This window comes from Cupressus sempervirens, chromosome 8 (assembly GCF_028749045.1).
Source record: "Cupressus sempervirens isolate cs-2001-9-10 chromosome 8, ASM2874904v1, whole genome shotgun sequence".
Classification (NCBI taxonomy): Eukaryota; Viridiplantae; Streptophyta; class Pinopsida; order Cupressales; family Cupressaceae; genus Cupressus; species Cupressus sempervirens.
In genome coordinates this window covers 498128259-498200347 of record NC_143125.1, presented here as the reverse complement: position 1 = coordinate 498200347, position 72089 = coordinate 498128259, and positions in this window count along the sequence as shown.

Here is a 72089-nt window from a genome sequence, read left to right as displayed (position 1 = left end):
CTACTTACTTAGATATAATACATAGAGGTAAGCCACCATCAATTTTTGCTAAGTACAAACTAATCTGATTGTGGAATATAGTTTATAAGTTTTTAACCAAACCAATCTCTACAAGACTTGATTTAATAATAACTTCTAATATTATCTCTCTTGAACATCGCGGATTTTCCATTTTAGGAGAAATAGTGGTAGTAGCCATGATGGAAAATAGAACATACTTCACACTATTCATTTTGGAAATCTATCATCAATGATAATTAAGATAGATCTATAGACAAAAGCCTATGATAAAGTAAACTGGGACATTCTTATTCAAATCATCAATATAATTGGCTTTGAAAGATGTGTTGTGAATGGTTAATGTCTTGGAATTCACAACATAAATTTTATATTGTAGTATATCAAACATCTTGTCTATTTTTTTCTTATACTCAAGAAAAATGAAAATGGGATTATTTTTCAACTTATATATTCATCATTTTGACCTAAGAATATATATATATATATATAAGAAGTATATAAACTATTGGGAAGGTAAAGTCATTCCAAAACAACTCTATACTTGTAACCCATATCTTTCTTACAACCAACACCCTGATTTTTTGATCAAGCAATAATTCTACATGAGATATCCGTTGAACACTCTATTTAACAATATTGTAATCCATTTGTAAAAATAAAATCTTTGACAGTGAAGTTAATTATAAAAAAAAGCACTATACCACTCTCAATAAGCCACTACTTGTATTAATTTTTGGAGTTTAAACAAGAGACATTTCCTTGTAAGTATCTTGGGGTCCCCTTCCTTGAAAAGATTTAAAAACATCATATTAAAGGGATGTTCTCTCCAAAATCACTCCTAAAATTTTGTCAAGGAAATATAGATAGATTTCATTATTAAGTATATTTTGTTTTCTAAGCGTATCTTTAGTTTCATTTTCTAACTACTTCATGTTAGTACTTCTTGCTCCAAAGGCATTCATACATTATTTGAAAAAATATATGAGAGATTTCCTGTGCATTGCTAAGATTGATAATTAGAGAAAAATTCCTCTTGTATAATGGGATAATATTTCCAAAATAAAATTTTCAACTTTAATGAAGGATTAATCACCTCAATAAAATATATCAGCTTGAGAGCTAAGTTATCTAAGAAACACGTGTTCTAAATAGGATTATAGAAATGGTGATAAATTACTCAACATAAATATATGGACAACAACTTCCCTAAGAGAATTTATACCCTTTATTACATGTACTAAAGAAATCTCAATCTTCTATATTTATCATGGGTAATAAAATTGTGAGATGACCCATATTTTAGGTAAATTATTCAAATGGAAAACTCCCATTTCCTTACATATTCATCATTAATGGCATTGGATTTTGAATTTTATAACTATATTATGATCTAAAATGAGGGGGACATTTTCTCTTATTGCTTAAAATAGATTTTACATCTTCCATTTTTATAAGATAAGAAAAGTTCCCTTTCAAAAATTCCTAACAAGACAAGATTAATATTATTTGTTAACTTAGATTTCTTAATTGTTTGTCTAAGTAAACTAGGTCATGAAATTATCAAAGCAAGCTACAAATAGCTAATATTTACTCATACATGTAGTAAATCTAGACCCTTATCTTCCTACAAATTTTATGTCATTCTTCCTAAGGTAGGGGGTTTTGTATCATTGGATCTAAATAATAGAGTTCTAACCAATTCAAGGAATGACAAATTAGGCATATCTAAATGATTTAACTATGTTTTGTGCAAACAACATGCATAATCACTAGACCATGTACTATTTTAATGTTAATTATCATAAACTAGTTAAACTTTTGTACTTAAACTTTTATCTAGTATGTTAGAAGAATAGTGCATTCCTTTAAAAAGTATGTGTTTGTGATTTTAAGGAAAATATCCCCTTTTGTTTTTAGAGAGACTAGGAGTATTATATTCATAAACAAATCAAAAGGATTTAATACCACATTTTCAATGCCTATAAAATCAAAGGCAAATCTATCTCTTTCTTGTTGATATCTTGAGACTCTAAAATCTTGAGTGATTTTCTCTATATTTCTCTATCATTTTTAATTATAAAAAAGGGTGAGAGTCAACATGGAATGACAACATCTACATCTCAATCTCCATAACTAAACATTGATAATTCTTCCAGAGGAAGGCTGGGGGATTCATGTCTTATTTTGGTCATTATGGATTATTCTTGAAAGTTTATTATAGCTAAGGTAAACAAGTTGCCATCTACAAGAAATATTATTACAAAATTGTAACATACTTCTTGTCAAAATAGGGTTGATTTGGGTTATAACATTGGCAACCTTCATACGAACTCACAATAGTTAATCAATGTATTTACAATCAAATAGGTACACAACTAGAAACTAGTATAGATAACTTTGATATAACCCATTTTCATTAAAAAGACTAAAATTATGGTGAATAATATATTAAATTTTGTGGAAATACTATTTGTGCAAAATCAAATATATCTTTTGAATGGAAAAGAATACAGGCCTGATATTGGCAAAAATTTTCAACCTAATTCTTTAATAAAATCATGGCAAATGCTTCATTATAGAAGAAATTACAGTCATAAGCACACGTACCAAGAAATTATCATTCAACAATTATTGTGAGATGGAGCCTCATAAATCATCAGACTCAAATATTAATTTGTTTCAACTAAATTATGAACACCATTATTCTCCAAATTATCATTATTTTATTTTCTTATTAGAAAGTTCTAATATATATTTTTTATCATATTATATATAATAATCTATTTTTATCAAATGCTATATTATCCTAGATCAATAATATAAATTATGTTTTGGACCAAACTCTGAAAGGAACATAGTTCTACATAAAATCATTGTAATAGAGACACATGTCTATTGTCAATTATTATTTTTGGGCCAAATGCTATTGACAAATATGACACAATTCTGAAATTACAGAGAAAAAGATTAAATAATTGTAATCCCATTGGTCCCACTTATTGGCCAATTTTAAAATCACAGATACTAGATAATCCCTAATTTGGAAAATATTAACCAATAAAATGAACCACTGTGTTTTGTGTAAAAATTCATGAACCTCCTTCCAAAATTTAAAAATTATAAATTTGGTCATTGATTTAGAAACATTAATTAGCTAGCCGATCTGTAATTGTTGTGAATTAGGAAGAGCAACTATCCCCACTGCTGGAAGTTTTCCCATTACCACAAGTCTCCAATGGGATGCTTTGTTCTTCGAATACAACCAATTGAAGATATGAATATGGAAAATGGTTCTTACTGTACGGAAACTCAATAATGCCTATTTTTCCTTTTTTCTTTGCGTGCCGCCTCCTTTTTTTCCCCTTTTGCAGATTACGCTCGTCCTAACCTGGCGAATGCTGACCTCTGGTTTGCAGTTCTGTGGATTTCATCTCATCTCTTTACCATTACAAATTGTAGGAGAGCGTATATTGGTATTTCGAAGCTCAAAAAGGGAAATCGCATGCAAAACACTATTTTTGTTTTAGACCTTCACATAAGGAGAACGGCGTATCAGATCTGATTCACTTTGCTGTTGGTTATTATAAGCCCCGTTCTTACATTAGTTGTTTATTACCACTTTTTAGTAACTTTTACTAATGAGGATTGCTTAAATATCACATACTAAGCTTAGTTTCAAGATTAAAAGTGTTAAATAGTCAAAGTGGACTTAATTTTTCCAAGTTTAATTTTCTTCTTATGTGTGATGTTTAAGAGTGGCCTAATGCATACTCAAGTGTTATTTCTCTGATATGAGCTTCTCAGTCTTAGGTGCAACATGCTTCATCACTTTCTTTGAGAAAAAAATTGAGTGTTGAGGCATGTGGCCTGCCTCATTGGTTCTTTCTCCAGACCTAGATACATCAGATTATGGACTCTATTTCTCTTCATATTTTTTGTGGTGAAAGACTGTTGTTGCAACTACACCAATGGTTCCTAGGGTGCTAAGCAGTAATGTTGTCCGTCTCACCTATTTCTCTCTATGACCAGCTTCTTTGTGGGTAAAGGAAATCCTCTTTATGCTTGTATTGTGACTGCAACAGCCAATCTCGCAAGCACCATTATATTTTTTTGAATATAAGTTCAGGGAACATCAATTTAGAAGCTTATCCTAGTCAACCTCTTTAACCAACTTCTCATTCCTAAAACCTGATCCAGTCACTAATTTTCCAGGTGGTGCCTTGTTTTAAATTTTGTGCAATAGTATCTTCTTTAGGAAATGGACCTTTCTTCAGACACTGCCGGTACTCTCTTCCATCTCTCCTAGTGCTGCACTATCTCAACTTTTGGACATTAATAGCGCCCCTTCTATTGGGTATCTTATGATAGTTTGTAATTGTGAAAAATAAATTAATAAATTTGCCATTCTTGTGATAAATAAATTAGAAAAAGCAACCCTTATCTCAATGCGCACTAAAGGTGAACCACTTCCCAACAGAAAAGTTTTCTTAAATGACTAGATAAATGGAATATATAATACCCTGAGCAACTAAAGCATCACAGGGGCACATCACTACGGTATACCTCAGGAATATCCCCAGAGGAACTCTATTCTTTTCCTTGTGTTGGAAGCTACTATTGTGAAGATTAACGCCAAGATTGCTGCTGCTCGGAAATAGAAAATTCCAGTTCCACCACTATTCACAACAATTAAAATTAGAACTTTCATGCATAGTTGTTAGATTGCATGGTTGTCGGCAGTTTTTTAGTAATTTCTAAATTTGATGGTTAATAATGCATGCAATCATGCTGAAGATGCCATATAGAACTTGAGATTAGGTAGTAGTTTTAATTAGTTATTTTCTAAATAAGTATACCAGCAGTGGTATTAAATGTAATGGTTTTTTGGAATAGTATAATCTGCAATAAAAATGTTGTTTGATTCTGCTCTAAAAAAAAATAGAGCGTACTCTATTTCTTCATTGTTGGAGGTTTGTTTATTTTGCTTGTTTATCATCTTTGCTGTTATAGATTGGATTGTGCAGGTGTTCATATTCTACATTTGGTATTAGAGCTAAAGGTGTTTGGAAGACAGCAGCATGGCAAACAATTTGCAAATCCCAGAGTTTGGAGTTGATTACCAATATTGGTCAATCAAGATGAAGACTTTTTTGATTGGGAAAGATTTTTGGGAGATCGTTGAATCCAGATATGAAGAGCCTGTAGATTGGAATACTCTCCAACCTAATGACAGGAGATTGAAGAAAGAAGCTGAGAAGAAGAATGCAATGGCATTGTTTCACATTCAGATGGCTCTTGATAAGAGCTTGTTTCCCCGAATTGCTGATGCACAGACAAAAAAAGAAGCCTGGAAGACTCTAAAAGATGCTTACCATGGCAATGAACAGATCAAGGTTGTGAAGCTACAATCCTTAAAAAGAGAATATGAGAACTTGAAGATGAAGGAGATAGAGAGTGTGGGAGATTTTTGTGTGAGAGTGAAAGATGTGACTAATAAAATGGCCACTTTGGGTGAATCTATTGCTCAAGAGAAAATAATACAAAAGGTATTGAGATCTCTAACCCCAAGATGGAATATTGAAGTAATTGCCATAGAAGAAAGCAAAAATTTAGCTACCATGGAGTATGATGAATTGGTTGGATCTCTTATATCACATGAGGATAGAATAAGGGACACATCTACCAATGTTAATGAGAAGGCTTTTGCTTTCCAAATGCAAATTTCAAAGAACGATGGTGCTAGCAGCAGTAGTAACAACAACAAAGGCTCGGGAAGGGACCAAAATCAGATTTTGTCAAGAGGATCTAGAGGAAGAGGAGGTGCTCAAGGAGGAAGAGGTAGAGGCAGATTTAATAAAAGGAACATCCAATGCTATCATTGCAATAAGTATGGACATTTTGAGAGAGAGTGTAGACTGAAGTCAGGTAACAATAATGCAAATTATGCCCAACAAGATGAGGATCCTTCATCGGGTAATTTATTTTTGTGTTATGGGAAAGGTGAAAGTAATGTGAATGATGTTTGGTATTTAGATTCTAGATGCTCTAACCATATGTCTGGTAACAGAGAAATATTTTCAACGCTTGCTGATAGTTACAGATCCAATATTACCCTTGGTAATAACAATACTATGGATGTTGCGGCCAAAGGAGCCATGGATGTTCAGACAAAGGAAGGTATGAAAAGTGTTCAAGATATTTATTATACTCCCAAGTTGAAGCATAATTTATTGAGTGTTGGGCAGCTATGTGAGAAGAATTATAGAGTGGTATTTGAGAACATGCAATGTACTATCTATGATAAGAATCGGAAAAATAAAGTGATTACAGTTGTTCCTATGACAAAGAATAGGATGTTTCCTTTGAAGTTTGGTCAAAACGACAATCAGATTGTCAATATGGCTTATGAGGATAAAAGTTGGTTGTGGCATCTCAGGTATGACCATTTGAATTTCAATAGTTTGAAGAATCCAACATCAAATGCATTAGTTTTTGGATTGTCTAAGGTTGAAGAGCATAAATAGATTTGTGAAGGGTGTGCAAAAGGGAAACATTCAAGGGAATCATTTTCAAAAGGCAATGCATGGAGGGCCCAATACCCACTTCAGCTTATTCATTCAGATATTTGTGGTCCAATGCAAACACAAAGCTTGGGTAAGTCATCATATTTTATTACTTTTATAGATGATTACTCACGAATGTGTTGGGTATATTTTTTGAAGACTAAGGATGAAGCCTTTGATACATTCAAGAGGTTTAAAGCTCGTGTAGAGAATGATAAAGGGAACACAATTAGATGTTTGAGAACAGATCGAGGAGGAGAATTTTGCTCAAATGATTTTCAGAATTTTTGTGAGAGGAATGGCATCAAAAGACAACTCACAACTGCATACACACCCCAACAGAATGGAGTGGCTGAAAGGAAGAATCGTACTGTGGTAGAAATTGCAAGGAGCATGTTACAAACTAAGGGTTTGAACAATTCTTATTGGACTGACTCAGTTGCTACAACCATATATATTCTCAACAGGATTCCTACAAGTGCCCTCCACAAGATGACTCCATATGAAGCATGGTATGAGAAAAAGCCTAACGTAAATCATTTTAAAGTTTTTGGTTGTTTGGCTTATGTTCGCATCCTTGATCAGAATAGGCAAAAGCTAGATGCTAAAAGTGAATCATGTATTTTTGTGGGCTATAGTGAGGAAAGCAAAGCTTATAGATTATTCAATCCTATTACTAATAAAATTTTTGTTTCAAGAGATGTGATTTTTGATGAAGGGGGAGTTTATGGTCATCAAAAACAACATGTTGGAAAGCCAAAATCAGTTTTGGGTGATGATGATATTGCTGATAATGATAATGAGCAGCTAGCTAATGGTTCTATTTCAAGATCACCAAGCCCACCAAGAAACCCCTCACCAATCCCAAGAGCAAGTCCATCCTCAAGTCCTCCAAGGAAGGTAAGAAGATCGAGTGATATCTATGAGAGGTGTCAAAATCAAGCACATGAAGAAGATCCAATAGGTGAGACAATAAATTTTGCATTACTTGCTAAAGCTGATTTTGAGTCATCATGTTTTGAAGATGCATGCGCTAATGAGGTTTGGATGCAAGTAATGAATGAAGAGATGAATTCCATTGATAGGAATGAAACATGGGAGCTTGTAGATCTTCCACATAAGAAGAAGAAGATTGGCACAAAATGGGTCTATAAGACCAAGTATAATAGTGATGGGAGTGTTGAAAGACACAAGGCAAGATTGGTTGCTAAAGGTTTCACTCAAAGGTATGGCATTGATTATGAAGAAACTTTTGCACCAGTAGCAAGACAAGAAACTATTAGGATGCTAATCTCTCTTGCAGCTCAAAAGAAATGGAGTATTCATCACATGGATGTGAAAAGTCCCTTCTTGAATGGGTACTTAGAAGAAGAGGTATATGTGGGACAACCACAAGGTTTTGAGATTCAAGGCAAAGAAGATTATGTCTACAAGATGAAGAAAGCTTTGTATGGCCTCAAGCAAGCACCACGTGCATGGTATGCAAGAATTGATGGATATTTTCAGCAGAATGGCTTTCAAAGAAGTAAGAGTGAACGTACCCTTTACTACAAACAAGAAGGTAATGATATTCTCATTGTGAGTTTGTATGTTGATGATTTATTATATATGGGTAGTAGTTCAAAGATGAAAGATGAATTTAAATTTGCTATGATGAATGAGTTTGAGATAAAAGATTTAGGCCTCATGAAGTACTTTCTTGGCATGGAGGTTTATCAAGGAAAAGATGAAATATTTATTTGTCAAGAAAAATATGCAAAAGATATGTTGAAAAAATTTGATATGGCAGATTGTAAACCTCTTTCCACTCCAATTGCTCATGGAGTTACATTATGTAGAGATGATGGTACTAAAATTGTTGATGAGACATTATACAGGAGCATTGTGGGGAGTTTGATGTTTTTAACTCACACAAGGCTTGATATTGCTTATTCAGTTTCATTGGTTTCAAGGTATATGACAAATTCATCAGAGGAACATATGAAGGCAGCCAAGAGAATTTTGAGGTATTAGAAAAGTACGGTAGATTTTGGCATTCACTATTCTTCTAATAAGTTTGAGCTTGTTGGCTTTAGTGATTCAAATTGGGGAGGTTGTTTGGATGACTGAAAATCTACATCTGCTAATTGTTTTTCTTTGGGTTCCGGTTTAATTACATGGAGTTCAAAGAAGCAAAGTATGGTTGCTCTCTCTTCTACAGAAGTGGAATATGTTGCGGTCACTTCAGTTGGCACACAAGTTTTATGGCTTAAAAAGCTTCTTGAAAAAATTGGAGAGATACAGGTTCAGCCTACTGTGATTTTTTATGACAACATAAGTGCTATTAAACTGGCCAAGAATCCGGTTCATCACAGCAGGACCAAACACTTTGATTTGAAACAACATTTCATCAGAGATTTGGTACAAAATAAAGCGGTTGAGTTGAAGTACATCAACACAAAAGAGCAAATCACAGACATCTTCACAAAGGCAGTTGCAAAAGATTAGTTTTTGACACTCAGAGATCGAATTGTCAGTCCTCTCAGCATCAAGGGGGAGTATGAAGATTAACGCCAAGATTGCTGCTGCTCAGAAATAGAAAATTCCAGTTCCACCACTATTCACAACAATTAAAATTAGAACTTTCATGCATAGTTGTTAGATTGCATGGTTGTCGGCAGTTTTTTAGTAATTTCTAAATTTGATAGTTAATCATGCATGCAATCATGCTGAAGATGCCATATAGAACTTGAGATTAGGTAGTAGTTTTAATTAGTTATTTTCTAAATAAGTATACCAGCAGTGGTATTAAATGTAATGGTTTTTTGGAATAGTATAATCTGCAATAAAAATGTTGTTGGATTCTGCTCTAAAAAAAAATAGAGCGTTGGAGGTTTCTTCATTGTTGGAGGTTTGTTTATTTTGCTTGTTTATCATCTTTGCTGTTATAGATTGGATTGTGCAGGTGTTCATATTCTACATATTGTTGAATACTTTTAGCTAATTTGGCAATTAACCATTTAACCACGGAAACTGTTGATTAATAAAAGACACCAATACCATTTGGAGGAGGAAGACATATATTTTTTGGAGATGTATTTAGGGGTGAAGGGACGTGGTTTTTTTTTCCTCTCCACAAATCAGGGATTTCAAAGTTAAACCGATTTCTAATTCTAGGTTTGCGCAGAAATGCCAAGATCTTTACCGAATGAGTGACACTGTGCACTTTTTATGGTGAAATATGAGTTTGTCCATGGAAACTCTCGCTTTGCCCATAAGCCAATCTAGGACTTTGTCTGAATGACCAGAGCCCAATCTATGCTGTACTTCATAAAACTGAATAGCAGTTGATGTGGAAGCCTCAACCTTCTGTCCCAGATTCCTTTTCAACTACCCAATTTAGGATGACGATCTGGTCCCATGAGAACGAAATCTTGAACCTTTTAAAGGGAAATTTCAAAGCTTTTTATGCACGAGGGAACATGCTCTTAACTTTTTCCTTCTCCTCTATCCACGGAACCCGCATGAAGAAACGCATCTTGCTTTCTCACAGATAGATCAGAGATAAGCTCTTTTATGAAAAATGCTTTTGCTTTATTTCAGGATGCGGCTTTTGTAGAAACTGAAAACGTGGAAAGAATACCCACAAAACAAACCACACAAAGATATGAAAAATATACAATTTCCACATGAATCTTCTATTCGCGAACCTTAATATGTATTGTCCCTAATATCTATTATTGATAAAAATTTAAAAATGAAATAGTACACAGCTATATCAAGAAAAAGAAATAAACAGGAACAAAGAATATGAGGCATTTCTTATTGAATCATAAATCGCTGTGATACATTTTACATCAGCTGGGAGGTTCTATTTATAGAAGCCTTTAGTTCATTTTAGATTCAAATTTCAGTGTAACTTCTTTCAACGTGGACAGAAAATTTTGGTTTGATGGACAGCACTGAACTTATTCTGCCAACCATTCTATACATGGGCAGGCTATTTTCCGTTGGAACAGAATTTGTTTCAACTGTTTGGTAAAGAATAGGGAATGCAATAACTGCAGTTTCAATTAAACCACATTACGTGCTGGTCGAATAGGCCTATCCAACACGAAACATGATAAAATTTTAAAAATGAAATAGTACAGCTATATGAAGAAAAAGAAATAAACAGGAACAAAGAATATGATGCATTTTTTATTGAATCATAAATTGTTGTGATACATTTTACATCAGCTGGGAGGTTCTATTTATAGAAGCCTTTAGATCATTTTAAATTCAAATTTCAGTGTAACTCGCTTTCAACGTGGACAGAAAATTTTGGTTTGATGGACAGCACAACTTATTCTGCCAACCATTCTATACGTGGGCAGGCTATTTTCCGTTCGAACAGAATTTGTTTCAACTGTTGGTAAAAAATAGGGAATGCAAAGATAACTTAAGAATGTTATCTTAAAAATAACTTAAAAATAGGGAATGCAAAGATAACTGTGAGTAGAATGTTGTAACCATGTCAAAGATAACTTAAGAATTTTTATCAAGTTTGACCCAAATTTAGTACAAGTCCTACCATAGACTAACGACTAAGCACATCCTTTAATTACTGAACCTTGTCCAATGTATTCAAGAAATGAACAAAATAGACTTCATTTTGTCACCAAAAATGTGAAATCCGCACACCTCACCCACGAGTGATAACATGACCCCCTTTGCACTTGCAAAGGCCCCAAACCAAAATGCTCTCCGACTAAGGGAAGCTAAAAGATTTCAAGTCAAATGACTGGATACAAATCAAACTCGAGCTCCTTCACAACATCTAAACTAAGCAACTGAAAGAAAACAATTCTAACCAACTCTAAACTAAACAACTAAAAGTAAACTATTCTAACCAACTGAAAGGGAAACTAAACTACCCAACTAAAAGGAAACTAAACTACTCTCTTGAACCAAATAGTCCAAGAGAAATCTAACCTAACTATGTACAAGAATCCTGAAGGGATGACACAAACCAAACTAATATATATACTTGTCACCCCCCAAAGATATCTCCTCATACCAACGCATTTGGAACTTGATCAAGTCAATGATATCTTGGCAAGATGGGCATCTAAATTTTGAATGTGAAAGACGATGCACACGACACCAAGTATCTCCTCCATATTCACTTCTTGGTTTCTTATTGATATCTTCTTTGAACTCAACAAAGTCTTCTTTTGAATTGACAAGCACCACAGGATCATACACTTGTGCAAAAGAAATCCTTCCTCGTAATGCCAAGTCTACCCTCAAAAGGAACACCAAACAATGCATCTCCTCATGCTCTGTGGTACCATGTATCCTACATTGAACTAATGCTGCAACTTGAGATAAATTACAAGGATGTAGTTGTTTGTTCAACTCAAACCAAATTGGGAGAAGATCAATCTACCTATCCATTGAGAAATCTTTTCTTCTTTTCTCAAGTTTTCCAATTTTTCACTCCTCTAGTTTTTTCAAAATTTCACATTTTTTTGGATTTTTCCCTTTAAAGAGATCTCCCATCTCAGATATACTTGAAAGCTCACTACTATTGAAAATTCCATGGATACACTTTGTATGGCCCTCCCTCTAGCGCTAGTTTATGTTGATGTGTGTTTTATGACCCACCATATAGTAGAACAAAATACCAAAATATCTTATCCTCTCTTGAATAAAGTCTTGTGTATGCTAAGATTGCTAGAAGATCATACAATGACTTCAAGGTTCCTCTAATGTCAGGTCTTGACTGTGGATAAGGTCAGTGGTTGATGTGATTTTTTGATGATCACAAGGGGCCTTACATGTTTATTCAGATTCATTTCAGCCATACTAGATGTGGGAGCTATCTAAGGGTTTTGCAATGAAGTACTTCTTAGGAGTTTTCACAAAATATGCAAAAATTCAATAGGATAGGGTTTAGGAATTCTATTCTAATCCTAAGGGTAGTGATAACAATGAATAGTACTCTAGTGAAAAAATTCCTCAATTTACCAAATTCTACTTTGCCAAGCTATACTACAACTATGTGTGAATCGGTGCAATCTTCAAGGGTTATGCTAGAGATTTTCATATCACCGCATACACCATCATAAAGAATAATGTATATGAATGATAGAAGTTGAGCACATGCATGAAAGGGGTTAAGGCTAACTTTACATAATGAGTTAGAATCACTAAAATGTCAAAAGTATGAACCAAAGGAACTCATCAATACACCATCATATTCTTCATTGTAATCACCAGACGTTGACCATGCTAAACTTAATCTAATTGAAGAAATTTAGGAGAACGAGAAAGCACTAAGACACATCAAGTATTCACAAAACTCCAATGAAAACTTTATTATCTCAGCAGCTCATAGCAACAATCTCATAAAAATCTCCCTTTACAAATGAGAAATGAGGCCTTTATATATGTCCTCAATTACAATAGGTAGCTCGGATGATCACAATGACTGATGGCCAAGGTTTTGAAGTTGATGATACAAAGACCAATTGCTAAGCTTTTAAGGACTATCTCTAGAACAGAGCTTAATCCCAAGGAATCCAGGCAGAGCACCTAGATACCTAAGATTGAAAGCATTTAGAAGATTATCTCCATAATGGAGCTTAACCTTCAAGGATCCAGATAGAACACCTAGATACCTGAGATTGAAAAAATTTAGAAGATTATCTCCAGAATGGAGCTTAACCTTCAAGGATCCAGATAGAACACCTAGATACCTGAGATTGAAAGAATTTAGAAGATTATCTCTAGAATGGAGCTTAACCTTCAAGGATCCAAATAGAACACCTAGATACCTGATATTAAAAGCATTTAGAAGATTATCTCCAGAATGGAGCTTAACCTTCAAGGATCCAGATAGAACACCTAGATACGTGAGATTGAAAGCATTTAGAAGATTATCTCCAGAATGGAGCTTAACCTTCAAGGATCCAGATAGAACACCTAGATACCTAAGATTGAAAGCATTTAGAAGATTATCTCCAGAACAGAACTTAACCTTCAAGGATCCAGATAGAACACCTAGATACCTGAGATTGAAAGCATTTAGAAGATTATCTCCAGAACGAAGCTTAACCTTCAAGGATCCAGATAGAACACCTAGATACCTGAGATTAAAAGCATTTAGAAGATTATCTCCAGAACAAAGCTTAACCTTCAAGGATCCAGATTGAACACCTAGATACTTGAGATTGAAAGCATTTAGAAGATTATCTCTAGAACGGAGCTTAACCTTCAAGGATCCAGATAGAACACCTAGATACCTGAGATTGAAAGCATTTAGAAGATTATCTCCAAAATGGAGCTTAACCTTCAAGGATCTAGATAGAACACCTAGATACTTGAGATTGAAAGCATTTAGAAGATTATCTCCAGAATGGAGCTTAACCTTCAAGGATCCAGATAGAACACCTAGATACCTGAGATTGCTAAAAGATAACAAAGTCTAATCATGAGTCGTAGGATCATCCCTAAAACGAGGCTTGATCCTCAGGAGTCGAGGTTTAGACTATCCCAATACCTGTCCATTGAACTCTGAGAGGAGCTATTATAAGGTTGATCAATTGATGAAAATATAAGATAGAAAGCAAAGATGCCAGATAGAAGGGAACAAGATGCCCCGAGTGATGAGATGCCCCAAGTGACGAGGACATAAGATGGGAATGAGATGCCCCAAGCAATAAGTATTCAATGATGTAATCATCCTACCCCCTCGGGAGTGAAATCGAAATATGACACACCAAAAATATGATGTGAAGCAGTATATCAATTTTGAGATTCAACAGAATGTAGAAGAGATCAAAATGATCTAAAGAAAATATGAGGAGATCAGAACAATTAGAATAAATTGAAGAGATCAGAACAATCTGAAGAAATGTGGAAGTTGCTATGAAGTGATTTTGAGGTCCAAAAGTCCAAGTTTGATTTGAAAAGATTCTAAGAATTGCAAAGTATGAAAAGAATTTGGATTGCCCAAAACTCTAAAATGCATTTTTGAGCCACTAAAGTGTGTCAGATTTCGAATTCGATCCTGAAAAAAATGGGTTCTAAGCAGCCAAAGTAGCCAAAAGAGTGATTAATCGATCATTTGTGCAGTCATGAAGAACATGATACTTCGAAGAGATCAACAATCCCTCATTAGAGAAGGTGAAAGTAGATTTTCAATTGAATCGCATGCTTATACAAGTGAAGTATGCAATGCGAGACTATGTTAAATGCAACCCTAGGTCTGGTTACCAAGCCTCAATATTTAATCATCACCGGATATAGAACAAAGCTCGTAGGTCATACAATTCCCACTAACATTACAATCATGGAAATATGAATATAACATACCTTATTGGTTTGTCGGGATTAAATGTAAGCATTCAAGGCACAAGAAGCCAGAATGACTAGAACATTTGTCCCTTTTAATGTAGCAAGTTAACATAAGCATCAAAGCATGAATGCTAGGATGACCAGAATGTTGCTTGCATGACAGGCACACCAAACACACAGGGGATCCCTCTTATGCTAAGTATTCAGTATTCATTCTGTCCGCAACAACCCTTATGTTCGTAACTTGAGACAGAAGTGCGCTAGATATACTCGCAGTGACCCATATGTTCACTTAGTAGGACGAGTATCAGTATGTACTATAGCATGAAGAGTTCACTCCAACAAACAAGGAGAAGAACCAACGTTATCGGTGTATTCATATAAAAGAATTTGAGGTACACACGACCATCCAATACGAGATGGAGGCTCTTATAGTGGACACCCCTCTTATAGGAATATATCAACTTATTGGAACTAAACCGCAAACAGAAAGAAAAGAAAAGGATCGTGCCCCCCAGTCATTACTTCCCTAGTCATAGATGACATCATCAAGTTGCTCGAGGAGATATGATAAAGAAAAGACAAAGAAAATAAAGGAAGAGCTCAGCATATCCAAACAAGATATCATTTTGGAATTCAGTGTTTTGGGATTGATGTCAAGTGCTAATGTCCAGAATACATTCGAAAGAAATCTCTTTCGTAGGGTGATAACAGTAGGCAGACACAGTCAGAACGACTAGTTACTGATGTCAAAGAGGAATTTTCATGATGAAGAACCTAAAGAGTACTGGGCGACAGTAGACAGACATAGCCAGAACGATCGGTGACTGATGCAATAGAGATGAAGCTGGGAACGTGACCTAAGCAACAGTAGGAAAACACAGCTAAAACAACTGGTGACTGTTGCAAAAGAGATTCTATGAGGAGAATCTTGAAAAGCGTGACACTAGCGATAGTAAGCAGACACAGTCAGAATGACTGGTGACTATCGCGAAGGAGATTCTATGAGAAGAATCTCAAAAAGAGAGTGACACTGGCAACAGTAGGCAGACGCAATCAGAATGACTGGTGATTCTTGCGTAAGAGATTCTATGAGGAGAATCTCGGAAAGAGTGACACTAACAATAGTAGGCAGACACAGTCAGAATGACTGGTGACTGTCGCGTAGAAGATTCTATGAGGAGAATCATGAAAAGAGGGACACTAAGGGGGAATACCCCTGAGCTGTGACAAGACTCAATCTATGGATACATGACCAGGAAAAGAAGGAAAGCAAAAGCGTGAAAGTGACTGTACAGAATAGCCAGAAGATGCACTACAAGATGTAGCATTGGGAACAAGAGGTGCCTGTTTACTAGGTTTTCACCTTCTTGGCAAGATTTTCTTTACTCGCTACCATGATGCCTGTTTCTAGGTTTTCACCAATGGCACTTTTCTATTTTTCAATTTTTTTTGTATTTTTCTCTTTTTTCTCTTTTTTTTGTATTTTATGAGATCTTTCAATTTTTTTGGTGTTACCAAGGCGCCTATTGCTAGGATTTCACTAGGGTAACAAATTTTTTCAAGACATTTTTTTCCAATTTTTAGATTTTTTTTTTCAAATTTTTAGAACTTTGTCAAAGATTACTAGCTCTCAAGAAGGATTACTGTTGTATTTCAATCTCCCTGCCAAACTCATAATTCATATTGCCCTTCCCGCCTTTGAAATATCCATAGTTAAATACCCGTGGAAATATTAAAATACCAAGCTTTGAACCTTATAACAAATTTTTTGCGGCCCGCAAATTTTCCTTCGTCAGTTATGAGGAAATCGACGGTTGGCGCTGTCTCGCCATTGGAAGTTGCATGGTTAATACGTTAGCGACATGGCGCCCTGATGACATGTGTCCGGTGGGTCCAGCTTGCTGGGCAAACATGTTTTAGCAGATCAAAAGAGTTCCACGGCACCGTAGGCACTATGTCGCTATCATGTGTTGGCCGAAAAATCTTCATAGCGACATAGCGCCCGAGGGAAATGTCCTATGGTGAGCAGTCAGTTTCACGAGATGGGAAGTCAAAAAAGCCGGTGGGGCACCATGGTGCCATCAAAAAACTCATGAGTTTACCGATGGCGACATAGCACCCAAACGAAAAAGTCCACCGCGGTGAATCAAAGACAGATAGGTCCCATTTTGTACCTCATCTGCCCAGTTGGTGGAGTTTGGTGCCATGGTGGCGAATCATTTGAAGACATGTGCAAATCAGAAGACATGTCATCAGTTGGGCGCTATGGTGCTATGGGGATTTGGCCTCGATTTCCTCATAGTGACATGGCGCTTAGTTGACACGTGGCCGCTCTGTGGGGTCAAAGTCTTGGGTCTGCCAGGTTGGTGCTTCGAAGGCTAATAGGGAGGTGCTAAGTGTATGAGTCAGAGCATAAGTGGTTCACGGGCCCAACAATTTTTAGGTGATGTGTAGAGTACGAGGTGGTTTTGATCGTCAGATTAAGATTGATCTATGATGGGCGCCATCGCGCTATGAGGAACTGCTTGAGAGATATCAACAGCGACATAGCGCCTGGGCGCCACATGTCTTGGTGGGACCATATTTTCATGTAGCCAGTGCAGTAAAGGGTTTGGGTTGCTCATAATCACCAAATTAGTTCAGATCAATGGATGGCGCCATCTTGCTATGGTGAAGTTGCACGATCTTTACCATAGCAACATAGCGCCCTTTCGCCACGTGGATTAGCGAGGCCAGGTCTCACCAAGGTACATCTACCAGGTATGGCCAGGTCTTGCCAAGGTGTGGTTGCTGAGGTGGTACCAGTTATGATGGGCCTAGGGTAAGGACAGCACAATGGTACGACAAGTTTTCATGATCGTTCAATTTTAGGCAGATCAACGGTTGGCACTATCTCCCCATTGGAAGCTGCACGGTGGATACCATGGCGACATAGTGCCTTGTTGACACGTGTCTCGCTGGCTCGGCTAGGGTTGATGGTTAATGGCTGGAAGTCAGTGCAATTGTCGTAATCAACATGGCAGTTAGTTTTGATGTTACGGCTAGATGGTGGAAAGGTCGCGCAGTTAGGTTGAGACCACTAGGCGCTATGGCGCTATCAGGATTTTCGAAGACTTTTTCAATAGCGACATGGTGCACAGTCAATATTAAGGGTGGTCAAATGTGGAAAAGGTGTCCAGAACGGCAGAAGGAAGGAATGTGATTGGCCCGCGTGGCCCAGTCAGCATGTGGAACCATTTGACCTCGTTGATCCTGCTGATTCATGAACCAAGAAACGAAGGCAATCAATTTTGTTGTGCGATTTGTTCTTCATGATCAATCTTGACCTACCTAGAATGAATGCAGAATGAGGAAGAACACTCCACCATCTCAGTCGATCCATCTACCCAGTCAGAACATTGATGGCACTATTTTTAGTCCTCTCAGAACACCTATTGCAACAAAGATCAGATTTTCTTCAGATTCCCATGATTGTCCTCCGCAAGACTTAATCACAGGTAGCTGCAGGGTCACTTCAACTGGAAAAGATCTCAGTTATGCCTAAACTATAAAGGAAAGTTTTGTTTTTATTTATAAGAGGACCTTCTCTCTGATTTTTCCTCTGCTTTTGCTTTGAAATTCTAGTGTGAATTCCCCTATGCCTTTGAACTGTCTGGTTCTCTACTTATCTCCTTCAACCATTGGTATTAAAGTGCAAGAATTCTTTGCCTGTGCCATTCTTTTGTGAAAATCTATAATCTACATGACTGTGTCTCTATTGGCCTGTGAATGATATATAAGTGAACTTCTTCCTTGTGTCATTCATCTTGGTTTTCTGATCTGTATGTGGTTATTTGATTAAAGTAAGTCTGGATGTGTATATCCTTAGTTTCATTCTAGTTCAATAGCGCATGTATGGGCAGAGATTGGTCCAAACACTCTATTTTGGTGCATCACCTCCTTAGATTAGAACTAGGTAGATTTTCTTTCGTGCCCTTTCTCTCTCCAAGAGTAGTTGGGTGCACCCTGATAGTAAGAGGAAGCCGGCCTTCTCTGGAGACTCAACCTCGCAGTTCAAGTCCCACAGCTTGGAGGTTGTTTCCATGTTTCACTAGGTTGTCCTCGCGCATAGGCCTTGGACCAGGGTGCAAACCTAAGTGACAACAATTACCTTGATTGTGTTTGAGTGTCTAGCAAGGTGTAGGACAAGATGTAGTAGTGAGCGAGTGGATAAGCAGAGATGAAAAGGCAAGGAGTATGAAGTAGTGAATATTACCCTCAAGGAAAGGCTTCACAAGATTACCCAAGCTAGGGAAAAGGAGATAACAATATGATCTCTTGGTGTAGTGAAGGGTGTCACGTAAGTAATCCAAGAAAGTGACCATGTCAAGAGATTGCCAAGAACTGAGTTTTCTTCTCTCTTTCATTGATCAAGACCAGAGGGTTAACTGAATAGGATAACAATGTTTGTTATGGAGGTAATGAGTGAGTGACTTGAGACGAGGACATTTGAAGGATAAGCAAGATCATGATAGGATTTCATGGATGGAGGAATTACGCATGATGCCTGTTTACTAGGTTTTCATCATGGTACTTATCCAAGGTGCCACAAGAAGTGGTTTTCACCATAGGACGGATTTATTTATCTTTACTTTTGCTACCAAGGTGCCTATTTCTAGGTTTTCACCAAGGCACAATTTTTTTCTTTTTTTTTTTTTTCTTTTTTTTTGGATTTTAGAGTTTTTGGAAAGAATTCAAGCCTTCTTCAATTTGAATAGTGTTCCTATAAGAAAGATAAGTTATGATAAGCCAAGGCCATAGCAAGGTACACTTAAAGATGCTAATAAGGTAATGGAAGGGAAATGATAGAAAAATTAAAGGTAGATGGAGGATAAGGTTGTTGGTTTTGGAAAACTAAAACAAGCAAGGATGGCAAGCATGCATAAGATTTAGAGAATCTCATGAGGGTGGATGAGATATTAGGCAAGATCAACATTGACACACACCTTGAAGCATAGTGGAATGATGGAGGAAATATGGATGAAATAGATTGAGGCTTAGATATATGAGGTAGCAAAGCCATTTTGGAGAGGGGTGGAGTAGAAGGTTTTGAAACCTTTTTAGGAAGATGTTAGGAAGGAGATGGAGTGGAAACCTTTGGAAGCTTGAATGTCAACTTTGATTTGTTTTCAATATTCAAGTCCTTCAAAAGAGACTTGGGAATCCATATAGCTTTTGATTTTTCATTAAATGCTTTGGAACACATTTCTTCAACAATAGATTTAAGAACCCATACTTTCTTTGGTTGAGCTCTTTGAGTAGTTGACCTTTGCGGTCTCTTTTGTATATTTTCCTTCTTGAAATTCAAATGTCAATTAGAGGAGACATAGTGAACTTTTGAGGATGGATTCATGCACTTGTGTTTGAGTTCATCATCCAAATTTCTTCAAAAGGACTTGAGATTTATGAATGAATGAGGCCAATGTGACTGGTTTAGATGGAAAGGTGAATGTGAAGAGTTCAAGTATGTGTATCTTTGTTGATCTTGGGGTAGGGTAGGAGGAATGTGTAATGAGCTAGTAGCGGCAATAGGAGATAGAGGAACATAAGGTCCCAATATGGATGGAAGACTTGAAAGTTTTAGCTTAGATAGATAAGGACCAAGGATAGATTTAGAAGATGTGAATGGACCATGAGTATGGATATCAACATCTTTAGAGTGAGCAAAATGACCAAAGCCATCAATAGATTTATGAGGAACTGTTATAGGAGCAATACCCTGATAGGAGTATTTAAAGCTTGAGAATAGTTTTGAAGTGAATGTAGCGAGGTAGAATAAGAGAGTGAGGGAACACTTTTCTCTTCAAAAGGAATTTTAGGTAACATAGGAAAAGTATCCTTCTCTTTATCTTTTGTAATCTCCTTAAGGATGGTGGAAGGAATATCTTGATCTTGCTTAGTAGAGGTGCATGACATGGGAGATGGAGGACTATGTGGCTCTTGAGATGGAGGCACAAGATCTTGGAAGACTTGAAAGGGGATGAAGGAATCTTGGTCTTGATCAACACTTGTTTCTTCATCATTTAAGTGGTCCTCTTGACATAAAACCAAATCCAAGGATGAGGGAGTATCTGAATCTGTATTTGAATATATTTCTAGAGTCTCCATAACAAGCTCTTTAAGGAACAATGGAGCAATAGTTGGGTTGGGGATAATAGGAGGAGTAACACATGGAGGTTTTGGATCTTTTCTTTGTGTAGTATGAGAGAGGTTTGCAACTAAGTCAAGATTAGCTTGAGTTTCCTTTAAAGGTAGTCCTTGAGGGTACACATAATCAACCAGGGGAGTAGTGGGTTCTTTTGGTGAATATGTGTTGGAAAGATTGGACAATTTAGAGGTGGATGTATGCTGGAAGAAGTAGAAGTTGTGTTTGAACCGTTACTAGACATGGTTTCATGAGGTTGATCCTTCTTGAAAGTAGAATCTTTAGTAGTTGAGAGCTTAGATTTTTGAATTATACCATTGTCAAAGAGATCTTGGATCTCATTTTTCAGCTCCTTACAATGGGAAGTTTTATGTAAATTATGTCTATGATAGGCACAATAGTTACTCATAAAGGAAACTCCTACCAAAGTGACCTTAGGTAATACAATGAGTCTCTTTTGAAGAAGTTCTTCCAAAGTTGATTCATAAGATCTTCCCAAAGGGGTGAAATCACACTTTGGTTTAGGTTCCCAAGGTTTTTCTTCAAAAATATTTCTAGATTTCTTGGGTATTTGCAGAATGTTTTGAGATGGCTTGGACTCAACATTATAGGAAGGTAAATAATCTCGCAAGGAGAATTTGTTCGATGATGTGTCATCTTCCTGCTTCATTCTTTGAAGTTGAGTGTTCATTGATTGAATTTGTTACTTCATGTTTGCAATAAGTAGCTTTTCTTCCTCACGAGGAATATTGAATTTAGCACATTTATTGTTAGCCATTTTGATGTACTATGTTTCAAGTATTGACAGCCAAGTTTTAGAACATAAGTCAAGTTACCACAGTCATAGACAATGATAAAAAGCAACAGCTTAGACAAGGACCACACTAGAATGTAGTCTCTAAAAAGGATGAGATAATAACAAGAATGTTGTCCACCTAGGCACAAATGGTCTGATTTAAAGGCTAGAACAACCAGAGATTATGACCAACATGACATAAGGTATGACAAACATTAAGAAACAAAGACCAAAGGTAATTTAAGAGACGAGACTAGTCAAAGTTCAAGACACAAGTCTTCAGCTAAGCGAAGTGCCTCTGTTTTAGGACTATTTACAGATAGAGGGCAGATTTCAATTGTTTCGAGCAAGCAAGCAGATAAACAAGCACGTAGAACAGCAAGCAGGTGATATCAAGCACGTCTGAAAATAATGAGCAAGGGAAAAAGCAACCTTGCGCATGAAAAATCAAGTGACTTAGTTTGTGCTAATCCCCAAGAGAGCTAATTGTGTATGTTTTCAAAGAGTTTTGCAATCATTGCACACATTCTTAGAAAATGAAAAAGTTTGGCCTCTCTAAGGTTTTTAGTAATGGTTTGACTATGCAACTCTTATGACTCACAAGGGTGACCTCCAATCCCGGCGCACCGAGGTTTTGACATAGTCTGAGAACTTAATCTTCAAGAGCTGCTAGGGAGATCTAACAACCCACAATGAACCACACCCATGGAGATCTCTTCCACAAGGAAATTTATATAGCAGTTGTCACTACCATGGTGAAAATGGCTATTACCGCTTGAGGTTCTGTCAACGCAGTTTTCCCTGTAGAGGGATTGTCTGCTACGGTTAACCATCTCTAAAGGTGATCGACTCACAATAGTGTACCACAAGGGGGCTTACCTTCCAGATCCAAGGTTTTGATACCTTTTCACTTTTAGCCCAATCAAAGCAAACAGATTAATTTGACACACTAAACTAAGAGTATCTCTTAAAGATCTATGATATCAACTCCCAATGATCTATCAACCTCTCCAAAGAAAGGATGCCTCAATCAACAAGTTGAAGATTCATCTATCTGCGAGATGCTCCAAGTATCCTCCCCACCTACAAGGAATCCGTTGTAGAGAGGAGTTTCACTAGGAACCCACTCTCTCAAGATCCATGAATAGTTTTCATGAGGCCTAATTACTATGTGTGTACAGATGTTAATTCCTGAAAGAAAATCTATCCAAAAGAAACCAAAGAGCACAAGGTGGTACACTTAATGCTTTAACTAATGCGAGGTGAGTCCAAATATGTAGAACATTTAACCCCTCACACAAGCCAAAATGAGTCCACAACTCAGAAACTAGTGAGTTCTAAAAAGCACAAAAGGGTTGCCTAGTGGAACATTTAATGCTTCTGTCCTGTAGACCCCTCCCCTTTTAACATGGTGCTGAGCTTGCAACCACAAGGTGGAATGAGGGGCCAGTGGATTAGCAAGTCCAATAAACCAAGATAGCTAATTAGATCTATCACAAGAAACTAAGCCTGCTAAATGAAAACTAATGGAGATCACAACCTAGTATCAAATTATGCATGTGTTGTAAAATAAGAACATGAAAGGAAATACACACACAAGCTTGACACAAGAGATGTTCATTTTAGCTCCAAATTAAGTGTTATCAGTCAAAGAAAATTACCTAGTAATCCTCGCAACACATCTTTTCTTTGTTGTACCTTTCATTTACACTTGATTGCTCGCTCGCAATGAACAAAGCAACAAACTCATGAATGCAATATATGTCAACTCATGCAAAATCAAGGTTAGATCTGAAAATCTAATTTTTAAGAGTGATGATAATCAGCAAGTAACCTAAATGAAAGCCCACATTACGCATTGATTCATTGTAAAAATGAAATGCAAACTATTCATTCAATGCCTTTTTTTTTTCAATTGATTTTTGACTTAGTCATAAAGATAGGATCTACATGATATGAATTCAGATCCAAAACTAAAAATACAGAAAAGTAACCCCTATCAAAAATTAGAGATCTTTCCAAAAATGTAAAACTTATGAAAAGATCTTTTAATTTGTGCCCTAGGGGGTTGTTTTGTCAAAACAGACCAGTTTTTGTAAATCAAATTATTGACCCATAATATGACCTCTAAAATTGAAACACAAAGAAATAACTCTATTTAAAATTCCAAGTGCTTTCCAAAACTATAAATTTTTTCGAAAAATGTGCTGATTTACACCTGAAAATGATTTTTTATGAAAAATGAAGAAAATATCATAAAATCTCGAAAACATTTTGAAAAAGTCTGAAAATTGGACCAAAGCTTCTTGGATATATCGCCGCCCTGTAAAAAAATTTTAGATCAAAATACCTATCTGTTTGAAAGATATGAGAAAATATTTCAAATCCAGGGTTTCTTTGAGTCTACAAACAGATCTGCACAAAAACCAGCAAGCAAAGGTGGGTTGCCCCATGGTGGACACCAAAAATGTATGCCTAAAATGTGAGCAAACTTCTATGAATCATTATATTCAAGATTACTCAAGAATGAGGTTTGCGACTCATAGCTCAGGTTTTTGCAATGGAGGCCCTCCATTTGACCTAGTTCATGCCCATGCAAGTACACCATGAAATGAGAGATTCAAAGATCCAAAATGCATGCAAATGGACATGAGAACTAATCTATATGATAACAATGCAAGAACAATGCAAAATCTAATCTATGAAAGCAAGATCTAATCTTATGAAAGCAAATATGACTCTAAACTAACATGCAAATGCAATGATAAAAGCCCATGATGAAAGCCATGGGTGCAAGAGAAAATGAGACAAGAAGATAGAAGTTCTCCACAAAAAGGTTTAGCATTCAAAAACTCCTCCTTCAAAAATTGCTCTCCAAACCTGTAGCATAACAATAACATCATCCGTCCCTAAAATGAGGAGAGGGCTCTCCCTTATAAAGGAAATTATGTAGGTGAGAGGCTTCTCACAACCAATATGGGATAACAGAGTTTGATCCATGTGAGACGAAATTCCACCAATGAGAAAAGAGGAGTGGTTGAGAAGAAAGTGAAAAGATAAGTCCCACTTAGAAAAATGTGCATTTAAGTGTAGAAATTAAATAAAAGAATTTATTTTATTTCCCTTTCATCAACAAGAGATATTTAAGTGGAATTTTTATTTAATTAAAAGGAAGCGATTTCTTTTAATTAAATAGGAGATATTTAATTAAATTAAAAGAGGGGTTTTTCTGTTAATTAATTAAATGTGGATGAATTATTTAATTAAAAGAGAGGTTTCCTTTTAATTAAATGGGGACTTATTTTGTTTAATTAAAAGAGGATATTTTCTTTTAATTAAATAAGACTTAGGATAAAATGATCAACCTTAAAAATAAAATAATCGAATTTGATCAAGGAAAATGATTTGAATTGATTTAATAAAATATTGCAAACCATTGATTCAAGAAATTTGATAAATTGATAAATTGAATAATGGGGGCCCATAGTCTAGGCGACCATTCTAGGATGTATACAATGGTCTCATATAGTACTTCTAATAAATCTTAGCTATCTATTTATTAATTTCTCTCTTTCATGAGAGATAAAGACTCTGTGGTTGCTTCCTTTCTCTCATAGACTCGTGAAACTTCCATGTACCAATTAGATCAAGTAGTCATAATTTGACATGAGTGAAGATCCCAACATTTATTTTCTTTATGTCCTTCCCTACTGCAATGAGAATAATGCAATTTTTCAACTTACTTCTCTAAACTTTTCACACTTGCAACATCAACTCCATCTCTTTTACCAAATAAAATACCTTCATATTTCGGCCTACAAATAGACTAAATGAGCCCCTTCACACCTTTTCCATACTTTCTTAAGCCTCTTCCTATAGATCTTATTTTCTTCATTATCTTCAAAGCAATATTATTTTTAAAATAACTTTAGTTTCCACCGTAACTATTTCCATTCATACTTGCAAAAAGCTTCTTACCTTTAATCTCCTTACTTGAAGAAACTTTGACTATATCATTTGTATTCAATACATATAAATGACTCTATCACATACAACATAACCTATTGATGACTTTTATATCAAGAGCTTGTCTTTGAACTTCTAACTTAACCAAATCTTCATTCTATTTCTTGACTTTATTAAACAATCTTCAATTTAACATTTTCTTTTTGTAACTTTTTCAATTGTTCTTTTAGATTTTTGATTTGACATAAATATTCATATCTCTCATTTCAAAACTTTTCTAAATTTTATTATTAATTCTAATTACAGTTCTCTAATTTTCTCAATTATCCATCAAACATTCTTTTTGTCATTTCAAAACTTTTCTAAATTTTACTATTAATTCTAATTACAGTTCTCTAATTTTCTCAGTTATCCATCAAACATTCATTTTGTTTTTTCACCTTTCTTGTTGCATTTCCAATTGAAATAAGTAAAATAAAATAATATTAGCCAATATATCCATCTTCTTCAATAGCCTACTAAAATATGCAATGAACATTTCTATTTTCTGTGTTTCCTTGAACATGGTCTGGAGAAAATATTTAGACGTACAAAATGTTCGTAGCATTATGGTCCTCAAGCAACTACAAATTCCTAGATTCTGATAAAATAATTTATTTTCCATCATCCACAGAGATAGGCATGTCACATAGTGCTACAATGTTGATCACCGTTAACAATAATCTGCACAGAAACATGGATAATGCCCTAATAAAGAAATACCTTTTATATTTGTGAAACATGTTGGAATATTTAATGCAGTTGTTGTTTGTCTCTAGAGCCAAATGCCCACCTACCACCCCTAAACGTTCAAAAAATTTATTACAAGCAGGTGAGTTTTCAAATTCACAAAAGAGGGGGAAAAATATGACAAAAGGAATGATCAGTTTCATTCAACCTGTAAGTAGACAGAGAGAAGTTGAAGTTGCAGAGTAGAGAGAAGTTGTAGAGAAAGTGATTAGCAGATCTAGTCGTCAGAGTGCAAAGGAAAGGAAGTTCATTTCGTGCCTACAGTTGCACGTGTTTCTTGTCTGATCATTCTGTAAGTTCATAGTTTATTGTTTCATTTGTCCTGTTGATGCAGTGATTGCTCCAGGCATTGTAGTATGCAGCCATTAGAGCTGTAAGTTTGAAGTTTAAAGTTTGAAGTTTTTTCAGTTTGAAGTTTTAGGGTTATTTTAGGATTTTCTTGTTGAAGCAAAATGCTCCCAAATTTTGTAATGTTTTAAATCCAAGTTGAATAGAAAGCAAGTAGGCATACTTGAATCCATTTGTCTTCCTCTATTCATTGCATTTGAAAATTTTAATTTGGAAGCTTCAAATACTGGCTCTTTGGTTTTAATGGTGAAAGTTGTTCACATTATAAATCATCACTCGGTGAAGTCTTGTTAAAGTCTTTATTTTTTGTAGTGGTCACTGAGTTCACTCAGTGCCTTCTTCTATCGAGTTCACTTGGTGTTTCCTTCTATCGAGCTCCACCCTTGTAGTGGTTACCGAGCTCACTCAGTATCCTTTGGCTACCGAGTTGTTGTTCTTTGGTTACTAAGTTCTCTCAGTAAGGTCTTCTGTCATTCGGTTCCTTTGGTTACCAAGCAAGCAAAATTTTCACTCAGTAATAGTGTTTACCGAGTTGTTTCTTCATCTACCAAGTTGCTCTTCATTTATCGAGCTAACTCAATAAAATCTCTTGCCACTCATTTTCTTAATGTTTATCGAGCAAAACTGCCACTCGGTAATAGTTATTGCCGAGTAGATTTTTTAGGTTTAGGGTTGATTTTTAAAGCTTGTGATTATTTCTCACATGGTATCAGAGCTTTGAGGCCCCACATCCAAAGTGAGTTAGGGCATTTGTTTTCTGAGATATTTATCATGGCAGGAGATGCAGGAAAGATATGGCAGCAGCCACCACCCTTCAATGGACAAAATTATGATACATGGGCAAAGAAAATGAAAACCATTATGGTTGCAAATGATTTGTGGGAGTTCGTAGTTAATGGGTTCAATGATGTGATAGACTCAACTTAGTATGCTGCCCTCACAAATGCACAGAAGACTCATTTGAAAGAGTCAACAAGGAAGGATGTTAAGGCATTAAGTTTGATTGAAGCAGCAATGACAGAGACAGTTTTTCCAAAGATTGCAGTAGCAAATTATGCAAAGGAAGCATGGGATATCCTTGAGATGAACTTCAAGGGGACTAATAAAGTTCGTATAGTAAAGCTACAGAATATAAGGAGGGAATTTGAGAACATTCAGATGAAAGAAAATGAATCAGTTGCAGACTTTAGTTCAAGGACCTCCAATGTGATTAACCAGCTGAAGTCAAATGGAGAAGACTATCAAGAGCACAGGATAGTGGAAAAGATATTGAAGAGTTTACCTCATAAATATGACAATTTGGTCATGACCATAGAAGAGGCAAAAGATCTCACTATTTTGACAATGGATGAGTTGATGGGTACACTTCATACCCATGAGCATAGGATCAACATATCTGCTTCTTCATCTTCCCAAGAGCAAGCATTCAAGGCTCAAAAAAATCCAAGAGGAATGGGGAGAGGAAAAAATGGTTCAGGCAGAAACTCCAGAGGTAGAGGCCGAGGAAATGGAGGACAAAGAAATGCTGCAGCAAAAAGCTCAGTAAGAGCAGATAGAGCAAGTAGCTCACAAAATATTTCAAGAGGAGGTAAGAAAAACTACAACTCAAATAAGAGTAATGTAGAATACTACTACTATCATAAATATGGGCATTATGTAAATGAATGTTGGAAGAAGCAGAATGATCAGTCAGGACAAGCAAATGTGGCTGATGTGAATATGGGAAGTGGACCTAATCCCGCTACCTTCATCATGTGTAATGTTGGTGAAGAAGGAAGCCTTGAGGTTTGGTACCTCGATAGTGGATGTAGCAACCACATGAGTGGTAATGAAACCTTGTTTTCATTCATTGACAAGAGTTTCAAATCAGAAATTACAATGAGTAACAATGGAACCCTACCAGTTGTGGGCAAAGGATCTATTATGGTCCGCACCAAGAAAGGTGAGAAGAAGGAAATACAAAATGTGTATTTCGCCCCTGGTATGAAGCACAATTTGATGAGCATTGGTCAGCTCATTCAAAATGGATACAAAGTGCTGATGGAGAATGACAGGTGTATCATTCAAGAAAAGGATGGGAGAAAGAACTTATTTGTAGCAGTTCAAATGACAAAGAATAGAATGTTTCCCTTGAGGATAGAGACATGTTTCTCATCTCAAGTTGGTGATGCACCTCCCACACAATCAGCTCTAAGGAGTGTGATTGAAGACCCCTCACGACTATGGCACCTCAGGTATGGTCATCTTGGCTATGCTTGTTTAAATTTATTGTCAAATAAAAGAATGGTAGAAGGTTTTCCACGCATAGGAAATTCATGTGACAAGTGTGAGGCTTGTATTTTGGGTAAGAAACATAGGCTTCCCTTTAATTCTAAAAATTCTAGGAGGGCTAGATATCCATTAGAATTAGTGCATACTGACCTAGTCATTCCTATGGAAGTTACTTCCATTGGGGGGAGTACATATTTTATGACATTCATTGATAATTTCAGTCGTAGAACATGGGTATATTTCTTAAACAATAAATCTGAAGCATTTGAAAAATTTAAAGCCTAGGCTGAAAGAGAATGTGGACACTATATCAAGGTCCTAAGATCAGATAGAGGAGGGGAGTATACCTCCAATTCTTTTGTAAATTTTTGCAGGAAACATGGCATAAAGAAAGAGCTCACAACCAGCTATACACCATAGCAAAATGGAGTGGCCAGGAAAGAAAGAACAAGACCATTGTTGAGATGGCAAGGAGCATGATGAAAGAGAAAGGTCTCCCAACTGAATTTTGGGGAGAGGCTATGGCAACAACAGTTTACCTAACTAATAGGTGTCCTACAAAGGCTATTCGTGATAGAATTCCAATGGAAGCATGGTCATGAGGAAGATGGACAGTTGAACACCTAAGGGTGTTTGGATGTGTTGCATATGCACATGTGCCTAAAGAGCAAACGCAGAAATTGGATGATAAAGGTGTGAAATGTATTCTCATAGGGTACAACCTAGAATCTAAGGCATACAGATTGTATGACTCATTGAACAACAAGATGATGCTTTCAAGAGATGTGGAATTTTTTGAAAATTATTCTTGGTATGGTTCAATTGATGAGTCACCAAGCACTTCAAGTAAAGTGCCAATTATAAGTGAAGAGGATGCTGATGAACATCAAGAAGAAGGAGCAGATAGAAGAAAAGGCAAGCAACCTTAGTCATTACCGAGCTCCTCTAGGCATGACCAAGTGTCAGGGCCAAGCAACAGCAGCAAAGATTCTATTCCCACACTCTCCTCCCTGTTACCAAGAAAGACCAAGAGTCTTAGGGAGATATACCAAGATGAAAGGTATGAAGATTATGATGAGAGTGTTAATTTTGCATTATTTTCTCATAGTGATCCAATTTATTTTGAAGAAGCTATTAAGGAGAAGAAATGGTGTAAGGCCATGGATGAGGAGATAGATATTATAGAAAAAAATGAGACATGGGAGCTAACTGAATTGCCTCCCAAGAATCAAGTGATTGGAGTGAAATGGGTCTATAAGACCAAATGCAATGCTGAAGGCAAGATTGATAGGCATAAGGCAAGGCTGGTAGTCAAGGGTTACAAATAGCAGTATGGAAGAGATTATGATGAGACATATGCCCCTGTTGCAAGAATGAAAACCATTCATGTTGTCATAGCAATTGCAGCTTAGTACAAGTGGAAGGTATTTCAAATAGATGTGAAGTTCGCCATCCTAAATGGTGTATTGAAAGAAGAAGTGTATGTGGAGCAGCCACTTGGTTATGAAGTTGCAGGTGAAGAGAATAAAGTATATAGATTGAAGAGAGCTCTTTATGGGCTCAAAAAAGCTCCAAGGGCATGGTACAGTAGGATTGACTCATATTTGATGAGCAATGGCTTTAGCAAAAGCAATGGTGAGCTTACTCTCTACATCAAGGAAGCAAATGGTAATGTGTTGATTGTTGTCTTGTATGTAGATGATTTAATTTTTATTGGAAAGGACAAAGTTCTAATTGGTGAGTTCAAAGAGGCCATGAAAAGTGAATTTGAAATGACAGATTTAGGTCTCTTGAAATATTTTCTAGGCATAGAAGTAAAACAAATGCATGATAGCATCTTCATCTCTCAAAAAAAATATGCAAGGCAGATCTTGGAAAGATTCAAAATGGAGAATAGTAAAGAAGCCCCCACACCAACAACAATAGGTCTGAAGTTGAGAAAGGAAGACTCTACCAAGAGAGTGGATCTAACACTATACAAGAGTATGGTTGGAAGTTTAATGTATTTGACTGCAATAGTAAGTCTGATTTCTAGATTTATGGAAACACTGAAGGATTTCGATTGGCAAGCGAGAAAGAGGATCCTAAGGTATGTGAAAGGTACCAATGGATTTGGAATTTTATATACTGCAAATGATGATTTCAAGTTGGTGGGATACAGAGATAGTGATTGGGCTGGAAGTTTAGATGATAGGAAGAGAACTTCTGGATACATGTTCCATATGGGATTGGGTGCAATCTCATGGGCATCTAAGAAGCAACCTATTGTTGCTCAATCTATAGTAGAGGCTGAATACATAGCAGCAAATGCAACAGCATGTCAAGCTATTTGGTTAAGGAGGATCTTGATAGATTTAAATGAAAGGCAAGAGGATGGAACCACAATTTATTGTGACAACATCTCATAAATTGCACTGTCCAAGAATCGAATCTTCCATGGGAGAAGTAAACATATTGAGATCAGATATCACTTCATCAGAGAGTTGGTGGAGAATGGGGATATCAAAATAGAATTTTGTAAGTCTGAGCCGCAGCTAGCAGACATTTTCACAAAGCCATTAGGCATTGGAATTTTGTACACCTAAGAGAAAGTCTTGGTGTAGTTGATTTGGATCAGCAGTGATCCTTATTTTTTTGGATCAAGACAAAGGGGGAGTGTTGGAATATTTAATGCAGTTGTTGTTTGTCCCTAAAGCCAAATGCCCACCTACCACCCCTGAACATTCAAAAAATTTATTATGGGCAGGTGAGTTTTCAAATTCACAAAAGAGGGGGAAAAATATGACAAAAGGAATGATCGGTTTCATTCGACCTGTAAGTAGACAGAGAGAAGAAGTTGAAGTTGCAGAGCAGAGAGAAGTTGTAGAGAAAGTGATGAGCAGATCTAGTCGTCAGAGTGTAGAGAAAAGAAAGTTCATTTCGTGCTTGCAGTTGCACATGTTTGTTCTCTGATCATTTTGTAAGTTCATAGTTTATTGTTTCATTCATCTTGTTGAAGCAGTGATTGCTCCAGGCATTGTAGTATGCAACCATTAGAGCTGCGAGTTTGAAGTTTAAAGTTTGAAGTTTAAGGGTTATTTTAAGGTTTTCTAGTTGAAGCAGAATGCTCCCAGATTTTGTAATGTTTTAAATCTAAGCTAAATAGAAAGCAAGCAGGCATACTTGAATCCATTTGTCTTCTTCTATTCATTGCATTTGAAAAGTTTTATTTGGAAGCTTCAAATACTGGCTCTTCGGTTTTAATGGTGGAAGTTGTTCACATTATAAATCATCACTTGGTGAAGTCTTGTTAAAGTCTTTATTTTTCGCAGTGGTCACCGAGTTCACTCGGTGCCTTCTACTACCGAGTTCACTCAGTGATTCCTTCTACTGAGCTCCACCCTGCAGTGGTTACCAAGCTCACTCGGTATCCTTTGGCTATCAAGTTGTTGTTCTTTGGTTATCGAGTTCTCTTAGTAAGGTCTTCTGTCATTCGGTTCCTTTGGTTACCGAGCAAGAAAAATGGTGATAGTGTTTACCGAGCTATTTCTTCATCTACCAAGTTGTTCTTCATTTACCGAGCTAACTCGGTAAACTCTCCTGCCACTCAGTTTCTTACTGTTTATCGAGAAAAATTGCCACTCGGTAATAGTTATTGCCGAGCAGATTTTTTAGGTATAGGGTTGATTTTTAAAGGTTGTGATTATTTCTCACAAAGTAGATAAAATATTTTAGATTGACCTAACTAGGAGCATGGGATTTTCACATAGGAAGACTTTCTAGGAAGAAACTCATTTGTTTTCAGTAATGTTTCAATCTTCATGAAGACCTAGAGAAAAAATCTAAATTGGTAGTGAGTTGATAATAGATGAGAGATACAATGAGACTAAACGTAATACTTAACTATTACTAGAAAATAAAAAATGGTAAAGACAAAAGAGAAAGAAGATATATTCCATCTTCACAAAGATAATTTGATTTTATTGCTTCATACGAAATGGTAAAACACAGGAAGAACCAAGTAAGAACTATTTTTCAAGGAAACATGTTAAGACCACTCTCAGTTCACTAAAGAATGTTATATATCTTTTATAGATAGCATATTTTCAAGTTCACTTCAGATCTAGGTTATATAAGAAAGAAGTTTCCAATGGGCAGGATAAATCATTCACAATATTATTGCAGAAACTCAATGCAGCCAAACAAAGAAAATAGAATAAAATAGAGTTTTTTTACACAAACCTAGCTCTACTAAACAGAGATCAATTTCTTTTCTTCCATGAACATTCTAATTAATCTAATTACATTACCTCTTTACATTACAAAGGATTGTAAATCATGGATATCCACTCCACTAGAAGTAGGTCAAATAAATACAAATTGCTAAGTTCCCAAATTGATCTTCTTGCCTAGGCATGCCGTTTGGAGAAGACTCAAACACAACTCTTTTTGATTGATACTTTAACTACTAGATCACACTAGATGATGGAATTAGAGTCAAGAAACAATAATCTACATATCCCCCCAATGCAACTCTCAATTTGATCTCAAGGCACTCAAACTTAACTCTTGCATCTTATAATGCAACTCTTTCTCATTAGAGTCTTATAGACTCACATGGTACTTCTAGTAGAAGTCAACCATCTTTTTACTAATTTCTATCTTTCATGAATGATCACAAGGTTCAGTCTTCCTCTCTTTTCTCTAACATAGAGAAGACTTGTGACACATCCATGTGCCAATTAGGACAAGCAGTCATCAACTACTTCACTCATATATCTAAACCTTGATCCGCCACTATCACTTTTGACATGCAAACTTGGAGGTTTGTATAACTTTTTCAACATTTTTGTTACTTTTTGCAAACAGGATCCATCGATCCATCCATAATCAATTTGTATACAACCTTTTGAAGATTGTCTACTACAATCTCTATTTCAACATGACTCTTCACAATAACTCTTCAACCCACAGATGCTACAAGGGTGAAGATCCCAATATTTATCCTCTGTATGTCCATCTCTACTACAATGGGGACATGAAATACATTCCTTCCTCGAACATGATTTGTTCGAAACATGAAATACATTCCTTCCTTGAGCATAATTTGTTCGAACCTGTAGTACTACCAACATCAGATCTATCATTAGCAACATCAAATGTCTCTCTTTTACCAAATCCAATGCCTTCAAATTTTAACCTCCAAACAGTTTTGATGGGCTCCTTCATGCCTTGCCCATGCTTTCCTAATCCACTTTCTTGAAAACCCATTTTCTACATAATCTTCAAGCCAACATTATTTTTAAAACAACATTTGTCACTATTTGGACAAATTGCATCCATACTTGTAGATGGTTTCTTACCTTCATCTTTAACTAAAAAAACAAGAGAGCAAACCAAATCTTGTGTGCTAAAAGTAACATCACAAATAAATGGCTTTGATTTCAACATTTTTCTTTTTTCTTTCAAAACTTTTAAGTTCATACTCAAATCTTCACTCTTTCTTGATTTCATCAACTAACACTAAATTGTTTTTCAATTCAATATTTTCTATTTTGACATTTTCTAATTCTTTTTCAAGTTTCTTAATTTGACAAGGATATTCATATCTCCGCTTCCCAATTTTTTTTAAATCCCCTAATAATTTTGAATTACACTTCTCCAACTGTCTCAATTCATTATTCAAAATATCTTGTTCACAAATAAGACTTTCATTCTCCTTCTTAACCTTCTTACCTAATTTCCTCATTAATTCAAAAAACAAAAATTACACAAATAAATTGTTGGGAACAACCTTCTCTCTGCTGCAATTTTTCTTTCGAGCTACAATCATAGTTTCTTCAAACAAAATGACCAATCTCAACTATGGACCCTTAGTTTCCTTCTCTCGTTGCTTCATCTCAATCTTCTATGAACACGTTCAAGATCTTATATACGACTTTGATATCAATTGTATAAACTGAATGCAGCCACATAAAGCAAATAGAATAAAATATAAATTTTTTACACAAGCCTAGCTCTCCTAAGTAGAGACAAATTGCCTTTATTCCATGGACACTCTAATTAATCTGATTACATTACCTCTTTATATTATAGAGGATTGCAAATTATTTGGCCTAACTTTCTCATCTAAACTAATCGACCAATTATACAATCATGAATATTGACTCCACTAGAAGCTGGGCAAACAAATACAAATTGCTAAGTTCTCAAATTGATCTTCTTCCATGGGTGTGCCATTTGAAGAACACTCAAACACAACTCTTTCTAATTGATACTTTAAATAGCCTAAATGGTGGAGATAATCTTGAATTTACATTTTCTTTAATCAGTCCTTATTGCTGCAAGATCACACTAGATTATAGAATTGAAGTCAACCAACAATAATCTACAATTATTCCTTTAGATTCATTATCCTCGCAGGATTATTTCTTGCCATTGTCTAGTAGGCACAACATCATATCCATTCGATCCACGTATATTGGTTCGCCCTACGCTTGGATTCAGTGACAACAAAAAACTGAGATTTGTTTGCATAGAACACATCTCAATTAGATATTCACTATTCATACCTACAGATCAACTAAAAAATTTTTGAGCCCATATACATCATTGCAGAAGGTAAAGTTAAATATTCTTTGATATATAAATATTCTTTATTATAAAATGGCGACGGCATCCAAAGTTTTATTTATGTTCGTAAACAAATGAATGGTCATTTTCAGTCACCAAAGGTATACTGTTTTCTTTTTTTGTCATTGCACAATTCCCCGAATCAGATCCCTAAGAATCCATAAATAATCTCTAATGAATGTTTGCTTGCAGCGTTAGAAATTCCACATTCTTTCCTTTCATTCTTATTTATTTAGGTACCTTCAATTTTTCTAATTTATTATCAGTCACTAAAATGATATTTTGTCGGGAAAGTTTCTATACGGGGCATTAATAGCATACAAATGAATTAAATTAAAATGTCGATTAGGGTTTCATATGTGTGCGAGAGTACGTTAGGGGAGGGATCAAAAGTTTGTAAACAACTGAGAGATTGATGTGTATGGGAAAGTCATGTTTATCATCTCATTTTGATTGAATTGTAAGGTTTGGACAAGTTTTTAGTAAGATTCTAGATGGTTGTACTGTGTGAAAATAATAATATGTCTTAAAGGTATATCTAAAATCTAGATAAGTAGAAAGTGAGAGTTATTGATTTTGTCCTCACCAATCAATTTATTCAATTGATTAAATGGTTAACAAAATAAGTAAATATAAAGATGTTGGATGCTAGCAAGATTTATTGATTTTGTCCTCACCAATCAATTCATTCAATTGATTAAATGGTTATCAAAATAAATAAATAGTAGAGATGTTTGATTCTAGTATGAAAAGTTTGACATGGAAGGATTAAAATGTTTCCATCTGAGTTGAATGGATAGGAGTTGACATTAATGGAAACATTAGATAGAAAATTATCTCACTAATACATTTGACATCAATGACAACATAACAATTGTCCCAATTGTAGTTTCTAACACTTTGGACCAATAGGATGACAAAGATCTATGTAAACTAGATCTAACGGATTCTCTATTTAGTATTCCTTTCTTGAAAAGCTTGAACATAACATTTTTCTCAATTGGCATTCCTTATAGACAACATTATATAGTTTGTTTACTATCAATATTTCTCTTACACTTTTCTTCTTGCTCACTTTTTCTAGATTGTCAGATTTTTTGTGACATAATCTCTTGTACCATAACTGGCTTTCTTCAACTTTAGCAATAGAACACTCTCTATGTGATGTTTGTAACCTAAAAAGGTTGCCTTTTGTCGGTTCACCAATAGCAATTAGTCTATGAGTCTTCTGAAATATTTCATATTTTCCATTACTAAACTCATACTTAAAATTCTTATTGTTCAATTTTGAAACACTCAAAAGACTACAGTGTAAACCATCATCCCAATAGACTTGATCAAATACAATTTCAACAGTTAGATTAATTGTACCTTTACTTTTATGATGCAAGGTTATCCATTTCCAAATTTCACTAATCCTCTATCACAAAGTTCTATGGTTGTGAACTTATCTTTATCTTTATTCATATGATGTGTGCATCTATTGTTATTGATCAATTCATTTTTCTTATCCAATTATGTGATTAGTGCCTTTTGTTCTTCGATAAATTCTTTGTTGGTAGATTATTCCTCCTTTATGATAACAAATACTATCTCCTCATCATCTCCATCTGCATCAAATTCATTGTCTTTATTTTTAGCTTCATATCATTCTTTCTTTCCTATCTGTCCAAAGTATTTCTTCTTTTTGTACTAGTTCATCTTATCTTCACTTTTCTCCTTCTCTAGTTTTTTAGGATAATTGTGTACAAAATGACCAAATTTTCTACATTTCCACCATACAATGAGACTCTTTTCTTTTTATATTTAAATTTTCCTTTGGTAAATATTTTTACTACTAGGGCATCCTATTGATCTAGCTCTTCTTTTTTTTCTACTATGCCTTCATATTCTCCGTTATCAAAAAATCTTCTTCTTTGTTGTATGTCTTCACTTGTTGAAAATTGAAGTATAGTTTAACTAATTGGTTTATTTTTATCATAGTTACTTAGCTTGAACATTGTTAGACTACCAATAAGTGAATCAATATTAATCTTACTCTTCTTAATAGTTCTCAATTAGTATATAATTAAAAATCACATTTCATATTGATTAGGTAAGGTTCTCAACATCTCACTTACAACTTCACTTTTTTGAATAGCACCTCTTGTTTGTTTGATTTTAGCAACAAATTATTTTTCTCTTGTTTGATACTAGGTAATAGTCTCATTCTCATTCATTTTCATGGCATCCAACTTTCCTTTCAATTCTTCTACTTTGGCTTCTAGAACATGTGTATCTCCATCACGTACTTTTAATAATTTATCCCGTATTGCTTTTTCTATTTTCAAACCTTGGATATCAACATACTCTTAATTCTTTAAAGTACTAGCTAGTTCTATAATTACTCTATGGTAAGGAAGTATTCAACATTATCTCCAAGTCTTGATACGTATAGCTTCATCTCTTTTCCACATCTCAAAATCTCTTCCTATTTGTTGAACTTTGGTACTTCCTTCCTATACATCTTGCAATCTCTTCCCAAAGCAATTAGGCTTCCATTTTAGGGACCAAATCACTAATACCAATTGTAGAATGATTACAGAGAGGGGGATGAATCAGTAATCACCAAATTTAACCTTATATTTTTATCCTATTCCTTGGAATCTACCAATAAGATCTAGTTAGACCAACAGGGTTGTTACAATTTAATTAGACAATAAATTCAAAAAAAATAGTAGAAACATCAAATAATTATAGCACCATAATTTATCCCATGGAAACCTAGTTAGGATGAAAACCATAGTGTGGGAATAGTGACTACAAAATAAATTACTCTTTTGGAATATGCTATGTTAGGAGCTTTCCCAAGTAAAGGTTACAAAACATTGTTAAGTGGATCTCATTATGAGATTTCCCTCTAGATTTTTTATAATCTTTACTTTGCTAGGAGTAAGCTTGCTTAAGGATTTTAACATTCTAATCTAAGAATATGACCTTGTTAGAGACTTTTCAATAGACCAATTAAGGTCACCCTTCTAAGGGATTTAGGCTCCTCCAATAATGAGAAAGTAACAAAGCTAATAATAATTTGTAATTTGCACTACCTTGATATATCAGATCAAATGAAGCTTATCAACATAAAAACATACTATTCACTTCTCTTTTTCCTTGTTCCTCTATTCTGATAGCTCTAATCCTCTTTCTAGCTAATATTCACCTCTTTCTCTCTTTCCTTACTTCATTATCTTTTTTATTCTTGCAAACTCTAAATTGAAATCTTGTGGTCTCAAAGACATCTTTCCATCCATGTAGAAATTCTCAAACTATCCCATAACACTTATCCTCGAAATTTCCCTTTTTTTTCCAATTACTTAACCAATAAAAGAAATGACTTTATAGATAAGGTTTTGATTTCTGATAACCTTCTTATTTTTGACAAGGTAATAAATTACTTAAATGTTCTCATCTATAATTCCATCTATTAACTAATAAGTTAATTCACTATTGCTACTTAATATTCTCAACCAATAAACTTTCTTAAGGCATAGTAGAAACATGAAATAATAAGTCAATTATTTGACATCAATGATGGATAGTATAACTCATTAATAATATATTGCATATCTCTCCTTATGTTATCAACAAATTGTAAATTAGTTATCCCAACACTCTACCTATAACAGTTGAGCCATTAACTTAGACTAAAGAATAAATATTGCCATACCCTAAAAAAAACTTATTCTTCTTCTTAACCACAATATTATTATTAGTAGTGAAAGATATCATAAAATAATAAACAATACTATTCTTAGTACCAAGTTCCACATTTTTTTTATTATACATATTCCCCAATATATCTTGTAAAGAAAACAAATTGACTTTTCATCTACTAGTATTTGGAAAGTACCAAACTTCTCAAGAACCTCATCAATATACTTCAAAGACCAATGCAAATTTTTAAAAAAAATCATCAAAAAGAGTGAATATGTACTTAGTTACTTAGAAAGGACTAAAAATTATATGTGGTCACTATGTTCAAATTGAAGGGATGGAAAATACCTTTAAACAATACCCTAATGAAAGAGATCATTGTATAATTTACTATATCTAATTTTTAATCATCAACAATACATCCTACATACTCAAAGATAAAAAAACAATTGACAAAGTCTTAAATTTAATGATCAACCAAGTGTTTGTATCTTGAAATATACCAATAAAATATGTGAATCAATAGATATATCTAGATTGATACCTATTTGACTAGAAAGAAAACTGTGAGCAATGACATACTTTCTAATTCAATAGAGATGTATTAACTATTAGCATGAGTCTTGATGATATTGCTTTGGGTGAGTATCTTCTAAGGATTTCTAGAGCATGTGGAGATTGTTAGCATGATTGACATGTTGCATTCATGACCATGCTTTTCATTGATGTAAACATAGTATGGTTTCTTTGAAGACTCGTAGAGTAGTACACAAAGATCAAGGTTCTATAGATGAAGGCTTGTGGATAAGGTCAAGCACTGTTAAGGACATATTCTACATTATGCCTCAATGACAATGTTCAGTGTGGTGAAGTAAGTCAAACACATGTAAAAGATATGTTTGATTTAAACAAGAACAATGAGTAGATAGAGTACCTAAGAAACCAATATTGATGATTCGATTTTATCTCCTAAAAGGGATAAAATCATGATATGAAAAGTTAATTAGTGATAGTTGACAACTTGATAATGACATTAGTGAGTGCACAAATTTTGAGGTCTGAAGTGTGATAAATTGTAAAGACTATGAGCTAAAAATGTTGTGTAGTTTTATTATCATTAATTATCTTTATATAGTCCTATTGTAATTAATTGGGAAAGCCTCAAGATCAACTCAAGAAATTGTTTTGAGGAAAACATATAAAGGAAGGTTATTTTCCTTTTGGTAGTGTGTGGATTTGAAGTGAAAGAAGTGTGAAGTGTGCAAACAAGAGTAGAGTATTTGGTAAATTTGAGTAAGCACTCCCAGGGATGATTAGATGTGAAGTTGGTAATCTGGTATCGAGATCAGCAAAAGAAGAAGAGAAGTCAGGTAGACAGGACAGAGGAAGAGGAACTATAAGTATAGGTCATTTGTATCATCCTGCAAGGAATAATATGAAGATCAGTTGGATAGTGAGTTCAATGATCTTTCCTCTTAAGATATTTGTATAGTGAGTTCATCTTCCTTATACAACTCCTATCAAGGTTGGCACAACTCCTAATAGGGTTAAGGATTAATAAGGTTGATAAGTATTATAATAGTTATATAATTGATTCATACACCCCCTACTTAGTTATATTGATGGACTTTACTTTCTGAGAATTAGTATAAGAGAATCAGTTCCTTAAAGAGAAAGCTTAACAAATTTGGGAGATCAATGGTGAGTCACTTCAAAAAAGAAATTCCTAAGTTCGATGGAGTTAACTTTGAGAGGATGAAGGAAAAGATGACGATTCATTGGCGATGTATGGGTCCAAGATATTGTCTTTTGATAAAGAGTGACAAACCAATCATGGAAGAAATAAAGGTTGAGCAATGTGGTGAAGTAGAAAGAGATCTATTTATGTGTACTATGTAAGCTAGAGAAGCACTACTATCAGCTCTTGCTGAAAATGAATACAACTAGGTAAAATCATTAGTGACATCTCATAAAATTTATAAATCATTAGAATCAACTTTTGAAGGAGATAAAATTTATAAATCATTAGAATCAACTTTTGAATGAGATTAGATAATTGCATATGTTTGTTTCAAGATGCTAAAATGACGGAAGATGAATTTGTGAGAAGCTATATTTGTAAGATATCTAAGACTCTTATACAAATTAAGTCTTGTGAAGGATATAAAGAAGAAGATGAGTTTGTATTGAAGATTTTGAAAAATTTTACACCACCATTCATACAAATAACATAGATGATTAAACTTTTGATACCCTACACTAAGAAGTTCACCAAGGAGTATTTTCTTGGAAGATTAGAAGCAAAAGAATAAAGTTTGAGGCAACCTAGAGAATTGACCAGAGTACAAATATTTTAGTGCGTTAAGTGTTCATCCTTGTTTATCTAGAATTACCCATGGAGACTATGCTATTAGTAGCATACCAAGATTTGAAGAGGATAGGAAGATTGAAGAAGGAATAATCCTTCTTGTGAGAAGTGAACAATATGGTAACTAAATTTTTGAATGTTGGACTTGCAATGAGTTTGGTCATTTTTCTTCTAAGTTTCCTAAAAGAGAGAAAATGTATAAGAGAAATTTTAAGCCTACAAGACCTAGAGACTGTTTTCATGCAAATGAAGATGGGGAATCTGAGGAAAGGGTTTAGAGTGAAAGTGATGATGAGTTATGATTTTTGGCTATAAGAAGAAGAGAGTTCTAAAATTGGAATTAGAGAAGAAAAGTCCCTAGTTTCTCAAGTTAAAAGGAAATCTGTTTGGATTATAGACAATGGTTATTCACATCATATTACTAGTGATATGAATAAGCTTCTAAAATTTAGAAATCATGATGGAGGAAATTTTATAGTTGGTAACAATACAACTTGTCACATCACAAGGATAAGACCTATTACTCTTGATGAAAAGACTAACATTAATGATGTTTACTTTGTTGATGGTTTGAAGCATAACTTATTGAGTGTTAGACAATTTCTTAATAAAGGTTATCACTTGAAGTTTACAAAGATGACCTCAATTATCAAACATAAGGATGGTAAGATAATTGGAATAGGTAGAAGATCTAGAGGTAATGTGTTTCTATAGAATTCTACTTAGATGACTTATTTTGTTGCAAAACTGGATATTAGTTGGTTGTGGCATAGAAGGTTTTTTCATATAAAATTTGATAATATTGTGAAGGCTAGTAGCAAATTTATAGTCAGAGATTTACCTAAGATCATGAAGCCTACTAACATTGTTTGCAAGGAATGTATCATGGCTAAGAAGAAGAACATTTACATTTCCTAGCAAGAAGTTCAATACTAAAAAGAAGTTGGAAATTATTCATACAGAGTTGAGTGGCCCTACAAGAACAAGGGGATTCTATGTAGAAATCCAATTATATCTTTTGTTGATTTGGTTTCACTAGACTGATGTGGGTAGCATTTCTTAAATAAAAATATAAGGCATTTGAGAATTTTAAGACATTTAAGAATAGAGTTGAGAATGAATTTGGTGTAAAGATTAAACATGTTTGAGATTATATAGAGGTGGAGAGTTTACTTATAGAGAGTTTAATTTTTTTTGTGAAGAAAACATAATTAAGAGACAATTATCATCACCCAAGATTCCTGAGCAAAATCAGATAGTAGAAAGAAGAAATAGATCTGTATTAGTGACATCAAGAGAAATGATGTTAGAGAATGATGTATCTAAGACATTTTAGAGGGAAGAAGTCAAGACAACAATATATGCCATGAAAAAAATGCAAATTAGAAAAGGTACAAATAAGACCCCTTATGAATTATGCTTTGGTCATACACCCACAGTGAAGTATTTCAGAATTTAGGAAGTGTTACATATAATATAGATGATGATATTGGTAAGTTTAATCCAAGAAGAAATAAGTCATGTTCCTTGGTTACTCATTGAAAATTAAAGCTTATAAATGTTTTAATCATAGAACTAAGACAGTTGCTAAGTTTAAAAATGTGAAAGTCGATGAAAAATTTGGAGTAAATGAAAGGATGATGGAATATAATTTTGATGAGGAAGAAGATAATCCTAAATTTGTTAGAGAGAATGTTTATTTTTTCTTTGAGACTAACAATGACTTCCAGGATGATTTACAAATTTTTGAGAAAAGAAGAGAATAGAGAACACAACCAAGAGAAGAGATAAGAGTTGAATTAGCAACTCCTACAACAATAATGAATTTGGAAAAGAAGCACCATGTAGAGAAGATTATTGGAAGCAAAGAAAATGGAGTGATGTCAAGAAAAAGAGTAAATGAGGAATTGTGTCTGATTTCTCATGTTGAACTTAGGAGTGGAAATGAGGCATGCAAGGATGATTATTGGATTTAAGAAATGAAAGAAGAACTAGATTAAATTGTGAAGAATGAGACATGAGAATTTGTTCCTAGATGTAAAGACAATAATGTTATAGGAACTAAATGGGTATTCAGAAACAAGATGAATGCACAAGGTGAAGTTATGAGGAACAAAGCTTGATTCATACGTAAAGGTTATTCATAGTTAAAAGACATGGATTATGAAGAAAGATATGCCCCTATAGCTAGAATGGAAGTAGTAAGAAGTTTGGATTATATCAGATGGATGTAAAGTTAGTAGTTCTAAATGGAGAACTTGAAGAAGAGGTTTACATTGAGTAGTCATAAGGATTTTCTTTGACAAAAGAAAAAGACATGGTATGAAAATTGAAGAAACCACACTATAGTATGAAGTAAGCACCTAGAACATGGTATGCAAGGTTGGATAAGTATTTGGTAAAACATGGATTTGCTAAAGGTAAGACAGATAATAATCTATATTTGAAAGAAATTTAAGATGGTTTGTGGATCATTGTAATATTTTTTCATGACATAATATTTCAAGGTAAGGATGAGGCAAGTGATAAGTTTTGTGAATAGATGAAAAATTAATTTGACATGAGCATGATTGGTGAGATAAAAAAATTCTCGGGTTTACATGTTATGCAAAACAATGATGGTATTTTCATATCATAAGCTAAGTATTTGAAAGACTTATTGAAAATATTTGGCTTGGAAATTTTCAACCATGTTGGTACACCAATGGTAACTAGTTACAAGTTATCTAGAAACTATGAGACACTTGAAATTCAATAGAAGAAGTATAGATAAATGATTGGAGGTTTGCAATATCTGACTCACACCAGACTAGATAGAGAAAATATGTTGTGATGTTGACACTAATCAAACTCAAATTTTTATTTGGTGTTGTTTCCCCTTAGATTATTTCTATGGGGGGATGAAAGGTGTAGGTTTCTATATTTCCATTGGATGACTTATTCTAGCCCTACTTTTGTAAATAGAAAGAGCTTATATAAAATGGCTTAGGGTTAGAGATTTCATGTGGTTATGGTGATATTGTAGCTTCTTGTGGTGGTACTGAGTTGTATGGGATTGTGGATTATAATCACCAGATAATATTGATATTGGACTACTCGTTGGTGGACATAACCTAGTGATTGGCTGAACCACATTAAATCCTAGTGTCTTGTGTTCCTTTTTGTGTGATTTATTATTATTTGATATTGCTTATATTTGCATGCAACTTTTATTTCAATCCATGCTTAACCATAATATTAACATTTTTTTTTAATCCAAGACTGGCATCAATTTTTTTAGCTATCTTCTATAGGAAGGTCTCATAGTTGAGTGTTAGTGTCATCGTTGAGTGGAAGAGATGGAAGATGAGGGTAAGCTAAAGCTTGAGAGCTTTAATGGGTAAAAATTACAGTTATGGAAAATATAAATGGAGGACTATATTTATTAGAAGGCTTTATGGAAGCCATTGGAAGGAAAATCCAAGAAATAGGGAACTATTATAGATGAGGACTACAAGATTCTAGACACAAAGGCACTTGGAAGTATTTGATTGTTCTTGGAACCATTAGTGACATTTAACATTAGAAAAGAGAAGATGAGGGAGGAGTTGATGAAAACCTTAGCAAAGTTGTATGAAAAACCTTCCTCTTCAAATAAGGTATTTCTTATGAAGCATTTATTTAATATGAATATGGTAGAAGGTGGATCTATTTTAGATCATATAAATGGGTTTAATATGGTTGCCAGTTATTTATCTTCTATGATTGTTAAATTTTAAGGGAGAAATTTAGGCTCTCTTGATTTTGTGTTATTTGCCAGAATGTTGAATGACTTGGTAATGATTATGAGTAATTATGTTTCTAGATCTAATACCCTAAAATTTGATGATGTGATTGGTGTTATTCTAAGTGAGGAAACTCATAGGAAAACCTTAGATCAAAAAGTTCTTTGAATGCACAAAGAAGAGGCATAATAAGTGAGAGAGGAAATAATTCTGAAAATTGTGGGAAAGCAAGGAGAAAATACAAGGGAAGGAGTTCTCAATCTAGAAGACTAAGAGATTGCTAGTACTATAAGAAAGTATGGCATAAGAAGAAAGATCGTTGCACTCAAAAAAATAATGGAGATAAACTAGAAGGGAACAAGGAGGAAAATGTGGTAAGTAACAAATCCAGAGAGGATATTTTTCTTGTTTCTTTAGAAAGTGTTGACGATTCTTGGGTTTTTAGATTTTGGAATTCATTTCATGCTACACCCTATAGAGGTTATTTTATTGATTATTTCCAAGTGGATTTTGGGCTTGTTTGAGAGAAAAATAGATGTTTAGTAAAAGGTGTTATAGTTGAGAATCAATAACAAACAGTTGTTGTAGATTCTAAATTAGCACTATGGCACAACATATTTGGGCACATGAGTGAGAAAGATATGAAATTAATTAATTCAAAAAAAGTTTTACTAGGTCTGAAATGTGTCAATTTATAGGATTTTGTGAAAGTTGTGTGTATGAAAAAAAAAAAAAAAAAAGAGTGAGTTTGTGGAGAGTGGGAAAGAAAAAAAAATGATAAATTAGAGCTTGTTGATACATATGTATGAGGCCCAACTCACATATTTTCCCTTGGTGGATTTCACTATTATGATATGTTTATTGATGATGAAACTAGAAAAGTATGGGTTTATTTTCTTAGATAATAATATTATGTATTTCAAACTTTTAAGAAATTAAAATGATTGGTTGAAAATGAGACTAGTAAGAGATTAAAATATCTCATTTTGAAAATTTTTGTGACTATTGCAATTATGAATTTGAATATTATTGCTCCACTAATGGTATTCACATACAAAAAGTTGTTCCAAGGACTCCATATGAAAATAGAGTGTTTGAACGGATGAATAGGACAATAATGGAGTGTGTAAGGATCATGAGATTACGTGTTGGGATACCCTTAAAAATGCGAGTGGAGGTTGTCAATACTGTTATATATTTGATTAATAGAGGTCCCTCTACTTCTTTGGGTTGTGGTATTTCAAAGGAATAATTTTATTTTTAGTGGTGAATCTTCGCTAATTGGCTATTCCATCTTGTTGAGATATCACAATTTGGCAAATAAAACCTATATACGGGGTCAACCACATTGCTGAGATATTAAATAATTTGAGTTCATATCTATGGCTAATCACTCAATAGTTTACACATAATTTGTCTTGAATCCCAATCCAATCACCAATGTAATTTACATTTAGAACGCAATTATTTTTTTAAAAATTCTATCCTTTCCCTAATGTTTTCTTATTGGAAAATGCTATTTTTCCCTTAAAATAAAATAATATTTTCCCTCAGGTTGAGTATCACCTACCATTTTACTGACATGTGTCTCTAACTACCCTCGTTTAGCCAACTATTTTATGTTTTGGTCATTGGGACATGTGTCCTAATTTCAAGAAGATTTAGACTTTATGGTATATCATTTAAAATTAAGCCTGAAATAGAGCTAAAGCCATTGATCTATATTACATCGATGGTCCAAATTAATTCCTTTCACCATAAAAATAGCAACATTACAAGTGATGATGACCAAGTTGGAAATAAAAAAGAACACATTATTAATTGAATCTTAATGGATTGCAATACTACAAGTACACTTTACAATGTATAGTTGGCATGTGGGCCATGTACCACTTGGACTCTATAAATTCACCAAAAAAGTAAATAATCTATCTTTGTAAACTAACATATTAGGAAACTATATTAATTTTTCTTGTACATTATGAAAATTTTTATGACCAACAACAAAATCACCTATATTTATTTGCATACCAAAAATTAAATCAATTCACCGCAATTATTATTAAATTTTGATATAGAAACGAAAAATTTTCTAATAGAAAAATAATTTTCTCCCTTGCCTCGAATGAAAAAATTGACCTTGGTTAGAAATATTTCCTACATATTTAATGTTGAATTCGCGAGTATTCTACATTTTTTTTCTCTAGAGGGGTTTCTTAAAGTTATCCCTATAGACGAATCATGGATTGGTAAGAAGGTGAGTTATTCTTTTCTCAAAACCTTTGATAGTTAAGCATTTGCACATATATATTCAGAAAATAGAACTAAGCTAGATGCTAAGCCAAAGAAATGTGTATTTGTTGGTTATGGCATTAATGAATTTGGTTGTAGGCTTTGGTATTCTAAAAAGAATTAAAGTATAAGAAGTAGGGATGTCATATTCAATGAGACAGTGTTATACAAAGATCTATTGCAGCAACATGAGAAGAATAAAAATGATTATGTAGTGTTGGATGATAGTCAAAACAAAGATGTTCTGGTTGTCCATCATGTTTTGTAGCAATTACAACAAAAAATACCACACACCCCACTAAATTTTACATGGTCAACAAGCCTAAGTAGACCTCTAGAAAGATTTTCTTCATCTTTGTACTCTATTTTATAGACTGATGCTAATGAATCTAAATATTGTGATGAAGCAATGCATGTGGATACAGAGATTGTATAGGATTCTGCAAGGAAAGAAGAACTGGACTCTTTTCTAAAAAATAAGACATGAGATTTATGCACGTTTCTTATAGGTAAAAGGGATTTACAGAATAAATGGTTTTATAGGCTATAATAAGAGGATAGAGGTAAGAAAATATTTAAAGCTAGGTTAGCTATAAAAGGATTTGCATAGAAAAAGGGCATTGATTTTGATGAGATATATTCTCCTAGTGCTAAAATTACTTCTATTTGTATTGTTTTAAGTATTGTGGCTACTAAAGATTGGCATTTAGAGTAGCTTGATGTTAAAACAACCTTTATTCATGCTAATTTAGATGAAGAGATAAATATGGACCAACCATAGGGATTTGAGGTCGAAGGTAAGGCTAACTTAATGTGCAAATTGAAGAAAAGTTTATATGAATTAAAGAAAGCACCTCAATAATGGTATCTTAAGTTTTACAGATTTATGCATGAAATCATTATACTCAGTCTCATTCTAACAATTTTGTTTATTTTAAGAGATTGGATGATGAAAACTATACTATTTGATGTCTATATGTTGATGATATGCTTGTAGCTAGTTCTAACATGGATCATATTAAGGGATTAAAAAAATAGTTAGTATATTCATTTGCTATGAAGGATCTGGTGGTAGAAAAAAAATCCTTGGTATGAAGATTTGGGGAGATGGGAAAAATAGAAAATTGATTTTATCTCAAGCTAATTATATTACAAAGGTGTTGCAATGTTTCTCTATGGATAATGCTAAATTTGTTAGCACACCTTTACCTATTCATTTGAAGTTGACTAAGGAGATGTGTCTAAAGAAACAAGAAGAGCATGATAAGATGTCAAGGTACCTTATGCTTCACCTATAGAAAGCTTGACATATGTTATGGTAGGTACTAGACATAATGTTGCACATGTAGTGGTAGTCATTTGTAGATAGATGAGACATCTAGAAATTGGGCATTGGAATGCACTCAAATATTTGAGAAGAAAATCCAGTGAGTGTTTACATTTTGGGGGCTCTACTACTAATTTATAGGGATATGTTGACTCATATTTGGTAGTGGATATTAATACAACAAGTACTATAGGTTATGTATTTATTGCTAGTGGGTTAGTAGTGAGCTAAGTTTCTCAGATGGAGAAGGTTAATGCTTTATCTATTACAAAGGAAAAGTATGTTTCTACTATAGAGGAACCCAAGGAGATGATATGGCTTTAGTTCTTCATGGAAGAATTGGGACACCAAAAAAGGGATAATTAATTGTTCACAAATAGCTAGAGTACCATTCATCTTGTGAAGAATTCTACTCTATATTCAAAGATAGAACACATATAGTTGTGATACCATTTCCTTCAATTAGTTTGGATGATGGAAAATTAAAAATGGAGAATATACATACAAATGATAATCAAGCATATATGTTTACCAAGGTAGTAACAAGGGAAAATTTGAACTCCTCTTTATCCTTGGTTGTTCTTTTAGATTGAATAGAATAAAAGAACAATAGAGTCAAGGGTGGTTTGATATTCAAGTGGGAGATATAAGTATAGTGGTGCTATAAGTAGTATCCAAGTGGGAATTTATTGTTGTTCATTATGATCAATCTCTAAGAGGGAGATTATTGTGATGTGGACTCTAATGCAACTTAAAGGTTTATTTGATGCATTTTTCCTTATTTCTATAAGGGTGTGGGGGAAGCACCTACAAGATGAGATCAAGGGAAAGTGCCCCTTGTGGGGTCCTAATGTAGTGCCCTAGGTGCACTCTTTGTCATAGTATAGGGTAGAGTCTGGGGCAACACCACCATAGGGGTTTTCTGGGGTAGCACCCCCAAAGTAAAAAATGACTCACTATTGTAAAAGGCATTGGCTGCTATTTTCAACTAGACAAATTATTCCAGCCCTAATTTTATAAGTGGAAAAAAAATGTATAAAATGGTTTAGGGTTAGGGATTTCATGTATGTATGTTGATATTGTAGTTTTTTGTGGTGGTATTGAACTTGAAGAGATTTTAGATTGAAATCACTGGATGATAATAATATTGGACTTTTTGTTGGTGGACATAGCCTAGGGATTGGGTGAACCACATTAAATCCTTGTGTATTATGTCCCTTTTTGTGCAATTTATTATTATCTGATATTGGTTATATTAAATGTAACCATTATTTCTATCTATGATTAATCCCAACAAAATGCAATTGGGATAGTAGAAAGATTTCAAGTTGATCCTAAGGAATCTTACTCTACAATAGTTGATCCTAAGGAATCTTACCATACAATAGTAAAGAAGACCCTCTCTAAGATATTTACTCAATGAATTTGATATCTTGACTGGCTCGGTTATATGGAATGGGATTTTAAAGGCAAGAACCCTTGCTAAGGCCATGATCAAATGGAAAGTGGGAAATGGAGAGCACATCCTCTTCTAGAAAGATAACTGGCTCATTCAAGGCCCTCTCATCAATAACCCCATCTATGATAATTTGGAAAATACCTATCTAAGGATGTTCAAATCAAAAGTAAGTGATTATAGAATAGACCAGGGATGGAGAGACATGTCCTTGATGTTGAATGGCCTAAAGTCAATTATGGTGATGCTAAACTCTTTGATTTTGAATAATAACAAGTACAAATTGATATGGGAAGGTAATTCTAGTGGATCCTACTTGGTGGCCTCAGGGTATGGTTCCCTTTGGAATCTGAAGGAGAAACCTCCTTAGGCTAAGTCCTAGATTCCTGGCATTACCCCTAAAATCAACATTTTCTTCAGGCTAATGCTTCAAGATAAAATTCTCTCTCTAGATAAGTTGTCTTAAAGAGGTCAGTTTATCCCTAACAGATGCATTCTTTGCAAACATCAGTTGGAGACCATCAACCACATCTTCATTCATTGCCCTTATTCCATAAAGGTCTGGGACAATCTCACCAAGAAAATTGATATTAGTTGGTCCAAGTTGGGGAATATCCTTGACTTCTTTTGCTAGTGGGACAACATGTTCAACGATACAATTTTGCAAAGCATAAGCATGAGGACCCTGTCCGATTTCTATTGGGAAGTATGGAAAGAGAGAAGCAAAAAAAATTTTAGAGATAGATAGGTTCCTACTAATGTACTTATAGATAAAGTCAACAATAACATAAGAGAAAATTTCCTCATTAGGAAGGGTGGCTTTCCTAATGAATGGGGTATGTGTAAGGATGGACAAAAGGAAAAGAGAATGAAAAGATAAGGGGTCAAGTGGAAACTCCCTCTAGAAGGATGGCACAAAGCCAAATTTGATGGAGTGGCCAAAGGAAACCCTGGTCTAGCTAGATGTGGGGGCATCATTAGAAATAGCCATGGGGCTGGAATTGCCACTTTCTCCTACCCCTTGGGAAACTAGACAAATCACTATGTTGAAGCTAGTGTTGACCTCTACACTGCCAAACTAGCACTGGTAGTGCGAGTCAATAATCTATGGCTGGAGGGGGACTCAAACAATATAATTAGATGCATAAATGGTGTCCTCCATCCTACTTGTACCATTAAAAATATAGCGGAAGATATTCACACTACCCTTGGTAAATTTGACAATGCACATGTCAGTCATGAGTATAGGGACTCCAACTTGGTAGCTGACTGGTTTGCTAATGAGGCAGTCAACTATGAGACGGTAAGGAAATGGGCCACTAGAGGGAATATTCTCATGTTATCCATGAAATAAAGAGGTATAGGTGAGACCACATTAAAATCTCATTGAAATCACCATTTAATTAATGAAATTAATGCAAAAAATCTATGCAAGCCATTCTAATAATGGAAAGTATAGGGTTAACTAGCAGATGATGCATTCAATGTCTAATCACCATGCTTTATGGGTTACTTATTTTCTTCTCCAAATTTTTAGATTTCAAAGAAAAGGTGGTCTTGAATAGGGCAAACAGAGGAGAACTAAGTTTATGTGATAGGAAACTTCCTAGCTAAATGAGATGGTGGGAGAATGGAGAAAAAGGGAACTAGTTGGAGAGGTAAAGAAATGGAAATAGAGAACCAAGGTCTAGGAGAAACTCAATAAGGGAGGCATTGCTAACTACATAGCCAAGCTTCATGGGTATGATTCAGTAGTTACTAATCTCATGCTTAGTTCCTAGAAGGATGATGGAGTTAAGATTGATGGGGTTTCGTATCATGTTTATGTGGGGGTTATTACCCATGTTACTGAAATCCTAGCCGCGGTTTTGGAATTTTATAGAGACAAGAAAGTTTTTGCTAATGCAATGAAGGACTTTGCCAAGAACATGGAAGAGAAGGAGTTGGTGAAAGTTGAGACCTATTATGAGATGGATTGATCAAGAAGCTTTGGAGGTATGTGCTACAAGATACCATTGAGTTTATTTCCAGAGATACAAGGTTTGATAGAGTTAGAACTCACCACTTTGTCTTACTTGATCATTTATGTTATGGTGTTCAAGTTTCTTTTCCTTTTTACCTTTTCTCTTCTATGAACAATAATATTTCAGGTATAAGAAAAAACCCAATGCTAACCCTTCCTTGTATGAGGATCTTCTTCTTCTGCTCTTTGAATATTTTAAAGCCCAATCTAGGAGTAAACGCCTGCATAATTTTGTGGCTACTTTTGAGGAGACAGGGAGCTCCAATTTCTCTTTAGACACGGAGGAAAATGTGAGTGTTAGCTCAAAGGAGGAGGAAGCTTATCATTCTTTGGGGAAGAAGAGCAAGGGGAGATTCAAGGGTGTTCCCTCTCCTAGAAAATTACCTTGTAGGACAAGCGTTAAGTGTCATATGTCGAAAATATTTTGCCGAGCAGATGATGAGTATAATAAGGAAGGTGACGACATGGACACGGATGAGGATACCAAGGGTGTGAATGATGAGACTACAGTGGAGATGGATGTAACCCCCAAAAAGAAGTAGAAGAAGATCAGGGAGGAGGACATGCCATTGGAGGGGCAAAATGTTAGAGGGTCAGTGTTTTTCGCTTCTTCCCCACTCCTAAGCCCCCACAAGAGAAAAATGAGAAAATGGAGGAGGGAAACATAAGTAGTGTGATGGAAATTAGAGATAGGTGAATAGCCTAGAAGAATTTCAATGCTAGAACCTCCAAAATGGAGATGGTTCGTAAAGTTATGAATCCTCAAATCCTTGAAGAAAAAGAGGGGATAATCTAATTATATGAATTCATCAATCCAATTTTGGTGGTCATTACTGACAATGTGGGGGAGGTGGGTATGAACTTGCTCAATAATGCCAAAAATGGCATGGTTGAAAACTTCCAATCCATAAAATGGATTTTTCATGAGCTAGAGAAAGTTAAAGATAGACTGCGGTAAATGGAAAGTCGGGTGATGAAGAATGAGCAAAGGAAATAGGCCAATTTAGGGGATCAAATAAAGATGGTTAAAGACAGGATGAAAAATATGGAGAACTTCAACTTGAGTATGACTAGAAAGATGCTCAGTATCCTTAAATCCCTTAATGAAAACAATATTAGTCTTAGTGGGAAGCTGAAATCCAAGGGGGTTGTTGCAAAGGAGGATGAAAACGACAATGAAGAAGAAAGGATGGAAGAAGGCTCCATAATGGACATAACTCAAAGTCATTTGGATCAAAGTTGTGAGAAGGAAAAGGAACACTAGAGGAAGAGCTTTAGAGAATCAAGGATGCAACAGAGACCATCTAGGACCTTGAGAGGAGGATGGAGGAGCAAGTACAAAATATATAAGTTTTGTATGTAGTTTTTGATTTTTTGTTGATTTTTTCTTGTTAGGTTTTTACCTATCATTTGATCTGGCCTTTCTATTGGCCATGCTTTTGTTGTTGGGAATTTTAAACTTGCTGCCCTATTTTATGTAAGAACTTTTGGGTTTCAAGATCCTTGTAAAACCTATCTTTCTTAATAAAAAATAGTAAAGATGATATTTAGGTACTTGAAGGTTACACCTCATTATGGAGTATGGTATGATAGATCATGTGATTCATTTAATTTTTTTTTATTGATCCAAACTAGGTAGGTTGTATGGATGATAGAAAAAACACTAGTGATGGAGCATTTTACCTTGGAGGAAGAATGGTTTCTTGGCTAAGCATGAAAGAAGATTGCATTTGGAAAAGTATAGTAGAAGTAGAGTATGTAGGAGAAACAAAGAATTATAATTAGATCATATGAATAAAGCATATGCTGAAGGATATTGGGATAGAGTTTTCAGAACTTTTTATCATACATTTTGACTTGATAGAAGTATAATGAGTATGTCTAAGAATCCTATATTGCATTGTAAGACTAAGCATATATCTATTAAGTATCATATTTTGAGAGAGAAATATGTAGATAAAGTAATTATATTGGAATATGTAAGTAAAAAAGATCAGATTGTAGATATCTTTACAAAACCTTTGCCTAAAAATACATTTGAGTACTTGTGAGGTATCACTGGGGTTATGCCCCTACCTAGTTTTGAGTAGATGATTAGAGATTGCATTAATCTAATGGTACATAGCACTAATATTTGATTGGACTAAATGTTGATGCTTCCTGTATGGAGGTGTATTTGAGATGAGCAGAGTCATCAAGGACTCTTGGTAGCTATTTTTGAATAGTTTCTTTGCACACTTAATCAATTGAAAACTTGGAGCAGATGCTTGACATAGTAAATCCTTTTTCATTTATGTCAATGGCGATGAGTATACATGAAAAACATCTCCTTAGTACTATGGGGGAGAGATAAGTATAATTGATGTCAATGGGGAGATTATTTGAATGGGTGAGACATTAAGAATTGTTCCTAAGCATCAAAGTGTGAAAAACTGACACTTTTCCTAAGAAGAAGATGCAAATCAGAGTAGAGTTCTAGTGAGATTCAGATTTAATTCATATAGATGATTTGAAAATATAAAGAAATAATTGTAGTAAAGAGTTTTTTGGTATTCTTGGAACTTATATTTTTTCATCTATGTTGCCATCAATGACAAAGGGGGATATTTTTAGTATAAAGTCTAATGGTATTCCTTTGGATTTGTATTCTAAGAATTGCCAAAGCATGTGGAGAACATTAGTATGATTGACATGTTACATTCATGATTGTATTTATCATTGATGTCAACATAGTATAGTGTCTGTGAAGACTAGTAGAGTAGCAAATAGAGGTTAAGGTTGTATGGGTGATTTAATGTAAATAAGGTCAACCATGGTTAAGGAAATCTTCTACACTATGTCCTTATGACAAGGTTAAGTATGCATGAAGTAAGTTGAAGACATGGAGAAGATATGTTTGATTTACAAGATAGTAGTAAGAAATTAGAGTACTTGAGAAGCAGTTTCTACTAATTGGATTGTATCTCCTAATAGAGATAGAATCATTATATGAAAATTTAGTTAGTGATAGTAGACATACTAATGATGATCTCAATGAGTGATAAATTCTGAGGCCACACATGTGAGAAGTTGTAATGAATGTTAGCTGGCAATATTGTGTAATTATAATATAGTTAATTGGGAAAGCCTCAAGGCTGAATCAATGATTTTTTTTGAGGGCAAGGTATAAAGTAATGTTATTCTCCTTTTGGTAGTGTGTGGATTTGAAGTGAATGAAGTGAAAAGTGTGTGAACAAGAGTAGAGTATTTGGTAAATGTGAGTAAGCGATCCAAGGGATTATTGGATGTGAAGTTTTTGATTTGGTATCGAGATCAAAATAAGAAGAAGAGAAGTCTAGTTGAGAAGAAAAAAGGAAGAAGAAGTATAAGTATGAGTCATTTCTATTATTGTGCAAGGAATAATATAGAGGTCAATGGGAAAGTGAGTTCATTGATCTTGCCCCAAAATTAGTTTGGAGAGTGGGTCCATCTATCTTCCACAAGTCCTAAGAGGGTTGACACAACTCCTAACATGGTTGAAATATCCTAAAAGGAATTCAAAGTCTCCTAATTGGGACTAATATCTACTAAATATATTACATTGGCTCCTAATAGAATCCATCCTCTAATAAGGAATATTTATATTAGTACATCATTTTGTGGGTACCATCCACACGAGGCTTTTCCCTCTAATCAAAGAGTTTCCATAGTTAACATATATGGTGTTATTGTTTATGAGTATCTTGTTATGGTTGTTGATTATATTTCTCATATGGTTAAGGATTAAAAAGGTTGATAATTGTTATAATGGCTATCTAACTGATTCAACTCCCCACCCTCCCAATTATATTGGTGGACTTTACTTTGTAAAATTAATATATGCAAAAATATATTAAATTGTCTCTCTAATTATTTAGTTCCTTCATGATATATAGAAAATATAATCAAGGAAGCATAAATATTAATACTTAAGTTCCATAAAGTGTTTATATGCCACTTTATAGAGAAGCGGGCATAGTTGCTAACATACTTGCAAATATAGTAGTTAAAAGGGAGTCATTAAATTTTGGAATCACGTGCATGATATAAATAATGCACTTAAGAAACTTATTAATCATGATAAGAAAAGTAAAAATGAGATCATTTTTCACTTGTTTCCATTTAAAATAGAAGTGCTTTGGGAAACAAAATGTAAAATTATTTCTGGAAGTGCTTGAGTTGTAATAGTATGGTAAAAAAAATTCAACATGTATTATCGGTTATTTCAGTATTTCTTCTTCTTGAAGAAGTTTATTATTTAGATAAAGAGTTAACTGGCCAAAATGGGAGGGAAATTGAGAAGAATGGAACCAAAAAACTAGGAAAAAAATGGAGGAAGGAAAAGGAAATTTGGGAAATTTTGGAGGAAGAGGGCATAATTCTGTGTAATGCCCCACCAAGGAACCCAAAAGAAATTAACCTTAAGTTTCACTAAGTTTGCAAAACTCATTTTTTTGAAAGATTATACAACAACAAGAGATATCAGAGTGGAAGAAATAAATCACATACATAGAACCATCCATAACAAGATTTTGTCTCCTAAGGTTTCCATGACATTGAATCACATATACAAGTGTTACTAATACTAAATCTGATACACAAAAAATCCACATCATAGAATAACCATCTGTATGAATCAAATTAAATAATATACAAATTACATAAGATGACACTTGGAATAACAAGAATTCATAATCATCTATTTTACAAGTCATAGGTTATGAAAAGAATATACATCATGAATAAATACATCATCTCATAAGATCTTTGATAGTCGAGTATAGTGCAAAGAGTATAACCATCAAATATCATTTCAAGATTAGAATAAATAGAACAACTACACAAACACACCCAACAAAGACATCTAGTTATTAGATCTCAATGGTATAAGAAACAACACCACCTGACCTCATGGAACCTAAATGGCCCACTCCCACCATACTGAGGAGTTAATCTCAAGTCCCATATGGATATCAATTGACAAGTCATAATAAACATCTAGGTCAAGTAAAAACTTGATAGAAATCTATCTCAAAGGTACCAAGACAAAGGTATCATCTAAATTTAGAGGCAACAAAGACACACAGGAAATCTACTATCTAAGTCGGCAAGTTTCATCACATGAGCTAACTCTAAGTTCACCTTGGCAATCTCTCTGGACTATGGGCCCCTAGTGTCTCTATGTATTGGACATGATTGAAATGATCATGAATGAAGAATAATGGAACTAGTAAAGAATGTTTTCAATCATTGTTTTGTCATTGATGTCAAACTTGCTACTTGCAAGAATGACAATTGCTTAAGTGATCCAAATACTATCAATTGGTTGATTGTCAAGGAGGTGGCAATCAATAAGATGTAACTAGAGTACCTAGAGAAAGGTTGAAGTTATGATGTTGTAATGAAGTATAAGGATCAGCTAAGCCATTGATGAAATAGTGTATTGATGACATACTCTAATAGGTTGGACACACTAAGACACATCAAAGATGTAAGGTTTAACTAAGTCATTTGTAAAGCCTAACTAAGTTCATTGGAGAGAGCCGAGCAAGCTAATTAGAGCCGAATAGATTCTTATTTGAAGCCGAGCAAGTTCAACTTTAGCGTGTGCCAAGTGATCTTCAGGTGCTAAGTGAAGATCAAGTGCCAAGTGATCTTTAGGTACCGAGCACCCTTTAGGTGTCGAGTGAAGATCAAGTGCCGAGTGATCTTCAGGTGCCGAGTAGCCTTCAAGTGCCAAGTGAAGATCAAGTGCTGAGTGGCTTCGGGTGTTGAGCATGATACAAGAACTGAGTGATATTCAGATGCTGAGTAGCATAGAACTGGTTAGGTGTCAAGCATCAGTAAACCAATGATGCCAAGTTGTTGCATTATTTTTGAAGTCAAAGATTTGCCAGATCAGTAGCAATAAGTTTGTTACATCAAATTTTGTGAATTAGTTAGATGATAAGGATGATGAGTAGATGTCACAAAATTTTATGTAAACCATGCAAACCAATTCAAGGTTAATGTTGGTGGACTTATCATGAAGTTTCTAGAAGAAACAATTTGAAGGGAAAACAATACCATTTTCTCAAGATCAAATCAATAGTTGAGTGGGAAATCAAGAACAAAACTTCTTTATAAGGAGTTACAATTCAGAGATCAAGTGCACATGTATGAGAGGGAGTTGGTCATAAGTGTGGCCAAGCAAAGAAGCCAAGAGGAGTAAGTACAGAGCATCAAGACTCTGAGTTGATCAAGTGATCATGGATTGCATTGGCATAACGAGTGGAAGAACTCAAGGAGACAGATCTTGAAGGGTGAACAAGTTGTCAGCACTGCAAGGGATTAAAGCAAAGAAAAGAAAATAATTGAAGAGTGACATAAAATCTGCACAGTTATGGTTGCAATCTTTATCAGGTCAAAACCCTTCTAATACTCTCTTACCATTGTATTAGATATTGAAATCCTACATTGCTAGGTTAGTTTAATAGCTAGGTGGATAAGCCTTAGGAAAAGGATAAAGAGATCCCTAGGAGAAGGATAAAGAGATCCTTAGGAGGAGGATAGGAGATCCTTAGGGAGGGATGAAAGATTATTTTGAGAAGGTGATTATAAATCCCATGAACTTGGGTGAGCCTAACAGCTCTATGTAAATCCCCTAACAGGGTGACATTCTAAGTTGAATGTTCTTAAGTCCTCTAACAAGGTACACTCCTAATAGGGTGTAGAAATCCTTTAATAGGTCACATTTAACAATGTGATGTATCCTTTAATAAGGCAGGCCTTTAACAGGCAGACCATCAGAAGTGGTTGAAATCATTTGCACAGTTATTTTGTGGGTATCATCCCCACCCTAGTTTTACCTTCTTATTCTTAGAGGGTTTATGGGTCACCAAAATCCTTAGTGTTATGTGGTGATGCATGTTTACTTTTCATGATTGTTTAATGTTTAATTGCATACATGATAATTTCAATTATATGCCATTAAGGATTTGAAAATTTGTATTGGACATTATTGGACCTTGAATAATTGATTCACCCCCCTCTTAGTTATTCTAAAAGAATTCTAACAATTGGTATCAAAGCCCACTGCTGATTTGTTTCAAGGTACTAGCATCAGGAAGATCAAGATGTCCAAGAGAGAAGTTCCCAAGCTAAACAAAGACAACTTTGTTGCATGGCAAAGTCTGATGAAGTTGCACCTTGGATCAATAGGTGACTATGCATAGACCTCAATCATAGTTGATCATGTAGACCCTGCAGGACCCCTCACTACAGAAGACATGAGTAAGAAGAAGGAGCACGATCAAGCGATGTTAGATATTGCTTCATCACTAAACTATGCCAAGTATGATGACATCAAAGAATGTGATACTACACATCAGATGTGGAAAACATTATCAAACATCTATGGAGGAGATGATAATGTCAAGAGAGCCAAAGAGAGAGCCTAAGACAAAAGTTTGATGACATGAAAATGGAAGAAGGAGAGAATGTTGCTCAATACGGTGCAAGAATGAAAGAAGTGGTAAGTTCCATAAGAAGCCTAGGAGGATAGTTATCAGAAGAAACAATATGTAGCAAATACTTGAGAACTTTTCTTCCTATCTATGCTATAAGAGTATCAGTCATCTAGGAGGTAAGGTGTGTACTAGGCAACACATTGTCATTTGAAGGAATAATTGGAAGACTCACTACTTAAATTAAGCTATCCAACTTTGACAACTACAAGCCAAAAAACTTTGAATATGCATCCAAAGCTAGGATGACAATAAAAGACAACAAGGAGGTGAAAACAAAGAAAAAGAGTGAAAAAGGAAAGTATGTATCCAGTGACAATAGCACTGACAAAGATGATGTGGACCAATTGGAGGCATTACTAGCAAAAATATTTCATAGAGGAAGAGGAAAATTCAAAGGTAAGTTGCTAATCATTTGTTTCAATTGTAATGAAGTTGGTCACATTTTAGCCAGATGCACACAAAAGAAAAATTACAGGGATGGAGGAAACTTCAAGAACAAGAAAGAGGACAACAAGGACTATAGAGGTAAAGGCAAAAGGTGCTACATTGTTGAAGAGGACTCTGACAAGAATGATGATGAAGTAGTCTATGTGACTATGAAAGATGAATCAGATGAAGATGAAGAAATTGCCCTGGTAACTTGCATAAACAAGAATGATAGATGGATCATAGATAGCGGATGCTCTCATCACATGACTGGAGATAAAAGTAAGTTCATTTCCTTTACTCAATATGAAGGAAATAGTGTTAGATTGGGTAACAATGCACCATGTCATATCAAAGGGAAAGGTAGTATCAAGCTTATTGAAAGGATATCATGTGATAATGCATACTATGTTGAAGGCCTGAATTATAACCTATTAAGTGTCTCACAATTAGGCAACATAGGATACATGGTTGAATTTGGAAATGGAATTGCCAAGATCTATGATTCTCAAGGAAGTCTAATAGGAAAAGGTGATCAGACTAGGAGTAATTTGTTCTACCTAGACATGGAAGATGCTTCTTGCCTCATTGTTCAAACTAATGATGTATGGTTATGGTACAAGAGGCTATGTCATGTAAATTTTGACAATTTGATAAGAATTAGCAAAATGAAGAAAGTAAGAGGTCTACCAAAGTTTAAAAAACCTGATAACACCATGTGCAAATAATGCCAACTAGGGAAGATGACCAAGTCAACTTTCAAAAGAAAGACTTATACTTCTAATGAGGTATTAGAGCTAGTTCATAATGACTTGTGTGGACCTATTGAAATACAAAGCTACAAAGGTGATAGATACATAATGCTATTTGTAGATGCAAGGTTTAACTAAGTCATTTGTAAAGCCTAACTAAGCTCATTGGAGAGAGTCAAGCAAGCTAGTTAGAGCCAAACATATTCTTAGTTGAAGCCAAGCAAGTTCAACTTTAGTGTGTGCTGAGTGATCTTCAAGTGCCGAGTGAAGATCAAGTGTTAAGTGACTTTGGGTGCCAAGCATGATATAGAAGCCGAGTGATATTTAGGTGCTGAGTAACATAGAATTGGTCATGTGCCAAGCATTAGTAAACCAATGATGCCAAGTTGCTACATTACTTGTTAAGTCAAAGATTTGCCATATCAGTAGTGATAAGTTTGTTACATCAAATTTTGTGAATTAGTTGGATGATAAGGATGATGAGTAGATGTCACGGAATTTTATGTAAATCATACAAACCAATTCAAGGCGAATACTAGTGGACTTATCATGAAGTTTCTAGAAGAAACAATTTGGAGGGAAAACAATATTGTTTTCTCAAGATCAAATCAACATTTGAGCGTGAAATGAAGAATAGAACTTCTTTATAAGGAGTTACAGGTAAGAGATCAAGTGCACATGTATGAGAGGGAGTTGGTAATAAGTATGGTCGAGTGAAGAAGCCAAGAGGACTAAGTACAGAGCATTAAGACTCTGAGTTGATCAAGTGATCATGGAGTGCATTGGCATAACGAGTGGAAGAACTCAAGGAGATAGATCTTGAAGGGTTAACAAGCTATTAGCACTACAAGGGATAAAAGCCAAGAAAAGAAAAGAACTGAAGAGTGACCTAAAATCTGCATAGTTAGGGTTGCAATCTTTATCAAGTCAAAACCCTTCTAATACTCTCTTACCATTTAATTAGATATTGAAATCCTACATTGCTAGGTTAGCTTAATAGCTAGGTGGATAAGCCTCAAGAAAAGGATAAAGAGATCCCCAGGAGAAGGATAAAGAGATCCTTAGGAGGAGGATAGGAGATCCTTAGAGAGGGATGAAAGATTCTTTTGAGAAGGTGACTGTAAATCCCATGGACTTGGGTGAGCCTAACAACTCTATGTAAATCCCCTAACAGGGTGACATTCTAAGTTGAATGTTCTTAAGTTCTCTAACAAGGAACACTCCTAACAGGGTGTAGAAATCCTTAAACAGGGTCACATTTAACAATGTGATGTAGCCTTTAATAGGGCAGACCATCAGAAGTGGTTGAAATCAATTGCGCAGTTATTTTGCGAGTATCATCCCCACCCCAATTTTACCTTCTTATTCCTAGAGGATTTTTGGGTCATCAAAATCCTTAGTGTTATGGTGTGATGCATGTTATCTTTCATGGTTGTTTAATGTTTAATTGCATGCATGATAATTTCAGTTATGTGTCATTAAGGATTAGAAGAAAAAGTTGTATTGAATATCATTGGACCTTAAATAACTAATTCAACCCCCCCCCCCCCCCCCACTCTCAATTATTCTAAAGAATATTAACACTATGCAGCATCGATATCCTCTCATATAATGAAGGCATACTAATGGGGCAGTTTGTAACCAAGCATTCTCTGTACTCTTGTCCTCGCCTATACTAACACTTGAGGCATGGGTGAGGTGAAACATTGATTCTTATTAATTTATTTTAAACCCATTTACTGAAATGTTATCACTTATTTAAAAAAGTTAAATTAGGTTACCGAGATGGCCTCTTTAGAGATTTGGCTTCCATTGGAAACCAATTCCCAATATACACATAGATTACCAACCCTAAGCTCATGAAAGCTACAACTCATAAAAGCACAATTTTCACCTCAGTCATTTATGAGAAACTAGAAAATGCACAAGTATAAATCACAATATTCACCTCAGACCTAAGCAAGTAGCTAGAAAGTACCGAATGGTAGATGATCAAAAACTCAAAGGTTACAACAAGAAAGTCACAATAATCACCTTAGTTCAATACAAGCAACTAAAAATCAGCAAAAGATAAAGATCAAAAACTCAAAAGTTACATAAGGATAATCACACCATTCACCTCAGTTCTATACAAGCAACTAGAAAGCATTAGGAAATAGCTAATCAAAAATTATCATAGAAATATGTAAATACATTACAATGGTTTGATATAAAAGACCGCGACCAAAATATACATAAAGTCATCATAGAATAAAACTCCCCGAGCCTCTGGTAAAAATCTTGACTGGTCATACGTACTAAGTCAAACCTGAACCCCAGTAAAAATAAATCATTTATCATACTAAAATTAGTTTCATAAATCACTTGGTCTTGAAATTACAAAGGTTCAATTTACAAATAAGGTTCTAGTTTTCATCCCTTCAAAGTGTTATAATTACTAAGGTTTTCAAATTTTTAAAAGAGTTAAAATTTCCCTAATATAATTATTTTTACATATAAACTGAACCATATAAAAAAACTCAAATCATATAAAAGGTCTAGGCAATTCTCTCAAAAAAATAGTTAAATTACAATTTTCAAATTTATAAATTAAAAATTACAATTATAACTTTAATACATGTATATTTTCTTTAAAAAAAAACTATATAACTAAACCTCTAAAATAAAATATTATTAAAATCTAATAATGATTATTAAATTATTAATAAAAATAAATATTAAATTATTAGTAAATAATATTTAGTAATTTATTAATAATAATAATTACTAATTTAATAATATACTAATTATTATTAGTTTAAAAACAATAATATTATTAAATAATTACAATAAATAATAACTAACACATTAATTAATAATTTTACTAATTAATAATTTAAAAATAATAATATTAAGATATATTAAAATGCCCAAAACTATGGGGTGGCTGCCATGTTGCCCTAGGCCTACGTGTGGCTTGGCTTCTTCAGCAACCTTGGCTACCATAGTAGTCAAGGATTGCAAGACAACCTTGACTGCCATTTCAGCCAAATGTGATGAGGAAAAACATGAAGGGGGTGTGGGATGGGTGGAGGGAGGCCCTTGGCCACCCAAAATAGAAGTGTGTCCTACAAAATGCCCATTACAAAATTTGATTTGATTTTTTAAAAATTATTATTACCCTTTTAATATTATTACCACAATAAGTATATATTAATTTGGTATTAGTACACACACACACACACAATTTTTTTAAAATTTATTTTAATTGTAGATCTGGTAGGGAAATAATTGCAAACTATCAAAATATTTTTAAATTAGACTCAGTTTTTCTTTTCCAACCCTTATCCCAATTCAATATTTTCTAAAATAATCTACTCTTCTAATAAGTGTATTATATCAAGATTTCTCATATGAGGGTTTCAAATTGATTTTAATTCATAGACGTCTTACATAATGAAGAACAATAATTTCATAAACAAGAGTTTCAAATAGAGCTATTTCTAAAATAAAATTCTCACACAAGCATGAAAAAGATAGAGGAAAGATTCGAAAGGAAATTAGTATGATAAATTCAAGCAACATTCCTACCTTGATATGATGCTAACTTGACAAACACTTGGAGATTGGAAGAATTTCTCATTTCCTTGAATAAACCTTTTCTCAAAATTTGCTCCTCCAAACATATGTGTGGAGAAATGAACTTTTATTTCATAATAAAGAGCTTTATCCCTTTAGGGTTTTGGTTTTACAATCACATGAACCCTTTTCTTTAATATTTTATTTCATGTGCATACTTTTTGCATTTTAATTACAATAAACTTTATTTAATTTATTCTCTCTTTTTTATTAAATCACAAGATGTCAACAATAATATATTTATCAATTTAACTAATAATATTATTTAGAGTTTATTATTAAAATGAAACTCTTAAATAAATTATATCCTCCCATTTTGTATTTAGGGAGAAGAAAACTTTGACTTTTATTAGTAGCTGCTATCGACTTAAATTAACATATTATGATCTATCAAAATGTCATATGTAAAGTTATATAATTTTTTAATGATAACATGTTTTTGAAAATTGTTTTAAGTCTATTTCTAACCAAAAAGGTAGATTTGTAGCCAAGGATTGGTCTGGCACAACAAAAAAGGTAAAATAGGGAAGTTGCCTAAAACCTTAGATTGGATTTGGTATTCATGAACATGTTTTTGCAGGTCCTAATTGATTCTTTTCAGCATACCTTCTTTTTCACTTCAAATATGTAGGTGACTGACATGGAAATAATTAAGTATGAGTTATCAAAGCTCTTGCAAGAATATTGATTTCACCTACTAATATTTATATCGAAATTGATGTACTTTCCCTAGCATGATTCCTCTCTAAATTAAAAATGAAGCCACATATTCATCATGTAATTTGTCTATCATTAAATTTCAAAATGATAGATAGCCAGTAATAAATTAAATGTATCAAACCTATTTGTATTACAGGTATAAAGATTACCAAGGTTGAAACTTTGTAAATTGGAGTATGCCCCTTTAATTTATGTAAAAATATAGGACTATGGTCTCAAGCAAGATTAGAGGATTTCTTCCTCTTCTTTCCTACCAATGCCCATTTGAATGAAGGATTTTTTATTTACAATTTTGAATTATAAATATATAAATTAACGGCTTTGACCTTTTATTGATAAAAAATAAGATGAAAATCCTAAGTAAATTATTATTAAATTAAATAAATATAGTTATGCCAAAATTAGAACTTTAATTAAATCTTTAAAATTTAATTTCTCCATTTAATTAATTTCTCAATTACTTAAATATAATTAAAAATTGATTTTTATTTACAATTTTTTTGTTAAATTAAATTATTAATAATCTTTTAATTTGATTTATTTATTACTAAAAATCACAATAGACCCACTAACCCAAATAAGAAAACCCATCTGAGAGAAAAAGTACTAAATCAAATTCAAGGGTCAAAATCTTGAATTCATGTCACTTGACAAATTTAGAAGGGTGAATAACTCACATACTTGTCATACTTTCCAAAAAAATTGGCTTAAGGTTAGGATTTGGACTCAAGAACTATCTTCCCTCTTTACCATTGAGATACTATGATAGGGCATGCTCATCCTAGCAATTCAAGGAAGTCGATGCCCATTACTTGCAATCTACATAAGAGCCAAGCATGTACATACATATATATGTAAACTAAATAGGAAATGGTGGGGAGTGGTCCATCATGTAGGTCCTGACCAGTGGTGACTAAGACTCACTCCCTCAACCACATCATAAATGTTAAACATACAAATATGGGGTAAGAATCTATAGAATCTACATATAAATCATCCATCTAACTATCATCATGAGATAACTAAAATCACTATATGAATAGACAAAGTATCATCATGAAAGGTATTAACATAAACACATGAAATAATTGAGTATCAAGTACATCATCAAATATATAAATTGATTATAAAATAACATCCAATCAAACCCAGTAACCAAGTTCCACTAATCATAAAATTGGCCTAAAAGAATTTGACAATAAAACATGAAAATTCAACTAGGGGTAGGCAATACATCTACCCCCATAAACTTAGGCTTACTAATAGAAGCCTACAATTAAAGAAAAAAACTCAAACACTCAAAGTGTGGGTCCCATTGTACCATTTCCCTCTATAGGAGGATAAGACTTCACTGAAAACACCCCCTAAGGTCTATCCATATCTCCAACTATAGGTTGTGAAGTTGTAGGTCTCTAATATGAGAACTATGGTTCCTATTGAGGACAATGGGACAACTTGTGTCCACATGGTTCACATTGAAGAAAATTCTCAATCATAACTCCCCAACACTCTAGGTGTACTGGAGTGCTAAAAATTACCCCAACTAGTAAAATAATGAGTACTCTTTTCTAGCTAGACATACTGAATGTGCTTATTGCACTAAAAGTACTAAGAATCCCTAGAGTGTGAGCCACCACCACCACTCCATGGAGGATAAGATCCTCTTTGTTGCTAGTTTTGATTGCCTCCTGAAGAAGCCAATTTCTAATTGCTACCCATTCCCTGGTTACCTTTGGACCTTGATGGTATAGGTGCTCCCACATAACCACCATATCCCAAATTAGTAACATTTTTCTCTACAAGGATAGCTTGATTTACCATATCCTTGAGAGTTTTATGTTGGAAAACCTTTACACCCCTAATGAGAAGGTTTTTCAAACCCCAAATGAAGTGGTGAATTATCACTAGTCCCTGCATAAAGCATGAGCTCACATAATTTATGCTAATATTTGGCTATGGTCATAGTATATTGCCTTAGACTATGGAACACATATGCCCTCCACTGGTTCCATTCCTCTAGTAGGAAGTGTTCATGGGATTTCTCAAAGAATAACTCCCATGTAAAAGTATTCATGTTCACACCTAGTTTTTTTTCCTCAATGTTCCACCATGTAGTCTCAAACAACTATAGGTGGGTAATGGGATACCTCGCTTTGACAATAGAGTCAAACTCTTACATAGAGAAACATGTATCTAATGCAATTAACCAATTCTCTACCACATATCTTGAACCAACTCTATTGAAAGGTTTGATCTTGGACCTCTACAGGTCCCTTATCTAAGCAGCCTTAGTTGACTTCCATCTATCACCATGGAGGTCTCCTTGAAGACTTCTACATCTTTGCTTCTCCTTATTCCTAGCATAATGAGATTCTTCTTGATCAACACCCCAAGGAGGAGGTAGGTGCTCTAAGATTGTCCTCATCATCTATCTTAAATAAGTTTCCTCTAAGTCAACATGCTCTTCTCTATGGCTCTCCTCAATATTCTCTTCCTCAATAAGAATCTCTCTATGAGTTGGAAGAGGACTATCATGTATACCCATGATCTCTACCTCTTCCTACACTAAGACCCTTAACAACAGATCTAGTCTCAGGCACCATCTACCTACAATACCCAAGCAAGAACAACAAAAATGCTCACAAAGTCAACAAAGGAATAACACCATAAATAACAATCATAAGAGAATATGTTTGAAGAAAAACACAATGGTTGTTCAAGATTTTGGTTTTTCTATGTTTCAAGTATGCATTCTAAATTTTAAAGTGTTCAAGTCATAATAGATGCATTAACTATTTAAGTTTTATTTCAAATTAACTAGATGTCATCTATTGGTATTCCAATATACCCAGAGCTCCCAATGTAGAAACCTAGCTCTGATACAAAATGTAATGCCCCACCAGATAACCCAAAAGAAATTAACCTAAAGTTTCACTAAGTTTTCCAAACATATTTCTTTGAAAGATTTTTATACAAGAAAAAGAGATAACATAATGAAATCAATAACTCACATACATACAAACATCCATAAAAACAAATTACATCTCCTAAGGTTTCCATGACATTGAATCACATATATAAGTTTTAATAATGCTAAATCTGATACACAACAAATCCACATCATAGAATAACCACTAGTATGAATCTAACTAAATAATATACAAATTATATAAGATGCCACTTGGCATAACTAGAATGCATGATCATCCATTGTACAAGTTAGGGGGTATGAAAAGAAAAATGAATATAAATCATGAATAAATACATTATCTTATAAAATCCCTATGTTAGAATGTTCAAAATGGGAAGAGTACTTCTAAGAGTCGGGGTGAATCAGAAGTACCACACTTTAACCTTTTCTACTCCTTTAAAATAATGAACTAAAAATAAACTGCATGAATGTAAACATATTAAATGAACATAAAATAAACATATGCATCAACACATATAACACCAAATCCCTCCAGGAATAAGAAGGTAAAATTGGGGTGGGGATGATACCCACAAAATCACTGTAGCAATAATTATTTGACCACTTATGATGGTCTATCCTGTGAAAGGCCATCCCTATTAGAGGCTTCATAGTGTGTCAATAGTGACTTTTCTAGAGGATTTACAATCACTATACATGAAGTGTCACCCTATTAAAGGATTTATTTACCTCTTCAAAAGATCTACAAAGTAGCTATTAAGCTAACCTATCAACATAGGATTTTCACTATCTAATACAATGGCTATAGAGTATTAGAAACCTTTGACCTGATTGTTTACAATCTTCAATTGCTAATTTTAGGCACTTAATCTACCTACTCTAATGTGATCCTTTCTTGGTCTAATATCTATTCATATCCCTTTCTTTTTTTTGATAAACTGGATATGTAATTGTTGCTCTGTTCCTCTAAGTCTTTCACACTTCACACTAAATTTCACCATAGTTTCCCCATACACTGTTCTCATCCGTATACACAATGGGGTTTTCATTCTCCTTTTAAATATTGTGATGACTTAGGGTTAGGTATGAATCTATGATCCATATTAAATCCTATGTTCCTACTCATTCCTTGTATTTTTCTCGTTGGTTGCATGCCTTCTCCATTTTTCTAATTGGCTGCATGATGATTGCATAGGAAATGTAAAAGATTCATCCTCATCCTTGTTATCCTTCAAAATCCTTCTATGTCAGCTCCAAAAATGGTTTACATCTGAGTTTGTGAGGGCACAAACTCATATGTTGATTCTGTGTTACTCGAAACATATACTTATTTTGCTTTGCTTGGCACCTATTGCATTTTGACTTGCTTGACACATGTATAACTTTGGCTCACTTGACATATGAAGCATTCTGACTTGCTTGGCATCAATTGTGACTTGTCACCTATATATCACTCAACACCTGTATAATGCTTGGCACCTAAAGTCACTCAATTCCTATTCGAATTCTGACTCGACACCTACTGTGGCTTGGCATACATATGTACTTGGCTTCAATATAAAAAGTGGTTAAGTGTGTTGACACTCAAATATCAAAACCATTCTAAGACCAACAATCTCCCCCTTTGACATGAGTGTCAAAAACACTTATCTAGACATTTATTCATTTGTCCTTATGAGTACCTTATACACAAATTTTTTTTAAAAATTCAAAATACATTGTTACTCCCCCTGAGCTAATTGTGTGTTGACATTCTTGCAATCAAAATTCTTGTGCTAAATGTGCCTGATATTCTTTCCCTTTGCCCTGTTACTCTAATCTACATCTATCCTTATTTCTATCTTTAAACATTATTTCTCCCCCATGAAAGAATGTAATCAAAACTTAGTATTCTCCCCCTTAGATATATCTTCCTTACTGTTATTTCTCCCCTATATTTCTTATTGTTACTTCCCCCTTTTGACACTTATGTCAAAGGTTCTTAGGAATAATACCATATTTTGCAAAAAATGTGTTGTTTACCTTCATTATTAATTTTAGAGCTACATCAAAATTCTCCAAAGAAATATCTAGTGACTTATGTTGGATGGTAGTCTTTGTAGTAATATGTACAAGTCCATCGAATGTAGAAAGATTAGGATCTTTCTTTAAGATAGTTTCTGCGTAGACTTGTTCTTTGTGGAGGACCTCCAAATGTGGGGTTATGGAGGATTGAATTTGCATCAATTTGTCCTTTATATTGGGCTCTTCACTTGCTAATTCAACTAACTCTCTTTGAGTGTGAAGCAATTAGGCAAAATGCTTCTCACTCTGAGCTAGATCCCTTGGTAGTTGCGTACTAGAAATATTCAAATTTCTTTCGTAGCTCAATATCCTTTGATTTGTTTCTTTGTGTAGTTGGAAAAATCACACAACTTTCTATACAATGAGAAAATGTTCTCAAGTATAGCTTTGACCTTATCAATTTTCTTGGCCAACTGTACCTATTCAAGTGCTATATCACTTGATATCTTCTCATTCACTTTCCTCTGAAATTTCCTCTTAGACCATTCCATAAGTTTAGCATTTGTGTCCTGGTCTTCACTACTCACCTAGTCAACTATATTAGATAGTTTTTCTATTATGGGCTTTCCTTCATTTGGTAATTGTAAGTTGAAGGCATCCATAAAGATGTCCTTAATCTCATGTAGTGCTTGCTTGTGTTCATACTATTTTTTGAGTATTTCCTACCTCTTCCTTCTATTTAATGCATCTTGCATTTTAGTGATTTCATCCTATGTGATGGTCTTGGAGTCATAGGTAGGTATTACTATGTCTTCATCTAATTTATGGTTTCCATAGTGAAGTACACTGGCCACTCTAGTTGACCTTGAGCCTGAAGTTGAGATTTGCAAAGGAATGGCTTCAGTGCTCGGCTTCTGAAGGGTCTTTGTAGGAGTGCCTATCTTTGATAGTTCTACAAATGTATACATATCATCCTACTCCTTTTCTTTTGATGTATCATCCTTCTCATCTGGCTTTCCTTCTACTGCACTCAACTTCTATGTGGTGCCATTTGTTGTTGAAGGTGGTGGAAGCATAACAAATTTAGTGCTAGTAGTTGTATAGGTGAAGGGGGGTTCTTGTGGTTTCACCTTGTCTCTTTTTGGTTCTACTACTGCCTTTTATAGCTCATCTATACTTACCAATATAGGGTTTGTGCATAATTGTGCCTATAGAGTGGATTGGAGAAGGATATTGGAGAGATCCTCTACAGTTAGGGGATTGATGTTCTGAGTTGAATTGTCAGGAACATCCTTAAAAGCTATTTTATTTGC